We start from the raw sequence: 66,370 nt of genomic DNA on the forward strand, positions 1-66,370 counted from the left end.
CCTGTAAATAAACCCTGATAACTCGCGAGTTGAAATGCAATGTATTAAAGTGAGGCCACGCTTCCACTGCTTTTTTATACTTTTACATGTTTACATGTTGATAGGAATATGAAAGTCAGTACTAAAATGAGAACATAGCCTTTAAGTAAAAACGCTGTTGCCTCTGAAAATAAAAGGTGGACGCACAAACTGTATTGATGTCGAGATTGAGTGTAAAATTGTTCTATCTATTAAGCCTTTTCATTAGAGATAAAATTGTTTCATGCTGAACACGCAGTAAAACAGTGTTACAAAGACGCGGACATGTTTCCAATGTTCTGATGGTATGCTCATATCAGCCTATGGGATAACTGAAGTGTATTCATTCTGAACTAGCCGCGGGAAATTTTATTTGAATTTTATTGGACAGTTACAAAGGTCAGGTAAGGTGAAAAGCTGGCGTTTACAGCTAACGCCGAAAAATAAATAAAGTTTTGTCATTGAAGGCAATTTTCGCGAGGAAACTTATTAATATCGTTTCTTTTGATGCTATGAATGTACGTATATAGCCGGTTAAACGACGGCGCACCTGAAGTTTAATAGAATAAAAATGTTCTCCGATGTCTAACTTTGCGCTTAGTCTCAGGAGTGATTGATTAACTGTCAGCACAGAAGCAAAAGCGTCAATATGTAATTAACAAGATAATAAAAATCTTAATTCGATACAACAGATGTCCTATCAAAGCGATAAGACTGTTGTCGGGAAATTGAATGTGCCACAAGAGACACGAAACAACCTAGATATATCGTGTGTATTTTATGAAAGGTAATTGCACATACAATCGTGAACAGTGCTTTCCTTCTAAAGTTGCCTTTCTATTTTTTGTATTTCTTTTAAAATAAAACAGTTTTACACTTAACCCATTTATGCCTAGCGTCTAGAAAAAAGGCATTGGCAAACAGCGTAGACACAGATGAGACGCCGCATAATGCGGCTTCTCTTCTGGGTCTGCGCTGTTTGCTTAAAGGTATTTCTGTAAGACATATTCTAAATATAAAAATATATATACTAGACAACCGTAATTTTGGAAATAAATTGATCAAATTTAGAAGAACGGGAGAGTCCATTAGGCATAAATGGGTTAAATATGCTGAAAAGTCGTATATGATGCCCCGTCCATTCAGAAGGTTGAGTGATCCTCAAAATTTCATATATAGAGATTAAGATAATCGATGAACATCGCCTTAAAAATAACAGACTTGTTCTCTCCTAATTTAGTCAGTATTAATGCAAAGAAACCCCTATTTAACGCGACTTTACATAAATGGCGTGCTTACATCCGGCAAACCTTAATCAAGCCGACGTTTGATGGATACGCAGATAATGGCATTTTCTTTATTAACGTTTGTGCCAGAATTTCGCTGCTCGTTGTTGAACTGCTGTTGATTTTTATTTATTTCTTTGCAGGTTTTCGTAATAACCAATTATGTATTTGATCAGCATTTTATTATGAGCAAAAGACTAAGACAACATTCGTCATGAATCTTTTTAACGAGATTTTCAATAATATTTTCTTTAAATTCAAAATCGTTCATGCCCTGCACTATGTCTATCCCAAAGTCGGCTAGACTAACATGCACGACATGTTTTCACTCGGTTGTAACCACACGTGTTCAATTAAAATAACCTCAACATATTTTTCAGTTTCAGATATAATTTAAAGATCCTGAAAGTCAACCCAAATATAACATGGCATTAGTTTCCTACGAGGGAGGGAGACTGAACAGCCCGCGTTCGAGCCCAACTCGAGGTATCTCGGGATCTCCCGCGCATATGAGAAAGGAACCCCTGGGCGCCCAAGGCGGAACAGTGGACCCGTCGACAGTTGAATCGGGCGTGGGGTTTAATGCCATCGGCAACGAGGTGTGGCACACTCCGCCGGCCGACATGTCGGTGATTATTGGCGGGGCGCTTCCGGAACTGGTAGTCGGGTTCAACGGATTTGACCCGGAAAGTAAGCACAAGTAAGTATAATTGTTATGGTCGCTTTATATTAGTTGCCTATGTATCATAAAACTGGAGTCATTTCTTTACGACTTGAAATATTATGCAAAAGTATACATATATCCGTAATTAAAAAAAAATCCCGAAATTGTATCTTGATTTAATTGTGTGTTCTCATTATATTATCTGATTAAATATGGCTTTAAATTGCGTTATGAGTAAAAAAGCTACCTAATGTTTCGGTTCCGTAAGACGCTAAATAAGCTCAAGTATTGTTACTATGGTAACCATGATTAAAGTGTTGTCGAAAGAGAAGTACTTATTCATAAATATTGACGAGTTTTTCCACAGCTTATTAAACACCTACATACTTGGACCATCGTCCTAATTTTTGAAACGCATACATGCAAATTTTATATTACGTCGCATTGACTGTAGAAGTTTTTTGTAATAAATTACATGATCTGAGTTCGTGACATACGCTTTTTCATGCACAAGAGCCACTCGAATTTGTATTCTGGTCGATCACTCCATCATTGGAGTGGAAAGCGTTTCACCGTCGTCATGCGCAATCCGGCCCAGTGCATTCGTCTTCAGCATTGGTATATTGCTCCCGCTCTTGTTTTCTCTGTCTGAGTGATTTTTCTAATTCCTCTTTACCTCGAGGTCCAGTTTGGGAAGCCGCCCCGGGCCTTAAAGGCACTCGACTGATAAATACTTTTGAAACAATCGACATGTGTTATATATTCCATATAAGTTCGAAACCGTTGGATTTAACAATTGCGCAATGCAACATTAAAACATTTTGTAAATAGTTCCATCACGTAGAAACCGTCATGTATACATCATTATCCTATGAGAATGTGATTTACCAGTAAAGTATAGTATCAGTTGTTGAGACCGTATTTAATAAATGTAGGAATGTGCGCCAAAAATGTCTTAAACTAGTCGTCATGCTGATAATGTCGCGCAGACGCCAAAAACGATACCTTCGATCTCATACTCGGCAAGCCGTTCCAAAGAATGGAACTCAGTTTATCCTAGTAAAAATGTTGATGTTGACTAAGGCACACAATGTGTATTGACAGGTGAAGATTGCTGATACAAAACCCGTTCTACGCGGAAACGTCCAATAAATACATAATGCTGCTAACACTTAAATGTATGTCCCGATTTAGAGTTATGAGTAGCATACGTATTTTTGCAATATATTATAACATTTCATATTGAATGTAGTTAAAGCAGACGATTGATGGTGGAATTACTTTGCACGTTGAAGTTTTATTTTAGCGTATCCTTTTTCTTCATACATGTTAGAACCGTTTATAGTTGCGAACATCTAATGTTGTTACTGAAAATTTCAAGTCAGTTCTGCTTATCTAAGGAAAGCCTACTTCCCGCCACACCTGCCGTATCCGCGCGAGAAAGAGTTGTATAATTTATGAAAGAGGTTTGAGTTCTCCAACTATATTCCTTCACAAATGGAAACATTATGTTAATATCGTGTTAAATGGAATATTTTGAACGGAGCTTATATAGAAAAGAATCAATAAACAATGTTTGTATTATACGTGTCGCGGATGAAATTATTTATGAATGATTAAAATAGTCCACTATCTGCTTCGTTTTAATGACGTAGTACAGGTCATTCATAATCCGAGGATATTAATAGATTCGGGAAAACAACGCAATAGTATAAGGTTACGCTTATTTATATTCTCAATTTATAAAACGTTGAACATAAGTTCAACAATAACTTCAGGGATACGATAGACAACAACAAAAATGCCTCATAATCGCTTAAACCGAATATAAAAAAAATAAAATAAATGTAACAAAAATTATCTGTTTCGTCATCCCGTTAATGCTTCTACAGCGGGGTTAAATTTGATATTTCTGGGAAACGTTCTTTTGTTCTCAACAGATAGCGGCGATCTTTTGTATTTACGGGTGCTAAAAACGCAATAGTAGAAGGTTAAGCTTGTTTATATTCACTGTTCTCAATTTATAAAACGTTGAACATGGATTCACCAATTACTAGAGGTATACTATAGACAGCCTCAAACATGCTTTTTAGAGCTGTAACGATTCACCCATCATTCGATTCGATTTCGATACCAAATGGTCCGATGCGATTATTTTCGATTCGATTCAAATTAAACTATTTGCCGCTTATTGTGCATGTTTGGTTTGTCCAGGGCATGAATTAATATGTTTGGTATTTGTTATTAACTTATTATGTTGTACATTTAAAGTGTATAATTTTTTGAATAAAATAAAAAAAAAACATTTTAATTTGTTTTAAAAGTAACACATTTATTGAACAAAACTTCCTGTTGAGTTATTCTTAAATAACATAAAATGCACAATGTATCACATGTGTTTAATAGAAAAACAAAACAAAAATCTTGTAAGTATATAAACAACTTCCAGTTGACTTCGTAACAGAATGCACACAATTTAGTAAACAAACCATATGTATTGAGGAAAAAAAATAGATCAAAACATCACATGGGTATAATTTAGTTACAGTAACTTTCTGTTATCAAAATGTAGGTGATACAAATCACATCTGAAATATCAATCGAGTGTTTTCTCTTTAAATTTTGCCTCAAATTTGTAGTGCTTCCAGATTTATGGTAACTTACGTCAACAAAACACCTTTTGCAAGTTGCCTTTGCATCAGAACCTTTGCGAAATCAAAAATGATCCCATACTTTTGATTTGAATTTTGACGGTGCGTCTTTCAGCGTGGTTGAAGAAGCCATTTCACCGGCTGATGTAATGCTCAGCATGTTATTCATTCATTCATTGGATGCCATATTGGCTATTGACCAATCACAAGACGTATTACAAAGGGCAAGTTTAGACGACGGATTTGGAAAGTAAGGTTTAAAATGCGGATCAATCGAGATTGCAGTGAATCGAATCGAAATTGGCCGTATTGGTATCGAAATCAAATCGGCGGTGTTGAACCGATTTTTTGATGCATCGAACCGAATCGTTACAGCTGTAATGCTTTATAATCGCTAAAACCGAATATTAAAAAAAACAACTAAATATAACAAAAAATATCTTTTAAAAAGGTTGTCGGTGTAAATGCTGACATTGAAATAAAGTTTGCAATTTACGTTTCTAAATAAATAAACTAAAAACAAAAGTTAAAAATATTGTGTGTGTTTTACTTGTAAGTCGCATATTCACCGCATGAAATGTGTGTTATCATTGTCAAACCACAAATTAGTGTAAGTAGATAAAAATTATACTACGAGTGTGCACATCATGTGTCCTCACATGCCTTATTATGAATATATTTCTTCACTATCGAAATATATCGTATGTTAATGTTTGATTTAAACGCAGTTTTCTTTCGAGATATTTAAATCACACTTTCATAGCCGCGTCATGCGAAAATGGGTCTTATGCGTTTCGGCCAGCGTATCTTAAACCCAACATGTGCATATGCGCGGTCTGGTCAGAGGCGATGCTGTTCGCTAAAATAACACTCAATGTGTTATTGTCTCATTATGTATCTCCTGACAAGACTGAGAGATGCGCAGGCTGAATGGGCTATATATATGATGGGCGCATATGGAATAAGACCCATTTTCGCATTACTAGGGTCATTAAAAATCTCATTGCGAATTGTAAATGGCACATTTTAGAACAATACTTTTCGATACAAAATTAATTCAAAATAGCAAACTTGTAAAAAAGGGCAGCCTATCCAGGCGTTCAGGAACGCTTTCCAGACGGGCTGAACGAGTACGGCAAACATTGTGGTTGGATAATTAAACGATTTTCCTCTTATCGTGACAATATACTATTTTGGTAATGTTTGTTTTCTCATCTTGAAAGCAAAACTGTGTTTATCGATAGTCAATTATATATTCCCCGGACGATTTATTGAACGAGTATTGACCCTGAAATTCTGCGAGATGGGTTTTAACGCGTAATTGTAACTGGGCCACAATTTGTGTCGTTTGAACATACAGAGAGTAGTCCGGGATTCCTTTCACTGAACAGTGCTACCTCCTTTGTGCTGAGCACAGGCACAGTGATGTAGCCACAGTTCAGAGGTTTTATCTCGAATCAGCCTATGAAATATTCAAAAATATTCACGCGTGTCTATTGGCGTTATGTAAAAGTCATTTCAGGTGAAAAGCTGGGTAAAACAGCTATGCCGAAAAAGCGCATTAGTGCTCTATACCTATGTTTAGGTCAGAGTTGTTGACACCATGTGAACTGCTAGGGTAACAAGCAAAGCATAAACAACAAAGTACGGGTCAACAGGGCTGTCTTTATGACTACCTAATTCGTGAGTAAAAAGTATTGCTCGCAGATTAATTTTTGATTCATTTCATCAATTATCTTATTGTATATTTTGAATTCGTATATGGTGTCAAAAATCAAAAGTTTTGTACAGGGAATTACCATCATGAAATTGTATTCTTAGTGAGATAGGAGTTCGATTTTCCAACAATATTCATTTAATATGATGGTGATTGCAGATTGTCTATTTATTCAGTTGTCATTACCATTTTCATCATACTTTCTATGCTTTCAGATTGTCAAAAAGGGCCATGTTATTGTTATTTTATTTAAGTTATCTCTATAAAGTAAATAGGATGATAAAAAGTGCACACAAATCTGGACCCATGCGTTACTACACTCTCTTTATAAATTTGAATGGCGTGTGTTCATTTCAAACTTGCGATTAATTTTGAAAATGAGTTGCGTCTTAAATTATGCAAAAGCGAACAATTTGCCTTCAGCGCTTTGATTGAGATTAATCATCAACGTCCGCGCAGAGATTTGACTGGAACCAGCATAGCTGGATCAAAACCCTGCATTCATAACCAACCACGTAATGATAGCCTAACCACGTGGTTAATAATTTACAGTTGTTATTTTTACTTTTTTAATTAAGGCAATTTACTTTGTATTGGGAACCTGAACTTTTACATTGTTTTCAAAAAAAATGATACTGCTTTTCATAATATAATACTTAAACAAAAAGCTAAATTCCTACCTAATCTGATAGGATTTTCTTGTGATGGCAGAGATTGTACGGGAGAGCATTTAACGCCAACTCTGCGTGGAGATTGATAAATCATTAATAGTCACTCTTAGTTTTTATGGCGTTATTATTTCTGAAGTCGCTGTCAGAAAATCTTAATTATATTTTAATAATAAATGAGTCCTTCCAGAAAGAAACATTACTTAAAGAACCATTGATTGATTTTCAGCGGATGAGCTAGTGATACTTGAGTTTATTCTAGATCTATGTATGAACGATTATTTCATGTATGCACTTTCTCATTAAATGCATCTAATGTCCCAGTCTGTTACAAACATGCTAAAAATCAGAGCTTCAGTGACATTTTGAAAATCCGATGAATTAAATATATATAATGCTTAGTCAATAGTAACCTAAGTGTATAATACCGTAAATTTATGTAATGGTATTACATGTATAAAACAATTATCCACATGCATAGTATACAGTTTCTTTTACATGGCCTATATACTTGATCAAAAATAAATAAAAACAATAATCGTTTAACATATAAGAATGCATAGAAATATATTCAATATAACACATTAAAAATATGAATCGCATGTTATCTTTTGCAATACGACCTTCTCGTTTAGCCGCTGGTAAATCGATATCACCAACACGATACAACATCGAGTTATTAGAGATGTGTTAACAGCGCTGTTACAGGGCGACAAAAGCAATACATTTATTCGCTTTTGTTACTATAAAAGTATTCAACTTTAATAATCACCTAATAAAATCACCAACTGTGATTCTTTTGCTGCCCTCCTTGTACAACGAATCGCTAATTTAGCCTAGCCACAACGCACATGCACCGCTAATATCATAGTGGCCACATGGCCGAATATTGATTTGGAAGCTGAAACCAAACTTATGGTCCCAGCAACAATAAAGTATTGCTAGTTATTGTAATGTCGGTTATCCACTTTTGTGTGTCTCCATAGTGTTTGATTATGGATTTAGAATAATGTAGCATGGATTCAATCTTAAACCCGGACTTTTGTGATATAACTGGTGGAGTTCATATGTGATTACAACGGTAGGTCGCTTTTTGTTGATATTAAGAATCGATAGACCTATTTAGCCGTACTGCGTGTCGTAATCTACGCAACAATCTATTACATTCCCTTACGTGACAATTTACATAATTTGCAGTTCATTTAACGTACATAAACACTACTTATCGTAACCTGCCCACCGTATAATTTACTTAATGATTAATGATGAATTAAACGTTTGTCATTTTAAGAGGCAGTTATGTTGACAAAATGTGTTCATGCACACACTTTATACGACAGAGCTTAACCGTTGAAGAGGATGAAAAACAAAAAATACATAATCGTATTTCGTCTGATTCTATAAAAAAGAAAGTATATAAACATATTTTTAAATAGTCCAGCCAAATGGATGATATACGTAACATTGTCGTTTTATTATAATGTGATGGTTTAAAACATTGTTTGCGCATTTACTCAGATCATCGTCGCTACGTTAACAGCCTTTATCGTTTAAGATTTTGAGAACGCTTTCATCAAGACAGATTGTTTCTTCCGAATGGGTCAATACAAGACAACAAATTTGGGGGCCACATGATATAGATCAGCTCAGTGCATTAGCGTAAATAGTCTATTTAAATGAGAGAAACCAAATAAATGTGTGCATTTGTCTTCCCTAAGATGTAATTTATTTCTCGTTAAACAAAGTGTATTCGTATTACATTGTCCTAGCAATACAGTTTAGCGATTTCTTTAGCAATAACCATACGTTATTTTCACTTGTTCACATCGACTGAATAGCTAAAAAGATTTTGGCCAGAAATCGAGTCTTTTTTGTTCATGAACAGTAATATACGTCCTTAGCAAATGTTTATTCTGATGATTCTGATCTAAATTAATACATATGGTTCATTTTGTTTTGCTATGTTGCCTAGTTTTTTTTGGCAACTACACAATATTATAACGAACACGGGTCATACCATGTAACCATAATGAATTATAAAGGGCATCACAATTCAGACAGCTATTACACTTCTAGTTATCGTGCCATGAAAAACTATAGTTAACTGTTGTTATTACAAGTTGCGTGCTGACAAGTTAGCCGTGTTATTGACTTGCACTCACATGCTGTTGGGCAATTTGTAATTCTCAATATGTATGCATCATACACACGGCTGTGCTCTAACCATACTAGAAGCTATTCCGTTCGCATTGTTCTTTTCGTTTACCGGTTGGGAAAAAACTGCAATATAAATCCAACATTGCCATTTCAAGTTTAGATATATTGTATCCGGTTGCATACGCTATAAAACCGGGAACATTGGTTTTCTGTATGATAGTTGATTATTATCTCACTGTTTTTAAGGAATATATCGCATACAAATCTTATTACTGACAGTTTGTAATGGCTCAAAGACCTAGGTAGAAGAATTCATACAATAATAATTAGTTATGTGCCTTTTCAACATGATTGGATAAATCCCTTAAATGCATTATTGCATTAACAAAACACACTAGCATCTGAAAATCAATTTATTATATCAGATGTATCCAGTAAACTTTTATAATTTTCTATGCTTTCTCTTCCTGATAATATTTTTTTATAATATCCTTAATTAATAATTTCAGTGTCCAGTTTACTGTTATATATTAAAGCCTTATCTTTACGAAGGCATCATGCGGAACATTGTACATTTTTGACAAAACATTTAAACAACATTACCATTTCAAGTCTTTCTTTAACCCATTTATGCATAGCGTCTAGAAAAAAGGCCTTGGCAAACAGTGAAGACCCAGATGAGACACCGCATGATGCGGCGTCTCATCAGGGTCTGCGCTGTTTGCTAAAAGGAATTTATGTAAGAAATATTCTAAATATAGAAATACATATACTAAACATCCCTAATTTTGAAAATAAATTGATCCAATTTAAAAGGATGGGAGAGTCCAATAGGCATAAATGGGTTAAATGATATTACCATTTCAAGTCTTTCTTTAAAACAACGCGGCGTTCTTATTCAGGTCCTTGCAGATTTATCATCGACTTGCGTGAGTCTTAATTACATCGCAAAAAAGACGTGCAGGTTAATTGAACGTAAATGCCTCGCCAAGAAGCATCCCATAAATCAATTTTAATATCATCAAGTTCAATACATGTGTACACAGTCGTATCACTTAAGTTTTTCCCATATATGCCCACGTTGATACTGGATGAATGAGTCATTTAAAGGGGCCTTTTCACAGATTTTGGCATTTTTTTAACTTCTTCATTAAATGCTTTATATTGATAAATGTAAACATTGGATCGTAAAAGCTCCAGTAAAAAATCAAGAAAAAAATTTAAAAAAGGAAAAGAACATTGCCCGGAGCAGGTTTCGAACAAGTGACCCCTGGAGTCCTGCCAGAGTCCTGAAGTAAAAACGCTTTAGCCTACTGAGCTATTCCGCCGAGTACACATTCTTGACGTATTTTATACCTTATATAAGCAATCTTCGTAGTTTCACAAAATTTAACGACAAAAACAGAACTCTCCAAATTATTCAATCGTTTCGCATTGCAACGCTTTATAATTTTTAGGTTTTAAAATCGTCAAAAGATGCACATAATGGCTATATTAGAGCATGGTTAATGTTCAGTATTACTGTTTCCTCACAAATATCATAACTAAAACGAAAACTTACGAATCTGAAACAACTTTTTTCAATTTTGTCAATTTACCAAAGCGTGAAAAGATCCCTTTAAGATAGATAAAATCTATACAGAGAAGCATTTGCTTTAACCGATAACAACTGTAAATGCTTTATTAGTGCTTCATGTCTCATGACTCTGTGCTGGAAGAACTGTCTAAGCTAATCGCTCGTCTCATGGGAATAGTTTAAAATGCAGATTTAAAATATTTCTCGGGAAAACTGCCTTCAAGACAAAAAAACACGCGTTATTTTTTAATTTTATATTATGTTGCCCTACCGTTAATATATATATATATACAGGTGCTTACACACGAGTAAACAAAGACAGCAATACAATTGTAAAAGGTACAGCAAACGTGTCCTGGCATGAATGACTCGAGCAGTGCACGGTCCTCTTGGACCAATGTTGCGGTCGCGCTACGCCTTGTTGCTAATACCGCTACAATAGTCTACAGATCATTAAATGTGGTCTGATGTCTGAATATTAATGTTCAAAGGGATCTTTTAGCAATTCAAAAGCTACCACGAACGTACGTATGTTCAAATTGAAATGTTTTTATACATCTGCAATGTATAAGCAATGTATAAGCACTTTGAAATAATGCATGTGCTTTATTGAAGATAATCTCTTTAAGTGCAATAAAATGAAGCTTCAAGTAACAAAGATTCAATGTGGTCTCGCCTCATATTTCAGACACCTCCTGTTTCCGCTCTGTTTGAAGCTGCATTTTAGTCATTGTATTTGCTAACTGATTATTCCACAATCTCGCTGATTTATCGATATTAAATATTTATAAATCAGGAAAGCCATCTGAGATCAATCTGCTTTATTGCAGCAATAAATATTAGATTGGTTGCTTTGCTGTATGTCAAAATGTGAAATGAAATACCAAGCGCACGTTAATCGGGCCTTCGAACCATCTGCCATTAGTGAACAGACACTTGTTCACGATCAATGTAACCGTCCATTTAGTTTGACTATTTATTAATTCAGTTGCTTAACAACATATTGTTAGCACTTTTAACGCAACAGTTAGTTTGCAGCCCCCCTCCCCTCTTTCTGAATGCTCAAACATGTAGCAATTGTACATTCATACACATATGGATAACTTGCTAGCCTTAAGAATGTTATAAGACAGATTTAATGCTTTAATACATTATTTTAATATGAATGCGCGGAAATAGTTTGCCTTCGGATATAAGTTAAGTGCTGCGCAAGTATCCGTGAACATTTCGAAATCGATCCAAGCTGGAGCAAGGCAAGTTTATGGTGTCTGATTTCAGCCATATCCTTCTGGCGTGTTGGTGGGTTTGAAGGGGTGTAAGCACGAGACCGCACCAGATTATACATTTTCACGGTGCTATGAACATTATGGTACTTGACAGTCTTTCATATTTGTGTGTTGGCGTCTGTAAAACCCGATACACACCAGAACGCCAAATAAGAGGTGCCAGCAAAACAATTAGTACCATCCATTTTATAAGTCGCTCTAACTTGTTTGCGTTTTTGATAGTCGCCAACAAACCACAAAATTAGATCGACATATTTGCGCGCCAACAGAATCATTATGCCATTTGTCGTTGTATTATTTTTGTTTTATTGTACTTTCAACCCACCAACAACTCAGGGCGGCATGGCTGAAATAACCTACCATGCACACTAGATATTACATGCCGAATCACAACCTCCGATAACATCATTCTTAGAACTGTATATAATATTGGAGTATAAATTTGTACCACACACTAGAAGATAGTTCCATGTTAGACATTTATAGAACACTTAAGTCTATTCTTGAATATGAGAATTACCTAGACTTAGCTCCGAAAAATTTAAGGTTTTACTTATGCCGATTAAGATTATCGGTTCACCCCCTTCTTAAACAGACTGGTAGACATAATGGAAACACTATTGCAGGACAAGAAATATATTGTCTGTGTTGTAATGCCATGGATATTGAGTACGAATTTCAATGTGTATGTATTTGTTCAACACGTGTTGATATAAGAAAGAAATACAAAAAAACAACATTACTATAATAATCCATCTGTGATTAAGTATGTACAATTGCTACAATGAACCAATAGGTCTGAACTGATAAAAATTTGTTTATTTGTTAAGGAATCGAATAGTATCAGATCGAATTTGTTAAATCGTGTAACCTTATTTACCAATTGTTCATCCTCGGTACTCCAAATTGAATTTGTTTTGTTTATATTAATGTTTTCTGACACGTGTTTTTTCTGCGAATATACATGTTTACGTATATAAATACCAACCAGATGTGATGTTGACTATAATACGTTAACAAAAATAAAATCCTCACAAATCTGGAATTGTGTCATGGCAGAGATTGTATGTCAGAGCATGTAGACAACTGTGCGTAAAGTGTCAGAGCATGTAGACAACTGTGCGTAGAGTGTCATAGCATGTAGACAACTGTGCGTAGAGTGTCAGATAGGGCTGTCACGATACGCAGTGAGCGTACCGCGAAATATCGTGATACGACAACACTGTATCGCGATACGTATCGCGATATTTTACTGAATATATATCCGTGCAGAATAACATGTTTTACAACTTCGTTAAACTCAATAATCTGACAATACTGGTATCACGGTATGACTAGAAACTATTATGAATAAAAACAATCATTGTCTGACTATAACCTGTCAAAAGGGAATCAACACAACCTAATAAACTTGATAGATGTAGTCATAATCTCTATCGAAAACACGCTTTCTACAGGTTCCAAGCTGATCATTTTGTCAAAATCTGTATTTAACCTCTGTGCTCATAAAATAAGAATTAGATTAAAAAAACCGGTGCTCCAACGTCGTACCGCGGTGCGATTTTTTAAACGACATGCACCGCGATATACCGGTTTACCGGTGAATCGTGACAACCCTAGTGTCAGAGCATGTAGACAACTGTGCGTAGAGTGTCAGAGCATGTAGACAACTGTGCGTAGAGTGTCAGAGCATGTAGACAACTGTGCGTAGAGTGTCAGAGCATGTAGACAACTGTGCGTAGAGTGTCAGAGCATGTAGACAACTGTGCATAGAGTGTCAGAGCATGTAGACAACTGTGCGTAGAGATTGGCCGAATCAGTATAAGTATACCTTCCAAACTTATACGAAATACGCAGCATCGGAAAATAATTACATTACATGCGTAACAAAAAGAAACGCGTGACTTTCTTCCATTCTCGATCAGAAGTGAATCATTCTAGTTATAATAAATGACCTGAACTGTTCAATACCAGAATTGCTTGCGTTATAATAAAAAAAAAAATCAGCATGACTTACCCATCGGATGGTATGCCAAAACCTTTGTAATGTCATCTTACCTTAAGTTTTACAATAAGGGAACATTTCAGTTAAAATGTCTGTGAGCAATATCGTGTTCTCTGCGTACAAAGTGACACAAAACTAGCAGTCTTTGCTTAATTGAAATATATTAATGTTAAAAAACTATACATAAATACCAATCAAGTTATGCAATTGTATGAATGTATGGAATGTCCTAATTAGGTTTTTCTTTCTGAGTAGCTTTGTTAATACGGAACCTGATATGTTGTACGAGTTTGTAGGCGCCCATTATGAGTAAAAACTATCCCTCTAAAATGGATTCCATATTTACACTATAATAATAATATAAGTATTTGTGGTTCATAACGAATATATTGTTTAAATTTATTGTTGCTAAACTCAAAATTTCATTCGTATTTTTGTTTTGTCAATTATAACATAACATACTTCTAAATTATTTGTCAGAAAAGAAACATCGCTTTTTGGTGGTAGTGTAGAAACAATATTTGTAACAATTATTGCTACCAATACCTTATATGGGTTACCGCAATTAGTTATATAATCCTAATATACAAAATAGTTTGCGATGAAAACTAAAATTGCATTATTTTCAGGTATAGGGTCTTTTTTATTGTTTTAATAAGACACTTACGTTCTTAAGCAATAGAAAAACAGTACAGAGAGCAAAGTAAGAGCACTTAACTGTAAAGAGCTAGCAATTCAAGATGCAGATGTAAAAGCTCAATAATTTGAACATTTTTGGTAAGAACAACTACATGAATCGCACAAATCGACGCTCAAAACAAGTAGGATTCATCGATTCACAATTTGCCTCCGCAAAAAGTAGTTCCGTTATGAATACCCTTCGTTGTTTTAAATTTATTAAAAGTACGTATTTAGTATATTTAACTGCTTAAGATATTTAATTGAAAAAAAAAACAAAACAAATTCCTACTTAAATAATTAAGCGTTTACATATTGTAAGAATATTTTTCTTGCAGGGCATGGTTGATGGCAATGGACTACGTACAGAAATTCGATATCGAGTTAGACAAGACCACCTATTATGCAGGCGAGATAGTGACAGGAAACGTCGTCGTAATAACGACGGAAAACATAAGGGTGAAAGGTGAAAAAAATTACTGTACAGCTAAAAACTCTTATTCAGTTAAGGTATATGAATACAAAGAACATAAATTAATTTTTGTTTTCATAATTTACATGCCGATTGTATTTTTAGACATTAATTTAACATTATTAGCGACAAAAGATAATATGTTTTCTAGATAAAACGACAAATCATATTGAGCACAATGTATGCAATCCATGGCCGTCAAATGGCTTATACATTTGTAAAACAATAACAAAGTTATAAAACGCGCATGGAAAAGTAATTTATTATGCCCCTCTTCAAAGAAAACGGGGTATATTGTTTTGCTGGATGTTGGTCGGTCTGTCTGTCGGTAGACCAGTTCGTTTTCGATCAATAACTCGTCAACGAATTGACCGATTGGCTTGATACTTCACATGTGCATTTGACTTGGACAGTAGATGAACCCTATTGAAATTGAGGTCACTAGGCCAAAGCTCAAGGTCACTATCACACTAAGTTGGTTCCGATCAAAAGATCGTCAACTAATTGACCGATTGGCTTGATACTTTGCATGTCCATTTGCCTTGGACAGTTAATGACCCCTATTGAAATTGAGGTCACTAGGTCAGATGTCAAGGTCACTATCAAACTACGTGTGAAAATCGTTTCCGATCAAAAACTCGTCAACCAATTGACCGATTAGCTTGATACTTCACATCTGCATTGGCCTTGGACAGTAGATGAACCCTATTGAAATTGGGGTCATTAGGTCAAAGGTCATTGTCACTATCACACTAAGTGTAAAAAACGTTTCAGATCAATAACTCGTCAACGCATTTACCGATTGGCTTGATACTGCACATGTGCATTGGCCTTGGACAGTTGATGACCCCTATGGAAATGGGGATCACTATTTCAAAGCCCTGTATGGGTTGGGGGCATATGTCTCCGATCGCGGAAAGGATCTATTAATTTATAAGGCAACACAACGTTTATAAATGTTTACGACTTTCGCTGCAAAATGCAGCTAGATTCTTTGACACGCGTTGAATTTATTCAGCCGCAGCGTCATGCAATAATATAATAACATAATAATGATATATTGCAAAAAAGACACGAGTTAATGGTCAGACATGCAAGGCTAGGATTGTGAGTAATTAATTCGCCAACGCGTTGACTTGGATTGATATGCAATAAATGCAGAAGGCGTTTCAAGTCAAGGCCGAGAGGATATTAAAGCGACCCATTGTTAGATTGGAACTTATTTCTTTACCACTATTTGTTACGTAATTCAAAATAAAAAGTACATTTTACACCACAAGAAGCGAAAAAACGTTGTGGATATAGCACTGTATTTGAAATAATATGTCGTGTTCGTTAGTTAGTTAAAAAGACACGCATTTTATGTACAAAGAAAGCCTTTGATATTTTCTAACGGAAATTACCCAGTGCGCACGGTTGTTCAATCTTTTTTTCTATTTTACTGATATAACCTATTACGCACGCATATCATCGCGTACTCACGATTGTCTTAGACTTTTGCTATGTGGAAATCACCTTGCTCTCGTGGTTGTCTGAACTATTTGTCACATGGATATCACCGTGTACTCGAGATCGTCTAAGACCTTTGTTATCCTCGATTACTCACAATTTTGCTTTCCATTCGTTTTACGGATATCACCGCGTATTCACGATTGTATTTGCTCTTTGTGATACGGATATTCCCGAATACTGAAAGCTGTCGTTTTCATCAGGTATCCGCATGACACTGAGAGGCAAGGCACACACTGAGTGGAAGATCAGCAAGGCTGGGGAGACACGCACAGTGAAGGATGACGAGTATTATATTGACGAACGGAAAATATTGTGGGGAAAAGGTGAGTAGTCCGAACGTGTGATGCTGTTGAAGATAATAGTCATCACAATGTGTACTGTTATTCCACATGGCAGAAATCACCCACCATATTGAAGCGCACAAAAAGAAAATTAATATAAACAGTCGTATTGAATATAATAATACATGTTTTGTGATTGCTGAGTCTGTTTAGGTATTTGCAAAATGTCACTACACGAGTTGCTTTAATAACAATCAATTCGGAATGTGTATGACATTTGCACAGATCTGTGTCGCACTAGCATAGTAACTTATCAATCAGGGAGGCAATTTATTACATTAAGCCAGCTAAAATTATTCAAACTCAGATTAGAGTAATTACTACAAGCAGCCATTCTCTACAATTTGTTTTAAAACGGTGTAGATTATTGAGTTATTGGAAAAGTTTGTATCTCTGATATTGGCATCACTGACTCGAATATGCATTCTTCAGTAGATGCCGTTGTGATATTGACAGAAATAGAGCACCGACTATTTTCCAATGTATATACGCCCACTAAGACTGAGAGGCTCCCAGGGATATCCAAACAAAGAAACAAAACACTGTCACTGATTGACTTGTATCGCTAGCTACTAAGTGTTATCTATTATATGTAAACTCGGTTCTTGTTTCCCTTTCAGAAATAACAATAAGTACTTAATAATTTATCGGAGGAGTACTGAGTTTCATTCCAGTTGATCACTATCTACTTGATTTACGTTTAGACTAGTGCTAGCTTCTTTTTTCTTTTTGACTAGAATTAGCTGTCAGATTCCTTTCAGACAAGTACTTGTTGCTTGATTACTTTCAGACAAGTACTAGTTGCTTGATTACTTTCAGACAAGTACAAGCAGCTTGTTTCCTTCCAGACAAGTACCGTCTACTTGATTCCTTTCAGAATAGTATTATTTGCTTGATTACGTTGAGACAAGTACTAGCTGCTTGATTCCTTTCCGACAAGTACCATATACTTGATTCCTTTCCGACAAGTACTAGATGCTTGATTCCTTTCAGACAAGTACTAGCTGCTTGATTCCTTTCAGACACGTAGTAGCTTCATGATTTCCTGTCTTACAAGTACTATCTACATGATTCCTTTCAGACTAGTACTAGCTTTACGTCTTACTGTCAGACTAGCTATGTGATGTCCTATCACACAAAAACTATATACTTGATACCTGTCAGAGAAGTACTAGCATTACGACTTTTTGTCAGACATGTATAGCTATAAGCTGCCTGATTCCTTTCGGACACGTACTAGCTGCTTGATTCCTTTCAGACAAGTCTAGCTAAAGATCTCCTGACAGAAGGTTACTATCTACTTGATTATTGTAAGACAAGTACTTGCTACATGATTTGCTGTTGGACATGTTCTATGATAACTGCTCAATTTCATGTAAAACAAGTACTAGCTACATGATTTGCTGTTAGACAAGTACTATCTACTTTATCTCATGTAAGACAAGTACTAGCTACAGTATTGCCTGTTAGACAATTGCCAGTGGCTTAATTCCTGTCAGACAAGCGCTAGCTACTAAAACTCTATTTTCGTTGATACCAGTGCTATAGTTACTTGATTCCCGACAAGAATTAAGTACATAATTTCATTTCCTACAGAACTTGATATTGTATTGAAACAATCTCCAGCTATGTGGTATATATCCTTTCAGAAAAGCACGAGGACGTGAACGCCCCCATCCTGCCACGTGGAAAGCATGCGTACCCATTTGAATTCAAGCTTCCGGAGACGGCGCTACCGTGCTCCTTCGAGAGCAAGGTCGGTCACGTGCGATATTACCTGCGGGTCGTCATGGATATACCGTACGCGTCCCCACCACAGGGCATCAAATACTTCACAATCATTGGGCCACACATCGATTGCATGGAGGATCGGTTTTTGGTAGGGAGTGCCTCTTGATGAGCTTTGAATGGTCTTTATCTTGTCTTAATTTTGTCACTGGATAGAATCGCCTTCTACAATTAATCCGGAATACGAATTTCAAATGAACATCACCGATTCTGTATCTTGTGTTGCTGTTTCAGACGCCGAAGTTTGCAAGCGACAAACACCGCACGTGCTGCCTGTGTTGCATGCGAGGTCTCGTGCGTATCCAGGCAACCCTGGAGCGAAGTGCCTATTGCTGCGGCGAACATATCCGAATCAAGACGGAAATCCAAAACGGAAACGACGAACCCGTATACTTGTTGTGCAAGTTCGTACAGGTTCGTAAATATATATAATCGGTACATAATAGAGAAATTGGTCTACCAGAACATACCATTCGGGTCCGAGTGAAAAAAATGGTTCGATAAAAATCTTGTTGTTTTAAAATTTGGTATTCATATTATAAAATAATGTACATGTTAATTATATTTTTGATTGATGCACATGAGTATGAATGGTATCCGTGTATGAAAAGTGATAAGCATGTGTACATGCACATTTATATATAAAGTATTTCTTATTAAAAAGACATGTATTGAACTAGTACACGTGTTTATGCGAGCACATAACGTTGAAAATCTGGATACAGTTGCTTTTAATAACACCCCTACCGTCTGACGTTTATTTCGGGTTCGTCCGTCTTTCCGTGAGTAGGTGTGTCCGTCCGATCAATTATGGATGTTTCAATAGCGCAAAATAACTAAGGTTATGTTGATGAAACTAATTATGTGGATGGTGCGTCAAATAGGGACAATGCGTGTTTTTTCAGGTTTTTGTCAGAAAAAAATGTGATTGCTATGGTTACAAAAATTGTTGAAAACAAATAATCTGGATCCTGCGATGAACCAAAAAGTACGAATAAACTTGGTAGGCGAAAACATGGCGATATGGGGAATGTGCGCGTTATTTCAGTTTCTTCGAAGGAATTTAATTGTGGCTGTAATGATGAAGGAAATTGTGATTGATGTGGGTACTCATCAAGTATAAAAGAAAATCTGGATATGGTGACAACTCAAGAATTACCTCATCTAGATTGATGATGTATCTGGAAAGAGAGCTGTATAATTAATGTGCGCGTTTTTTTTATAAAGATTTTTCGTAAGACTAAGTTTTTCTAGGTTTAAAGAAATATTTAACATTTAAAAGTTGCATCGTAACTTACATAAACAGTACTTAAGCTAAGTTCAAGAAACTTCTGGAAATCTTGTTTTCATTGTGACAACATCAACCGGTAGCGGACTGCTTTGACAGACAGACAGACAGACAGACAGACAGACAGACAGACAGACAGACAGACAGACAGACAGACAGACAGACAGACAGACAGACAGACAGACAGACAGACAGACAGACAGACAGACAGACAGACAGACAGACAGAATAGATAATTAACGTCTCACTTATGTACATAAAACACAATAAAACAGTAAAAAATCAGTATATATATATGTACAAAACCACTCTAAAAGAGTTACGAGAGACGATAGTTCTAAAAATTCTAAAAGTGTTCAACGATTATATACATCATAGAATCTTTCACATCTGTTAGAAATATAAAAAAGATTCTTAAGGAAATTCGATTAAAAATTATTAGTGTTTTTAAAATAAATAAACATTACAACTGTTCGAAATATAAAAAAGATCCTGATGAAATTCGGTTTAAAATTATTAGTTTTCTTGAAATAAATAAAAAATATATATCATCAAACAATACAGTAAGAGAAAATTTCAATTTGTACATTATTAACAGATTTGTACTTATGAAGTACAAAGTATATTATTATTTGATACGAAATTGACTATGCGCACACATTAAATGGATTATATATACATGTGGTAGCGTCGCTTCATTAAAATGTCATGACAGGCTCTGGCACTGGGTTTAATCATGCGATCATCTGACAGCAAGAAGTTCATTTTCTCTCTTGGGTTTAATGCGTTAAAATTTTGGTTTACCAAAAGAGCACTTTCTGTTAAATTGGATCTTATATTTTCATATAGCGGACACATCATTAGGGCATGTTCTTCACTTTCGACACACGTCTTACAGATAAAACAGTATCGTTCATTTTCTGGTACACCTTCATACCGTCCTGTTTCTATACGAAGAGGTGCAACACCACAGCGGAATTTTGCCAAGGCACTACGTTGTGCTCGACTTATCGTAGAACACTTGACGTATGGCTCTACAGTGAATTCTGTCTTAAACTGCCTATAGCTCCGAAGTTTATTACCCCCATTTGCGCGTATTTGACCATGTTCTCTATTAACAGTGTCTTCCCATTTAAGCTTAAATTCGTTCAACATGGCTTGTTGAGTGTGACAGTATTTTATTTCTATGCTCTGTAACATAGGGTTTGAATACTATGCTCTGTAATAGAGGGTTTGATTACTATGCTCTGTAACATAGGGTTAGGTTACTATGTTCTGTAACATAGGGTTAGATTAATATGCTCTGTAGCATAGGGATTGATTACTATGTTCTGTAACATAGGGTTTGATTACTATGCTCTGTAATATAGGGTTTGATTTCTATGTTCTGTAACATAGGGTTAGATTACTATGCTCTGTAACATAGGGTTTGATAAATATGCTCTGTTACATAGGGTTTGATTACTATGCTCTGTAATATAAGGTTTGATTACTATACTCTGTAACATAGGGTTTGATTACTATGATCTTCGACATGGGATTGAATAATATGATCTGTGATATATGGTTTGATTACTATGATCTGCGACATGGGGTTGATTACTATGCTCTGTTACATAGGGTTTGATTACAATGATCTGCGACATGGGGTTGATTACTATGATCTGCGATATATGGTTTGATTACTATGATCTGCGATATATGGTTTGATTACTATGATCTGCGATATATGGTTTGATTAATATGATCTGCGACATGGGGTTGATTATAATGCTCTGTTACACAGGATTTGATTACAATGATCTGCGACATGGGGTTGATTACTATGATCTGCGATAAATGGTTTGATTACTATGATCTGCGATATATGGTTTGATTACTATGATCTGCGACACGGGGTTGATTACTATGGTCTGTGACATAGGGCTTGATTACTATGCTCCTTTATAAAGGGTTCGATTGCTATGCTGTGTGACATATGGTTTTATTACTATGCCCTGTTACATAATGTTTGATTATCATGCTCTGTGACATATAGTTTGATTACTATACCTTGTTACATAGGGTTCACTTATAATGCTCTGTTTTGATTTGATTACTATGCTCTGTAACGTAGCGTTTTACTATGCTCTGTGACATATTGTTAAGATTACTATGCCCCTTTAGATAGGGTTTGATTTCTATTCTCTGTGGCATAGGGTTGTATTACTATTTTCAGTTATATAGGTCTGGTTTTCATTCTTTTTGACATGGGGTTTGATTGATATGCTCTGTGGCATAGGGTTTGATTATCATGCCATGTGAAATAGAGTTTTAATACAATGCTATAATATCTCATATAATGTTTATGTTTATATATATTATTGTTCACACTAAAGGTATTATGTCAACATCGAAACACATCTAAAAAATAAATACCATCCAAGTTTCAATTGCAAAAATATTCAAATGACATATACAGATACATCGCATACAAACAGGAATAATGCATAATAAAAATGTTTGAGAAAACACATTATCATATTTTTTACTAAATTGTATTCATCATGACCACACGTAACAAAAACATTTTTTTAATATTGAACACCAAGAATACATATTCTTTTTGATAAACATACATTGTTCTATTTTCAAAGCATAATTTCAAATGCACCCATGATTATAATAGCTGTTCGATACAAACATGAAGTATCGTGTCAATTGTCCAAAAAATTCAGCTTCATATACCAACTATTTATAAATACAAATGAGAGAAACACCAATCGTAGGAATTGTTATTGATATTTTATAATTTGAGCTTTATTTCGTGCAAGTTTGAAAATAAAAACCTATTAAAGGAAATATAGTAATCACTTCAATTTTCAAGAAAATATAATCAATGTTTAGTAGAGTAATAAACACTATACCACCTGAAAACAGAACACCGAAATACTCAGTAGTGCAATTATCTACGTACTTTAAACACTAGTATTTCGTGATGCAGCGAGAATGCCGTTCGTTTTTATCTGATTGTCAGATTTAATTTACTGAGCGCCACAGGGGACTCTTCGATACTGCGACTCTAATGATGTTATAAATTATTAATGCGAACAGCGCTTTGACTGCGGCGTTCCCGTTGCCCACCATCGGGCTTGTAAATGTTTCTGCGGTGATTCCAAGTATAACGCTTTTGCACTGTGTTACTCATGCTGCACTTAGCATAATTTATTTTATGAAAATTTGATGTTTCCTTTTAAAGAAGTTGGTCGACGTCGCTTAAATATCACGGTCATGGTCATTGATTGTCCCTTAACAAAGTAGTTCAAACGATTAACCCATTTATGCCTAGCGTCTAGAAAAAAGGCCTTTGCAAACAGCGTAGACCCAAATGAGACGCCACATGATGCGGCGTCTCATCAGGGTCTGCGCTGTTTGCTTAAAGGAATTTCTGTAAGAAATATTCTAAATAAAGAAATAAATATGCTAGGCATCCCTATTTTTTTATAAATTGATCCAATTTAGAAGGATCAGAGAGTCCACTAGGCATAAATGGGTTAAAATCACAAGACAAATGTGCCAGACAGACCTATAATTTCATTAATTTGTATCTTTGATCTTAAAGGGGCCTATTCACAGATTTCGGCATGTATTGAAGTTTGTCATTAAATGATTTATATTGATAAATGTGAACATTGGATCTAAAAGCTCCAGTAAAAAAATCAGGAATAAAATTAAAGAAAGCAAAAAAAGTAACCCTCAAGACAACTGGGCTCGAATCACTGACCCCTGGAGTAAAAGTCTATCGCTAAGACCACTCGGACATCCGTGCTCATACAATTAGCGATGTTTTTTATACTTTTTATAAGCAACCCTCGTAGTATCACAAAATATAACGACAACAACATCCAAATTATTCAATCGTTTCGCTTTGCAACGCTTTATAATTTTCAAGTTTTTAAATCGTCAAAAAATGCATATAATGGATATTTTAGAGCATGGTAAATGTTCAGTATTGCTGTATCCTCACAAATATCATAACTACAACGAAAATTTGCGAATCTGAAACATTTTCTTTAAATTCGTCAATTTACCAAAACGTGAAAAGGCACCTTTAAGACGACATTTTCATTTACAAACCTGTGACGAAATATCGGCTATACTCCTTTTTACCGGTTTCCAGTACGTTGAGTATTACATGAACAAGGGCGTCCTGGGCGTCATGAAGACAGTGAGCCACAAGGTGTGGGAGTATCAGGCGGAGGCGGTGCGACCTCAGAGTTGTGCCCGGCAGGATAGTCTGCAAGAGGCTCTGCAACTTCCTGTACTGCCGCCGACGATGATCGACGTATGCGGTCTTATTCAGATCCATTACATGCTCAAGGTAAAGACAAACGGGTCTGTTCACAAATGCCAAATACTCATATGAGGTTAACAAGTATTTTTACATTTTTTTATAGATTGAAGATATGGGTAAATCTTGAAGCAAACTAAAAACAGTGGACATATAAAATCATTATAGATTCCGTTGCATTACTAATAAGTAACGCGTAATAATTGAAATATAAAGCTAGACGATGAATCTTCAGGGGTAAATGTTTTGGACAACACATGTTTCACTGACATTATATAAAACGTTATATTCGCAAGAATAATATTGAAATATGTGGTTAAATTATTGATTGCAGTTCCAGTACATGTATTTACATCAAGTAATCAATTACTTATGATAGAAACATGTTCACGTTTTTTCTTTGCGTAGAGACATGTTCACTTTTATCAAATTGTTAGTTTGATTTCATTTCCTCGGTACTGTATAATTATCTATATATGTTCACAAATACGATTTGTTGTGTTTGTGCAAGTTTTCACACGTGTAACCAAAATGTGTGTACAAGAGAACTTTATTTATATGTTTTTAAATTCAAACTAAATTGTTGTGTTATTTTGAATATAATCATTTTCTGTTCGGATATTTTTTGTCTTGAAAAAGTGTAATGACAATAAGTTTTTGATGTGAACTAAGTGCGTGTATTAGAAACATCGTTGTGATCGCTTGTTGAAATCAGTACCAAAATCAAAGCTCTGTACGTACTGAAATAAATTTTCAAAATTAAACCAATTGTCTTAGTGTACCCGACACACAATACCGATTGAACATGGTACTTTAAATTAGAAAGTCAAAAGAAAAACTGCTTGTTGTTTTGCTTGTTCATATCCTGTCAAATTGCATATCAATCGAGCAACTCTATAAATTTAGTATTGTTGGATCCGGCTTTATTATTGTGGTGGTATTACGAACATATGATAGAGGCACGCAGGTATGGCAAGTCGTTGAATACAATCTTATCGCCCCATTGGTGCACAAAGGTACCACGGGCCTTCTAATTTCAATGCCACATGGTACCTTTTTGCACCCATGAGGCGTTATTATATGTTCAGATGAATATAATTCTATGATAACTTTACTCTGTAATCATAATTATGCCCCCCCCCCCTTCGAAGAAGAGGGGGTATATTGCTTTGCTCGTGTCGGTCTGTCGGTCCGTCCACCAGTGGTTGTCATACGATAACTCAACAACGCTTGGGCCTAGGATCATGAAACTTCATAGGTACATTGATCATGACTCGCAGATGACCCCTATTGATTTTGAGGTCACTAGGTTAAAGGTCAAGGTCACGGTGACTCGAAATAGTAAAATGGTTTTTGAATTATAACTCAAGAATGCATACGCGGCCAACAGGGCACACTCTGAACAATATTACTAAAGCAACTGGTCTGTAATCCTTAATCTATAATTATCAGTCCAATGAAACATCATCCTTTTAGTAAACTACAGTGGATCAGTAAAAATATTATCAGAATATGAGATTTTTTTTTATATTTTGTATATTAAATATTGTGTTAATGTTTAATTTTGTTGATTAATATAAATATAAGCAGGACAGGGGAGGTACTACACTATTATATCTTTCTTATATACAGGGGAAACCAATGCAATTAGTTTAAATTTATTGTTACAGCATTTGCCTCCCTTGCAATATATTTAAATTTTACCAAATGCAAGGTTAACCGCATTTTTGTAATGCATACTACTACTACTGCTGCTGCTGCTGCTGCTGCTGCTGCTACTACTACTACTACTGCTACAACTTCTACTACTACTACTACTACTACTACACCAACCACCACCACCACCACCACCACCACCACCACCACCACCACCACCACCACCACCACCGTCACCACCACCACCGCCACCGCCACCACCACCACCACCACCACCACCACCACCACCACCACCACCACCACCACCACCACCACCACCATCAACACCACCACCACCACCATCATCACCACCAATACCACCAATACCACCAATACCACCACCACCACCACCACCACCACCACCACCACCACCACCACCACCACCACCACCACCACCACCACCACCGTTCACAGTGACAAAAAACGTATTCACACAATGGCTGCTACTACAAATTATAGCCCATATAGGGGGGCATGCATGTTTTACAAACAGCCCTTGTTGTTATACCATCGCTTGGTAGTGTTATTCAAGCATTCTATGAACAATAAATATAGTTCCGAGAACATCTAGAATCTACAAAAAAAACATTATCAGAAGCTTTTTTAATCGCAGAGTTTTACAACAAAAGTAAGAATAAGTAATACATGAGAGTCCAATCGACTCATATTTGGCTTTTGTACGCTACTAGCTACTGGTGCTCGGTGAAAGCTCGGGCGAATTGATGCACGTGCAGTTCCCTATCACCATTGGCACAGTTCCCTTTCGTATCCCGAATGGCCCTCCACCGGAACTCATGCACGGTAAGTCGTTCAATACCCGATTCAGGCAAGGAAGGTATTAATAGTATATGAGATCGGTACATGTGAAAGTATTTCAGAAAATGACAATTAAATACACGCAAGCATAAAAACATGTACATGACGCAAGATTTTTTTATTACGCATATTAATTTCTTTGGTTTATTTAATCAGGAATTTTTCAACTTCAAATCTCAATCTTAAATAAAAAGAAAATATGTTTGTCGTAAGTGTGTTTATCCATAATAAATAATAATCCACAACTCAAAAATAGGGTAGGTGGATATGTCAAACTTATTTTCGTTGACATTTTAAGTAATGTATTCCAGTTGTTTTTGATTGTTTAAGGATATTCCGTCACAGAAATCTTCCATATCTAAGTGCAACAGTATTTCTTGATCGAATGAAGCATTTGATTTGAAAACTCATCTCTGAATACAAAAACAATGTTCAGGGCTTGCACGAGCAATTAGAGTCCGTCGTTTTAGTGAAAATAAACAATATTGTTCACCTAATGCCATCACTGGAAAGGGCTACAATTTCCATTTAATTCTCCTAAACGCTTATGAAACTGGTACTTAATTCACTTTCCAGTAGAGATATACTGAGTCATCGCAAAAAAAAATAAATAAAAATAACTTGTTTTTTTTTAGAGGTCTGCGTCGATTATGTGGAAGGCGGCAAGTACATCAGCTCGGAGTTCCAAGTTGGTCAGGTGTACGTCGGCGACGAGGAGCCGGAAGCGGAAGCGGAAACAGTCCTCTACCGCCCGGTCTACTTGTGCGTACCCCACGAGCGCAAAACAGTAACGAACACCAAAAAATCCAAAAGCACGAACTCGACGAGTGAGGCGGACAAAGAAGTGTCTGTGAGCGAGGAAGTTAGTGTAGTGCAGCCTAAGCGGAGGTCGATACCAAAAATGATGTCGTTTAAACAATGTAGCGTTGATAAACCGGATAAATTAAAACCGGAAGTTGTAACCGTGGAACCCGTGAGCACGCAAGAGCCATGGGAAGTGGTCGCTCTTAAAGCAGACTGAAAACTATCAGAAGTCGGTGTTAGATTCGATGCTGAACTTTGCACAGAAAGCCTTTTCCACGATCAGAAAAACATTTTCGGCATCATTCGGCACACTATCCGGAAATTTGATCTACATGTATACCCTTTTTTATTCAAAGCACATTTCTACGTCGTATTTAATACACTAGTGACGTCTGTACTTTTTTAAAATATCGATTTAATTTCGTTTCTAGTGTTAATGCACTCTTTTCTTATATAATACATGTTCAATCATAACTACATGTATTACGACTTGTTTAATCTTGTCAACTGTCGTCATCCTTTCAGGATGGCATCCAGATATCTGAATCTCTAGAATACGGCTTTCCAATCGTTCTGTCGATGTAAAAAAAACGCCTTCCGTACGTTTGCCTGCGTTATATGTATAAATATACACAAGGAAAGTGACCTATTTAACAGTGTAGTCTAATGTTTTTGAGTAAAAATAATTTTTCTATGTGTTTTATGTGTACGGTACTGATGCAGTGCCTTATACCGCCAGTGCTCTTTATCCACCACCCCATCCACATCAGCATTTGAAAAACGGCGCTTATATGCGTGTTAGTCTTCATCAATACAAACAATTTCATTAACGAACTTGTCTTGTTTCCGTACTGATCCAGCGAATATTGCAATATTATAACTTCTTATGTCTGTATAACCACCTAAACATAAATACATGACACATGTGGGGAAAGCCATTTACCATATGTGCATTCCCATTATTGAGTTCCCACATTATGTAATTGATAAAATAACCGTTTATATTGTAACTGAATGTTTTAATAAGTACACTTAAATAAGGAAAGTGCACATTAAAGTGGCCTTTTCACGTTTGGGTAAATTGACAAAATTGAAAAAAGTTGTTTCATATTCGCAAATTGTCTTTGTAGTTATGATATGTGTAAGGAAAGAGTAATACTGAACATTTACCATGCTCTAAAATAGCAATTATATGCATTTTTTGACGATTTAAAAACCCGAAAATTATAAAGCGTTGCAACGCGAAACGAATTAATCATTTGGAAAGTTCTGTTGTTGTCGTTATATTTTGTGAAACTACGATGAATGCTTAAATATATATAAAGTATAAAATACATCGATCGATGTATGCGGAAGGATGGCCGAGTGGTCTAAGTCGTAGACTTTTTACTCCAGGACTCAAGGGGTCATTGGTTCGAGCCCTGCTGTGAGTTACCTGTTTTTTCTTTTTTTTTATTCTTGATTTTTGACTGGAGCTTTTTATATCCAATGTTTACATTTATCAAAATAAAGCATTTAATGACAAACTTCAAAACATGCCAAAATATGTGAAAAGGCCCCTTTAAAGAGGCCTTTTCACGTTTTGGTTAATTGACAAAAAAAGTTGTTTCAGATCCGCACATTTTCGTTTTAGTTATGATATTTGTGAGGAAACAGTAATAATGAACATTTACCATGCTCTAAAATATCCATTATATGCATCTTTTGACGATTTAAAAACCTGAAAAATATAAAGCGTTGAAACGCAAAACGATTGAATAATTTGGAAATTTTGTAGTTGTCGTTTTATTTTGTGTGATACGAGGATTGCTTATATAAAGTATAAAATACATCCTTCATGGTATGATTACGGTTGGCTGAGTGGTCTAAGTGGTAGACTTTTACTCCAGGACTCGAGGGGTCAGTGGTTCGGGCCCAGTTGAGGGTTACTTATTTTATATATTTTTAATTGTATTCTTTTTTTACTGGAGCCTTTTAGATCCAATGTTTACATTTATCTATATAAAGCATTAAATTACAAACTTCAATACATGCCAAAATCTGTGAAAAGGCCCATTGAAACACGTAAGTGCATGTTTTATTTTAAAAATTAATGATTATCATGTCATTAAAAAGCACTTTATTTCGTTTCAACCCGAAGGGCGTGAGCTTCACAAGAACTATCATACATTAAGATATATTACTGTAATAAAGTATTAACCTTTACTACTGTTCATTTTTGAAAATTGAATGAAAACAATGGCTAACAACACATTGATTAAACTTATCCCGGGTCCCGATTTACGATTTTAAACAATCATGTATAACAAGATGCAAATAACTCCGTATAGACAAGTGTCGTTGTATTACGTTTTCAACTCAATATAAGTTGCTTTTGAGATGATATGAGTCGTGTTCTGGAAAAACTGGGCTTAATGCATGTGCGAAAAGTGTCGTCCCAGATTAGCCTGTGCAGTCCGCACACGCTAATCAGGGATGACACTTTCCGCCTAAATTGGATTTTTGCTTAAAAGAGACTTCATTTAAACGAAAAATGTCATAAAAACGGAAAGTGTCGTCTCTGATTAGCCTGTGCAGTCCGCACAGGCTAATTAGGGACGACACTTTCCGCCTAAATTGGTTTTTTGCTTAGAAGAGACTTCATTTAAACGAAAAATGTCATAAAAGCGGAAAGTGTCGTCCTTGATTAGCCTGTGCGGATTACACAGGCTTATCTGGGAAGACACTTTACCCTCATGCATTATGCCAAGTTTTCTCAGAACACAACTCATATCATTTGAACGATAATTTTTCCAAGCAATTGGAACTTATTTTAGAGGGGTGGCGGATTAAGGTACTTTCAAGTGAATATAATGTCTATACAATGTACAACTATAATGTCGATTTTTTTTCGTATCCCAAAAGGTCAAAATGTTCTCAAAATATGCCAACAAGTGTATAGTGAACCTAACATGATATATGTGCATGTATGTGCCAATCCATTCACTACTTTTAAAAAGCATTTTATAAATACATTCAAAATGTTGCGGATTTAGGCACTGCAGAAATATATCATGTGTTGTGCCTCATGACTGGAATGTTTTAATATATAAACTAACTAATAAATTAATATACAAGACTTTAATACATCGTATGTGCACCAGACAGAGTTATATTATGTTCAAACAAATTACTAGAGTTGAGCGAATGATTAATTAAAACGCTAGTATTTGTTCAAACTGTATAACAGTATCAGAAATTACGGAGTATGTGTGTGCTTTTCCCTCCCATCTTGAAAGTCGTCGGAGTAGGGTCAACGTGTATTGCACCACATTCCCGTATTTACGACAAAATGCATGAACGTTACATTAAAGATCGCGAGTATCAAATCGCTGTTAAATAACATTAGAGTTGTCATCATTACAATATTAATTACAATCGTGCCCGCTGCAGAATATGTGTGTCGGCATAGAGCGTCCATAGCCTTCTACAACGCTCCTTAGCAAAATGTTAGGTCAAATTCTTCAAAGAAAATCATTAAATTGTGGTCCGATCTATTTAAGTGCATCATGTCTTCTGTCGGTGTACATGTGAAAAGTTCGACGATGTTACTTAATGTTCCAATATTTAAAGCATTAATTTTCACAATGAACATCGTATTCGAATATTCACCTTAAATGACATTGTTCATTTTAGGAGCTTTAGAAATTTGCGAATGTGTATGAGGCAGGAATCTTCAAACATTAAATGTCACAAGTGCTTTTGTTGTTGAAACACAATGTGCTTTTGTGTGTGTATGGTATGTGTTTTTATTAAACGGCACCTTTTCGGCATGATTTGTATAAGATATGACATGTGTTATTGGAGTAATAAAAATAAATAAGGCACGAATATTGTGTCTCCTTACTTTAATTATGTTTAAGTCCCACACACAGAGCATGTGAGGATGTTTGGTGGTCATATTCCTCTGGGTACTCAGGATCAACACTTCGGCTCACAAGGACACGCCGAAATTAAATATATTTCAGTAAGAACTAAACACATGTTGCTGGTGATTACAGCTATAGTTTAGGATTCGTTCCAACTTTCCTGAGTCGAGTTAGTTAATTAAGCATCGATGCAAAAAAAGACCTGGTCCTTACATCATGTAGCCTCAAGCGTAGAAAAACTTGATAAACTTCAAAATACACGCATAGACACGTCTTCTTACATTTAAGACAGTTGTGCAACTTTTCTATCAACGAGAAATAAACAACCCCTCGTTGGAAGAACAAAAAAATGTCGTCCCTTGAAACCAGAAAGCACTGTTAACAATTTTACAACGACGACTGATAGCCCAGTCTAACTTTCTAAGAAATATATACATTCTTAGCGTACCTAACGATTGCATTTCTGTTGTATCGATGCAGCCCTACAATCATTTATTTCGATATCCGTAAAGTCTGCACGTGACAGCTTTATCAGGCAATATGTCCTGTTTGATAACCTGGCATGCCCACCAGCAAAATCCTGCCACATTTGGAAACAACTTAATAAGTGGTAAGGCGATGCTATTTAATATGTAAAGGCCTTTCAACCATGAGACATTGGTAAATGGTATAAATAGATTAACAGCCTATAAACACCAAAAAAATCAACGAATATTTCGTTCAATATTTCGAAATATAAAGTCAACACATAATAAATAATGCTCCTTATAGCAATAGCCAACATTTCAACGCTAGATCATGTGGTGTGGTAACATAGATTTAACAAGATACATAATGCTCTTTTTTGTTTTTTGTGGGATAATCTATTAAAAAAAATGTTCATTTACCATGTTAGTGTTCGTGTGTCGTATGAATAGATATCGTTGCAGGAAATTAAAATGGAATATATTGTGCCACAACAAAATAAAAACGAGCACTTTTTATCTCGTAAAATCTATGTTACGATACCACATCTAGCGCGGAAATTGTGGCTATTGCTATAAGGAACACTAATTTTATATGGGATAACTTTATTTTACGAAATATTTTGCGAAATATTCGTTGATTTTGAGTATGTATGTAACATAAACGATTATATAAAATATACTGCAAGTGATATCCTCCATCTTTATAAAATTACCCTAAGCGTAATTTCTACGTGATTCAGGATTTATATTATGCTCATATCCAATGGTAAAAACAAAGAGCACCAATCTAATTTAAAGTCGACATACTTTAATCAGAGACGTAGATAACATGTTATCTACGTGTCTGTTTTTATAGAGCGCAAACTATCAAATTTAGTTTGATAATTATTTTATTAAATTAAAATAATTTAATTACAAAATATTTGAATTAGATTAAACATATCGACCCACAATACATAACACATTTGAAACAAAGGAACTTGAAAAAGAAGATTGGTCCTTATATATTCTTTTTCAATATATATAAGGACCAACATGTTGTTAAAATGCCTTTTATTCGAAACATAATTTGCAATAATGTTTAGGTAACACCCAATCTCCACGCAGAGTTGTCGTTCCTTGCTCTCACATACAACTCTGCGAAAGGCTCAGCCCTCCATTTTGTCTATTAAATAGATAAAACCGAACAAACGCATTCAACGTATGTTTGATTGGATATTTAAGATCGCATGCATTAAATTAAGAAATATGACTTTTAAATGTACGATAAATCGTGCAAAAACTTGCGAGTTTTAATGCAACTCTTTGGAACTAATTTATTGCCCATTTACGCAGATGGAATCATTCCACGCACTTCACAAATGTAAACAATTGAACATATTTTTTTTGAGTGACGTTAGGAATTGCTTCGATGTGTGTATGTATGTTGGTTTCTTAACATAAAAAAACCATATCCATTTTATAATAATGAATTAAGACTGATATAAGATATCATGGTATGAGATGGTTTTCTTTAATGCAGTGAATGCAATGTAACCGTCGTGCAAGAGATTGTTTAGTATTCTGTAACCTCAATGATGAACGCTTGGAATGATCATGACATAAATGAGACGCTTTCATAACAATAGTCCGTTCTGAGCCCAACACAGAGGTGAATGTAATGTAACCGTTGTGCAAGAGATTGGGTAACACCAAGCTGAAAACAATCGAAATGAATCGTGATACTTCCGCTATTTCCGCAAGGGATGCAATGAATAAATATGGAATTAATCGTCCGCTGATCCAGAGTGACTCGGACTGGCTCTGAATAAGTAGCGTGTAACCAGGTGCGAATGTAATAACATAATTGTAATACGCACTTGTAAATACGCATAAAAGGACTAAATTTCTACATTTGATGGATGTACTGCTTCATCTTCAATTAATTAATAAATAGCTTTAAATTCATGCTTTTATTATAGTTTGTGTCAGCCAAGATAATGAAGCTGTATCTATTGACGTTGACAAATAACAAAGTGGATACTTATCGGACACTGATTGTTTCGGATGCATATTTTATTGCCACAATTTTTATAGCTACAATTTGTTCAAAGACAGAGGTTAAAGAAAAAAAATATTTCAATAGCCATACATTATTTTCGAACTATTTTCAAATACGTTGTTAACTTACTAAATGGTATTTAGATCGCAACTTAGAGGATAATAAATAAGTCAAATAAATGAGACTTGTGAAATTAGTGCATCGTAAGTCATCGCACGATGTTGTCGCAGATAAAGCAGTATTTACAGTGAAAGGGCAAACTAACCAATGTGGATCAACACTGAAAACAGCTATTAAATGGCCTTGTGTTAAACATATTGAGACACGAAATTCTTGTTTGATTGGAAATCAAATAAATTTAATTAGTGTCGTGTGTGGACCAATTAAAGGTTTGCAAGTAATGGGGGACAGTAAAGACAAAAGCAACACAGATTATACAAAGGTGGAGACAGACACAAATACATTTCAAAGTGTCTTTAGTAGTGAAAGTGGTAGGTTGAACATAATGGATACACAAACACTGCAGACTCATAAAGGTCAGAAAATAAAATCAAAAGAAGGAATGGATGATAAAAAAGAGTCTGCCAGTATACCAAATAATGATGTTATTATGAAATTAGTGGTCAATGTTCCACCTAAAAAGAAAACTAACGTTTTGCCAAAGGCATTATTGCAAGGTGTCACAGAACTTGTTCGACATCAAAACTGGGATTCGGATCAAGCATCCAGTTTATTGTATGATGACTCTTCCATACTCTGTGCATATTCATTCGACAAGCACAGTGGTGGCATTAAAGAAACCTTAAATCATAACATTTCTTTCAGTGATTCGATGAATAGAGCAATAGGCAAACCTTTGCCATCGGCAGAAAATTTAGCAATAAAAGAAGTAGTCTCCACTATTGTAAAATGCAAAGAAGACACAGTAGATGCTGAGAAGGAATCAATTTATGAAATGAAAAGCCTGATGAAAATTGAAGTAGATAAAGGTGTCCAAAAGAAAGCAAACGAAGAATATGAGTATGATTTGTCAATAATGTTTTCAGGTAAACAATGACATTGTTCTAGTGTTGTTTTTTGCTTTTAAATACAAAGTAAATCGATTTTTTTTATATAATTTTATTATTAATTAATACTAAATTATTGAAACTGATTTTGTATATTTTTTTTATTTGAGTACGTATTAAGATTTCTAATTGTTTTTACCTAGGAAAACTAGAAAAGCGGCGACTGAAACATTTAAGACAAGCACTAAAACAGGCAAATAAAAAAATGAAAAGAGACAAGCCTAGCAAACAAGCTGATGATGGCTATTATGCGTCTGAAGAACAAGATGAGAAGCAGAAGCAAACACGACCTAATTATTTTGTGGCTATCCCGATAACCAATTATTCAGTAAATGATTTGTGTTATGTTTCAATTTGACACAAGTAATTTGATACTAGTTAATATTACAAAAGATAACAATATATCGACTTTGATAATTTCGGTTGTGTAGTTTTTACATTTTCTTGGTTAATGAGGCGTACGCATTTCGTGATCGACCCTTTTGTTCGTCCGCCCATCCCTCAGTACAAAATTAACCCTAAAAGAAACGTTTTGTATAGCATCAATAATGCTAATAAAAAATCGTCAGAATTATTGGTCAACACATGACCATTTGCTTAACACTTTTAAAGAGCTTTGATACATAAATTCCTTCACATTGACACAATTGTATACTAAGACTTATTCACATGGTCTAGGAATCAATACTGGCAAGGCTTACATTGGTGACATCACCGATTGTTGAACGAAACATGCTGTGTTTGATTGCATTTTATGTGGTATGCTGTATATCCACTATTTAACGTATAAAAAGGTCTCGGTGCTAGGGCAGGTACTATAATTAACGTTGGAAACATAACGTATTTTTTATATGAAGGTACGTACAGCATTGAAGGAAATCCAAGAGCACATGGTTAAAGAAGAGCCGAAGTTACAACAGGCAATAGTCCGCGTGTCAACACTGCATCTGACCGTCATGGTATTAGGTCTTCATACTGTCGATGAAATAAGCAGGTATTGGGCGAGAAACTCTTAATGGCCTGTTGTTTTAAATTGTGGTACTAAAAAGAAATCCAAAGAAGATGTAGGAAGCACCTTTTACGGTGAGTTTGAGTAACTTACTTGGGTTATTAATCCCAGCTTATAACTACATGTACTATTACGGATGAGTTAATTAATATTGTGAGATATTTCACATGTTAAAGTCGGATACACGTTAAAAATATGACCATATATACGGCATTTTAATGCATGACGATGATCTGTATGTTTTACTATCTGATGCTTTGTTGGTAACGCTGTTTAATCTAAGGCGAGTAACAGTTGATGCCTGTTTTAGTTTCATTTCATCGTGCCTTAAACAGTTACAGATTTTTTGCTATAGTTTGCATCTATTTATATAGAGAATACTAGGTTAGCGTTGAATACAGAGAAGTTTATGTTGCGAGGCTTAGAACGCCGGGAGCGCGAGCCTTGGCGAAATAGTCTTAAAAATTCACACACAAACTGTAAAACTAGTAAAAATATCACCATATGCCTCGATGCAATTTTACGCAGCATGCGAATTGTAACACATTACGACCGCGAAAAGATTTTACTTTACTATAATTCATTTTATTTTCGAAAGAAAATGATCAAAATCCAATATGGCGGCGATTGCTCCTGACAAAATGATGTCGATGTCAACATAGATTCTACATGTACACTATCGACGAGTAAACAGACAATTGCAGCAACTGACACTTTATTTGACTTAATATGCAGGGCAATACGTTTTCCGAATTCGGACGACGAATTTAAGGACGCGCAGAACGTGTTTTTTATATAATGTTATGGGTATGCCGTGTGTAATCCAATGCATCAATGGCCCCCATGTTAAAATCATTTCCCCGAGAACAGGGAACGAGAAAAGTACAAACAAAAACCAAAACACGTTCGAACTAGTATCTTACCTTTAATTATCCTTTCAAATCCATCTAATAATCCATTTAACTCAATAATTGGCGATTTTGCATCTATGGTCTTTAATAATTATTTTAGCATAGTTAAATAAAGACCCTTAGGCCATCCTATGATCCTATCACTATTTTAAAATGAATTTATGAACTCGATAAACTTTCTTACTCGTCACACGCTACGTCATGTACTCTACGTACATTACTGCTGTTAAAATGAACCGGAGCAGTTTTATATCAAATAATAGCCGTTGGTAAACTCGGATGCATTTGCAGATTTCTGCATACAAACATAATTATGTTTAAACTTGCACAATGTTATTTGTCTATGATAAATGCCCTTATTGTGTACAAGAAAATAATTTAATATATAAAAACACAAAGAATGGAAAACATTCCATTACACAACAGATAAATCAGTGGATAATACCCGTGTACAAAATGGGACGTTCCGAATTCCAGTGTGGTGCTATTTTTGCCATCTTATACTTTACACAGCTTTATGCTTAACGTGAATTAAATCGGATAGCAAATATTGCAGATTATTTATGAATTGTGCGATATTTGTATGACTTGTTGTACATTCTTAAATGTCTAAAGTATATGCATGGATTATAAACAATGCACATTACACGAAACAAGAAAAATGTGATTAATTGACAATTCAAATACCGTATGTCGATATACAGTACATGTACATGTGAAATAAGTCGCGTTTGTAATAAATCGTCAAATTTTTTGGGGAAATAAGTGTCATTTTATGACGCCATCAATCAGCTGATTCATTATACGGATGGCGAAAAATTATGTCATTTGACTAGATTTAAAGGTTGAAGGTCGTATAATTTTGAAGCTAAAGATTTCTCGACTTTATAAATTATGAAAAATTATTCAGTGGTAAAGTAAAAAGTAGTCCGTGCACGTGACAGGTATATCCCACAGTGTTGAATACAGGCTAGTATATTCCATAAGGTGTTATACCGTCAATGTCGCGTTAAAAATGGGATAAAAGTAGTAACGTCGTAATTAATTTGAAATATATTACCTGTACAAGTTTTGCTAGATTTTGATGTTATATTATTAGTTTTGATACAAACGTAAATGTATTGTGAATAGCGAAGGTGAAGTTTGGAGATCTTTACAACCGAGCAAAGGGCTTTTTCGTTGACCGTTCCAATGCGGTGTCTGTTGTATATGAGTCGTGTTCTGAGAAAACTGGGCATAATGCATTTGCGTAAAGTGTCGTCCCAGATTAGCCTGTGCAGTCCGCACAGGCTAATCTGGGACGACACTTTACGCACATGCATTTTGCCCAATTTTCTCAGAACAAGACACATACTTTTGTGTAGTTTAGTACATTGTTATTTGTCTCACTGTCCTTGCTATGAATAAAGGACCACATGCTGCGTTTCATTTCGTTGCTCTTACTTTCAGGACTAAAGAAGCGTTAGACAAAGTAAGCCATAGGCTCAACGCACACCAAGAAATGTCCGATCTGTCTGTAGACATCGCTGGCATTGGGCACTTTCGCAACGAGGTTGTTTTCGCGAAGATTGCCAGTGAAATCCAGGTGGAGAGGCTGCACACTATTGCAGAGATTGTCGAGGGGTGCATGCTGGAAAAGGAGCTTGTCTCCGCGGACAGCAAGGGTTTCAAACCACACGCAACGATAGCCAAGCTGTCAAAAGTTAAAGGCTCAAAGAAGAACGGTAGATACCAAACATTCATATAACTGTATTATGATTTCTGTGTCCCTTCCCGTTATTTGATTTGTAAATTTGTGAATTTGATCTTTGTAATATTGCAATTATCGAAGAAAAAACAAACAGTAATCATATTTAAGAAACTTCAAATTTACTGTTAAATGCTTTTGCAGTTTGTAACTTGACACATGTGTTCTTAAACATCGATCACTGTCAATGCATTTAATTTTTATAATTCATTCGGAATTATCAAATGTGCATATAGATCACACGTTCATGTCACTATTTTATCAGGCGGTGGATTCAATTGCAGGACAGAAACTTAAGAAAATAAACGAGTCCTTGTATAAGCAGTGGAACGATACATGTTTTGGTACTCAAAATGTGTCAGTGCTGCAGCTGTGCTCCATGAATAAACCAAAGGACGAATCAGGATATTACCACGTGGAGTACAGTGTTCAGATAGGTATTGGCTGACAAAAATGACTTACATCTTAGCTATGCCATTACAGCTGCTTGATATTAATGTATCAATTCAATAGAGTTAAGAAGTAACCAAGGCTCGATTGGTCATTGTCGGCTCGGTTACTACTTCAATATACTCCAGGTACTCTTAAGTATACATAAATGTACCCCGGGTACGGAAAATATACTGAAACGTTCTAACGCTAAATTGGTCGTAGTCGGCTTTTTTTTCAAATTAATGATGTTCATATTTATGTCAATATTCTGTTAACTCTTACTCAAAAAAGCATGTTGAGGCAGGTTTTGTTCAAAGAGAATTTTGTTTCGTATTCCGTAGCGCGTTTTACGACATTTCGGACAGGAATAAACCTCTGGTAAAGTCTAAATTGACCGGGTACGTGTTAGTATATTTTCCGTACCCGGGGTATATTTAAGTATAGTTACCCGGGGTACTTTTTAGCAGTACCCGAACGGACAATGACAAATCGAGCGTAACTAAGCGTACCATGTAACCGTAACTAAGCGTACCATGTAAACGATTCAGTTGTGTAATGACATTTTCAGACCCACGAACCGTTTTTTTACATAGGAAAAAGATATTGTACTTTAGTGTAGAATCTAAATACTTAAGCTTAAAATCTTAAAGCAAAGAGCGGTTGACCAAACAGAGAATGATCTTCATTGACTATGTAGTACCAATATAATCACGTTTCAATTTTAGGTTCGTCAACGTCATGTGACAATTCAGTACCGCAAAAGATCTCCGATTCTGAAGTAGTCCTTTTGGAACAGGAACAACAACATGCAGGCTTTATAAATCATCCTATTGAGAATACAGAACCAACCATCAACATTGGCACATACGGAGTTTCAATCGAAACTGACGAAGGTAGAGTGAACAATATATTTAAGTATACACATATTAATGCCGAAAGGCAGTGAACGATTTTACCGTGTACACTGTGGTCAATAAGCGAGGTATGAAAGTATACTGGCTGCATTTAGTGACCGTGTTCATATAAAACTGAATATGATTCTAAATAAATAACAGTATTGACGTCTGGTATTGGTTCCATAAGAACATAAAGCATACAACAACTACATGGTAGTCCTTATTGTGAATCCTAAAAACTAACTTGTGTGATTTTCAGTTTCACCTGTTTCCAGCTCGACAAAAGCCTGCCAGGAAATTGTTGTAACCGAGGAATCGGGAGCTGATATGAGAACATCGGCTGAAAGTAAGAACCAAAATGGCGATCCGTCATACACCAGGCATGACTCCCATACACATGGCAACGAGCCCAACACTTCTAGAATACAAGGCGGTTTGGTTTCCGAATCAACCAACGAAGGTCGATAGGTTATTAAATAATTGGGAATGACTTGCGGTTTGCATCACCATACTGGGCAGGTGCGGTTTACACCGGGTACTTCGGTTTTACTGCACACTAAAAGACCAAAATCGTAATACGAAATACGTTGACATTGAAGCAATTGTTTATAATTTGACTACAAACGTAAATTAGGCAGCGATCACGTTTTGTCTTCCGGAAATGCAACGGGACCTATTACACTCCTAATTTATACTAGAATACACCGATATACAATGAAAAATAGAAGTTTGTTATTTACGTGTGTGTTTTTGTATGATGTCCTACTGAGGAAACATCATGTTCCGGAGTGTGTCCCAGCGGTTTTACTTAACAAGCTTACATGACTCACGAAATTTGCGAAGAAGTGTTAAGAACAGCTGCAATTTTCAGCTGTTTATTTTTTACTGAACTACATTCGATTTTTATTTGTCATGTGCTGTGGGGTTTGGGGGGATTGGCCGGAGTTCGCGTAGGAAACCCCACCTGTCCGATATGGAGACTACCAACACGCTCGGTTGCACAGGGAGTAGGGATTGAACCCGGCTCGCCGAGGTGAGAAGCGCGTGTTTACCTTACAGCATTAACCGGATAGCCTGTATGGCCTTAAAATCTTTCTCATTTATATGCATACACACCATGAACAGTTAGCAATTTAAGTACGGGAAATTAACCGTGAAGCGATTGGGAGTACATTTACGATGATTCGGCGACGTGCATACGCGGAGGTAAAAAACATACATATTGTTCAGGAACATGAGTACTTATATGTGTAGGTCGCTAACTTTATATTCTAAATACATTAAAGCAAGAAGCCGAACATACAGCATGTGTTGTGTTAAAAATTATATAGACATATTACTTTGATGCACTTTGATCCATTTAATATTTTAATGTTATTAAATGAGTGCATGAGTTTTCGTTCACTTGTTTCATTGTTATTATTGATCACCATATTAATTATCAGTATTACGGTACATTCTTTGAACAGCAAAAACTCACCAATATTACCTGAACGCACATCACTGGAGTTTAAAATTTGCCAGGAGAAAGAAACAACGAAAGCTATATCATTGTTTCGGAATTTTTTACAAACATACATTTCAACGCAGATGTTTAATCAGCAAACAACACTTTCAACCATAACAATACCGAGCAGTCAGTTTATGCTTGCCTATTGAAGTTTTATCGCATCGTAAAACAATATTTTAACTATTTTATTTAAAATTTAGTAATGTCAAAATGTATCTCTTTCAAAGGCAACCGTAGTACATATCTAAGAAAAAATATACTTGAGCACACGTAGACGCATTTAGATCCCGGTCCAAATTATCCGTCTTTTTTACCAATAACTGGTCTAATGGAAGAACATGTAATACGTGTTTGCTTAACCGATCAGGAGACTACACGTGATATAGATAAACGTTTTAAATATTAAAAATATAAATTATATTAAAATAGCATAACTCTTCAAAATAACAAAGCGCTGTGTATGCTTGATATTCACATGCAGTCAAACATTTTGAGCCTTAGTACACCATAACGTCCTCCATATTAAGGATAAAATAATAAGGTAACAATATAAATAACTGAGATTCAATTGTGGATGTTGTATCAATATTGAGACATACATTGAACACAGCAAAACAGTCGCTGAGATTTCAATTAACATGCTACGTATAATAAATAAAGATGTAGTACACGATCAAACTATTTTGAGATTCTAAATTACATTCTAAGTTAAATCAGTTAAACAAAACAATGTTCTTACAAAAACATGCTCAGGGTGCGGAATCACGTGACTTTGCTGGGTTCCCAATTAAACGTTAATGGAAGTAAACACGCCGGTAAGTGACGCTTTTTTTTCAAATAACTTTTTTAAGCCATTTTAAGAATTTCAGCTAGTACATATAAGACAGATGTTATGCTGCTTATGGCAATATGAAAAACATCAGAATTATTTAATAAGCATGTGTTCTTGATAAAAAAGTCCATGTATACTGCGCGAATATGCTTCATGCAACGTGAAGTTTTGTCACCGATTTCAGACGCATTCAATGATTTATTCTTATACCTTAAGATATCGGCACAAACTGCAAGAAAAACTGTCTTTTATGCACTAAAGAGTTTTGCAAATGTATTTCAATACTTGAGATATTTGCTAAATTAAAGTTCTTAGGGGTGTGTTTACATTCTGTCCAGCCCGTGTGTAAATCCTTGAAAACCCCATTGATTCTGCACCCAGATACTGTGCTTTTGGAATGTTAAGAGCAAACCGGTATATTGAAAATATGTGGAATACTTATAAAAGATTGACTGTTATTATTGAAATACTTGTGAATGTGCTTAAAAATAAAAAACGCACATTGACGAAATATATTGTCCAAGTACAGAAATTTAACAAACGTGAGACAGAATACATATTAACCTGAAGTAGTCACATAAATTATTGCTGACTAATTAGGAGTCTAACATTTGGTAAAAAAACGGACCAAAGGCTCTAGGTTGCTCGCCTGTGACATGATGAACTGAACTGTTTCGAGCAGCTTTTGTGCTGTTTGTGTAATAAATGGGGCTACTGAACTAGCTTTATAATAATTGCAATCTTTCAACCACACGTTCGCTGCTTCTACGCTATTGCTTCGAGACGGGCTTGGTCCGCTGTTTCCCAGGTCTGTATTGGGGCCAAAGAGCATCAAACATAACCTGACAGAGGCGTTCCACATCGTACTCATGATGCCACCCCCAGTCTGCGCGTGCGCGAGAGTCATCGAACCGCATCGGCCACGTGTCCGCTGAAAACAGATTCCGCCTCATTATAAATATTCTTCATTTACAAACAAATGTGCAAATGTATTTCCACTGCCCATGTAGATATTTGAACAGAATGTAGCCGTTCTTTTGAAATACGGGTCGAGGAAAAATGTATTTTACTTAAACCAAACTAGGAAAATAAGATTTTAAGAAAATATAGGCATAGATCGTTTCTTGTCTTGTCCGTGTATTACTGTTCCTAGAAGGTTGGGTCCTCTCCTACCGATTTTCTGCCTGCTGTCAGGTTTGTAGGTCATCTCAAACTCGGGCACGAATCTCTTCACGATCTCAGCCAGGATGCGGGGCGTGAAGCTCATTGCGTGGATGTTGTATGTCCGCATCTTCAGCTTCTCGGCCGGCAGCTGGCGGAAGGAATCAATAGAGCCGCGTTCAAAGAAAACTGGGCTTAATGCATGTACGCAAAGTGTCGTCCCAGATGTCCGCACAGGCTAATCAGGGACGACATTTTTCGCTTTAATGGTATTTTTAGTTTTAATGGAGTCCCTCCTTACTAAAAATCAACTTAAGTTGGAAAGTGTCGTCCCTGATTAGCCTGTGCGGACTGCACAAGCTAATCTGGGATGAAACTTTACGCACATGCATTAAGCCCAGCTTTATCAGAACAAGGCTCAATAGTTGGTGTACCGAACTCATTGAAAGTGCTTATTTACATGTGCTTCAAACATAAACAAATTAAATCCATGAGGCAATATATTGGCATCAAACTCTCGCCATCTTTTGTCTATATAGGACTATTCTTTGACACAAGAAAAAAGTAACGGTAAAAATATAATATGACAAATATGTTTAAACCGAGGGATAAGTCGAGTTCCTAAAAAGGTCCAATTAAACACTGTGAACAGAAACGTATGCAATGGGTCTAGTACATATAGCACTTAAACATTTCACAGGCTAACTAACTCAAAGTAGGAATTGGACCTAGTGGTACACGTGAATATCGTATGTACAGTTTCATCTTCACATTGCTCAGCACCTTGTATTTAAAAACATGGCCGTTACTGTATGGTAAAAAAAAACAAGAGATGTGTTTGTCAGAAACACAATGCCCCCTATTGCGCCGCTTTGAAGCCATATATTTGAACTTTGACCTTGAAGGATGACCTTGACCTTTCACCGCTCAAAATGTGCAGCTCCATGAGATACACAGGCATGCCAAATATCAAGTTGCTATCTTCAATATTGCAAAAGTTATTGCAAAAGTTTAACCAAGGTTAAAGTTTGGAGACAGAATGACAGACAGACAGGCCAAAAACAACATATATATATATATACCACATTTATATATAGCGCCCTTTTCATACTCGAGATGCGCGTTCAAAGGCGCTTTACACTTTTCCCTGATCACTGGGTCATAAGTCGTCCGTTAACATCTTGGCGCAGTATGCAGCCACGGCACATTGGCTTATTTTTCTCACAGGTACCCATTTATACACCTGGGTAGAGAGGAGCAGATGTGGGATAAATTTCTTGCTCGAGGAAATTCCAGTGGTCAGGGCGGGATTCGAACCCGGGACCTCTCGATCCCTAAGCCAGCGTCATACCATTAGACCACTGCTCATTCGATCCGGGGGCATAAAAACGTATTAATGTTCGCCTATTTTGCCGAAAGCACAAAGACATATTTTAGTCAAATTGCTTTCGATACAATCAACACAAGGGGGTGGGACCACTCTCTAGTCTATACTCACCTCCATGTACTCGGAGATGGACCGGAGACAGTCGGTGATGTACATCATGGGAAGCATGGTATCCGGCTCCAGGTAGCATTGGTAGCGGCCCGTCTTGAGCGCCTCGTGGAATATTGCTACGGCGTAGTCTGAGAGGGAAACACAGAGATACGCTGAATTGATTGTCAATAACATTGACATCCCCTAACATTACATTACTTTTAAACGAAGTGCTTTTTTAAAAACTTTTAAATGGTAATGTAATTGTATGAACTTGACCAAAAAGATGGCCACATGGCACTTCAGCCTTACGCGTTTTGTTATACATGCTTTAATTATTATGAGATCCTTCAAAACATTATTTTCAACGTTGAATTCATAAAACTGTTAAAGAAATTTATAGGAGCGTCATATACAATTAATTTTTATTTCGATTTTGTTCACATTTTGTATATGCTGATACTAAGATTCCATAACGGATGAAAAGAAAAGACAAGAAACCGTCGGAGACGGGTGATGCTCCCCAAAAGTTTTTTTGTCACAATATTGCACTATATATTCAGATAAAAGGAAACGTCTTGAGGGCACAGTAGTTGGGGGGACAAGAATTTTTATATATAAAATTTCAAAGGGCCATAACTCTGTGAAAAATCATCCGACCAGAAACCGCTGATAATATGCACATCTCCTCTTGGTAGTGAAGCTTCCCATAAAGTTTCATTGAATTCCGGTCATTAGTTGCTGAGAAATAGCCCGGACAAGAATTGCACTATATGTACAGTTAATGGAAAATTTTAAAGGGCCATAACTCTGTGAAAAATCATCCGACCAGAACCCGCTGATAATATGCACATCTCCTCTTGGTAGTGAAGCTTCCCATTAAGTTTCATTGAATTCCAGTTATTAGTTGCTGAGAAATAGACCGGACAAGAATTGCACTATATGTACAGTTAATGGAAAATTTCAAAGGGCCATAACTCTTTGAAAAATCATCCGACCAGGACCCGCTGATAACATGCACATCTCCTCTTGGTAGTGAAGCTTCCCATAAAGTTTCATTGAATTCCGGACATTAGTTGCTGAGAAATAGCCCGGACAAAAATTGTGCACAGACGGACACACGGACGGACGGACGGACAGACGAAGCGGCGACTATACGCTCTCCCCAAAATTTTGTCCTTAGTGTCTTAAATGGAAATTTAGCGTAAGTCACAACGACATAAGACGTTAGGGGCGCACCTGTGGTTCCTCCGCCGGGGTTCGTATCCGAGGAGATCACGCCTGGGAAGCGTAGACTCCGGAAGTCGAGTCCGAACCTCTGGTTGTAGTACTGCAGTCAAACAGTTTGAACAAGATTTTATTAGGTGTATAGTCTTCCGTAAATTTGGTCCTTATGATACAAATATTATCGTAAATTGTATTGTTTTCTACAATAAATACGCATTGTATTCCCCAATACAATACGAGAAACTATGATCGATACTTTCGTTGTTTGTTTCCGTATCGTGCTACTGACGGACTACTTTTTATGCCAATGCAAACTTTCGTTCGGTTTCGGCACTGGTGGTCATTCCGCCCACACCATTGTTTACTTGACATAATATAGACCATGCTTGCTTTTCTTTTTTATGAATAAAATAGCGATACAGTCGTATAATAAATGGAATACATTTTATTATAATAGTACTGAGTTCTGAGAATCCGTTTTAGTTTTGTTGGTTTTGTAAATTAGTATGGTACTGAAGGCTGCGCCTCTGGTGCGATACGACACAACCAACTCGACCTATAGAGGGTAAAATGACAAAGTACTTTCATGATATTCGAAATATAGTAGCCGTTCCATTTAATGATGCAATATGAATGAGTTCCAATAACGACGTAACATGAGTGACTCAACGCATATTATTTAAGAATCCACTATATTTTATAATTCATCAAATCTAATATCGTACTCGGCCGATAGACAGAAACAAAACGTGTGACATGTCTGTATCACTTCATGGAATCACCACCTACACGTTCATGTTATCATACACGAAGCAAAATCTCAAAAAGCAGAATATACGTTTTACCCAATAGTCAAGACATGCCAATGTGAGACTAGTTCGTACCTCCCCAAGTAGTTCAGCGTGCACCTTGGCCACGCCGTAGATGGTGCGAGGCCTCTGTATGGTGAGGTCTGGGGTCGGGTCGCGGGGGGAGTCGGGGCCGAACGCACCTGGAGGGTAGAAGCAGAGAAGAGCGTTATGCACTGGTTAATTGGACAGAGCCATGGTTACAGAGACAGGCAATCCCCAGTCACGACAAAATTAAGCTTACCAAAACGACAACCATGTATAACTGCTAGCAATAAAACAATACATAACATCAAGTAAATTTTGACGGAATATTCATTTATAACGCCTGCAATATGATTAGTCAAAACATTAGTTGACCTTTGGGTGTGGCAGAACATTGTTATTGTTTATTTTAGGGTTCGCCGCGAGTAATTTCTGGCATGCATTTATAGGGTGAAGAACCAGTAAAGAAAACGACGACATTCCTGTTCACGAGTGCACAATGTGCACTACTTCTTAAATTTATTGACATGTAACCTGCAAGGTTAAACATGTGCCATCAAGATAGGTCAATGAATACACCTACTCAAAGATGTTGGCTTTCGCGAACAGTGAACACGACAAACGTCAATACATATTATCAACAGTTCCTCATATTTACATATCCTCACGCGGACCTCACCTATCGTACTGGGCACGAAAAGTTTCAGCTTGTACTGGTTAGCTAGCTCCAGTATGTTGTGCAGGCCCTCGATATTGACGCGCATGGCCAGGGGCACATTCTGTTCTCCGATGGCACTAAGCAGGGCACTGAAGTGGATGATCCAGTCCACACGGTAGTTCACCACGATCTCCTGCAGGTTCTTGAAGTCCAGGATGTCAGCGTAGATGAACGGGCCTGAAATAGCGAATATGGAAATGCATGGGCTTGAAATAGTGAGTATGAAGATGAACGGACCTTGAATAGCGAGTATGGAGATGAACGGGCCTGAAATAGCGAGTATGGAGATGAACGGGTCTGAAATTGCTAGTATGAAGATGAACTGGTCTAAGATAGCGAGTATAAAAACGCATGGGTCTGGATTAGCTAGTCCGGGGATAAACGGCCTAAAATAGCGAGTATGGAGATGAACGGGCCTGAAATAGCGAGTATGGGGATGAACGGGCTTGAAATAGCGAGTGTGAAGATGAACGGGCCTGAAATGGCGAGTGTAAAGAGGAACGAGCCTGAAAAGGCGAGAATGGAGATGAAAGGGCCTCAAATAGCAAGTATGGAGATGAACGGGCCTCAAATAGCGAGTATGGAGATGAAAGGACCTGAAATAGCGAGTGTGGAGATGGATAGGTCTGCAATAGCAAGTGTGGAAATAAGCAGGCCTGAAATAGCTAGTGTGGAGATGAACGGGCCTGAAATAGCAAGTGTGGAGATGAACGGGCCTGAAATAGTGAGTATGGAGATAAATGGGCCTAAATATAGAGAAAGTGGAGATGAACGAGCCTGAAAAGGCAAGTATGGAGATGAACGGGTCTGAAAAAGCGAGTGTGGAGATGAACGGGCCTGAAATAGCGAATGCGGAGATGAACGGGCCTGAAAAAGCGAGGTCGGAGATGAACAGGCCTGAAATAGCGAATATGGAGATGAACGGGCCTGAAATAGCGAATATGGAGATGAACGGGCCTCAAACAGCGAGTGTGGAGATGAACGGACCTGAAATAGCGAGCATGGAGATGACTGGGCCTGAAATAGCGAGTATGGTGATGAACGGGCATGAAAAGCGTCTATGGAGATGAATGGGCCTGAAATAGCAAGTATCTAGATGAACGGGCCTGACATAGCTTGTATAGAGATGAACGGGCCTGAAAAAGTGAGTACGGAAATGGAAGAGCCTGAAAAGGCGAGCATAGGTATTATGGACCTGTATGGGGCAGACTAGTGATATGGACCTGAACTGGTCTGGAACTGTTACATGGATATGTGCGGGGTTGAAAATATGACATGGATACGGAGCTGTGGAAATGTACTCGTGTCGAATTGTTATTTGGATATGTATGGGACTGAACAAGTAATATGGATATGTACGGTAATTTTGTTTGTATTGGTCCGGGTATACACTTGTACTAAAAACAACTACGGAATTTGTATCTTAAGGTAAAAGTATGTGTAATAATGTAAATTAATACTTGTCATATGATATGTGTATGATCCATACATCACAAATGTTCATACTTCATTGATTACTTGTCCGCATCGTGAGCGTTTGCTACGAATTAAAACTCCCCCCCATACCTGCTTCTAGGATATGATCCGGGGCCTTGATAATATCCGACATGATGACGTTGTATCGCCCATATTTCGACCTGAAATAAGCAACGAATGAAGAAACTTGTTCTGGATACCCAAAATACCGAACGCCATATAACAATTAATCCCTTAAAATCAAAAGATCAACAGTTTTTATTCATATCGCTGTCGAGGCTCTTGAACGACGACATGCTGATTAAACAAATCTGTAAACCACTTTTTTTTATTAATATATTCTATTCAATATTAATACGAAAAAAATAAAAAATACAATTTTCAGTCATAGATACTAATTTCAATAAAGCAGGAATCTGAAATATATCATGTATTTGTGTACGCATAAAGACGTTCAACCCGACTGCGTTTCTTAAACGTACACATAATGTAATGTTACCGGAAGTTACATCTCTCACCTGAGAAGTTGAGCTAACCCCTTGCCGAGCTGACCCAGACTCCCTGAAATATCCGGAGAATAGTAAAAACGAGCCTCGTTCTACGAAAACGGGGCTTAATGCATAAGCGTAAACTGTTTCCCCAGCTTAGTATGTGCCGTCCGCACTCCGTTTAAAGCAAGTATAACTAAGCGAAAATCTAGTTAAGGTGGAAAGTGTCGTCCCTGATAAGCCTGTGCGGACTGCACAGGCTGATCTGTGATGACACTTAACGCACATGAATTGAGCCAAGTTATGCAATGCTATGACAACGGTGATTATTATAATGAATTTGATGATCGTGAGGACGACGAAAATGGTAATAGCTTTACAACAATCGTATTGATGATGACGGTAACGTCATGAACGAGGAGACGACTGATGGTAACAGGTTAAATGAATGGTTCGACTTTACTAACAACCATTTTGACCGACCTGTTCATAACCGTTATGATTACAGCGTAAAGACGGAAAAGGAACGAGTAAACTGTCTCATTAGATTAATTTAGAAGCTTAACTGTACATTTGTAAAAGACAATTCCATATTAAACAAATCACATTTAAAAACATTAAAATGTCTTTTATAATGATCAAAAGTGTGCCTGTTATCAAAACCGTCGGCTGGTTTTGGTTCTTTTGTTTGTGCAAGAAATCCTCATGGAATCTGCGCGCTAGAAATGACGTCTCAGACGGACACTGTGACGTCACAGTACCGGAACAAAGCCCTCTTGCTCTCCTTTCCAAACAACGCAATCCGACTCGAAGGCTCATCTGAATCTGAGAAAAGGATATTGTGGTTAATTATCTCAAAGATTGCCATATACTGCAATCGCGCTGTTTGGTTAAAAAAAAATTGATGATGAACACCAACGATGGGTCGACATCATGTACCAAATCTAAGTGGAGCGTGTAGCATTACCATGGGGTTGCACTTCATACAACAGTTCACGATGGTATTTGGTGGGTTTCTTGAGAACTTGTGTACTTGATATATAGAAGTGACAATACAGTTTACTCTGTGTTTATGTACACATTATCCCCCCCCCCCCCCGCCCACATGCAACATTCCCATTGTTGATTATTAACAACCATAAAACAACTAGAAATGTGTCACAGACGCTGATGCCCCCAGACTACATGTTTGGACAAAGATAAATCGACTATTTTTTTCTTGAGTGGACAAAAACACCGGGCAATAATTCAGCCTCTGGTGCGATACGACACAACCAACTCGACCGATAGAGGGTAAAATGACAAAGTACTTTCAAGATATTCGAAATATAGTAGCCGTTCCATTTAATGATGCAATATGAATGAGTTCCAATAACGACGTAATATGAGTGACTCAACGCATATTATTTAAGAATCTACTATATTTTATAATTTATCAAATCTAATGTCGTACTCGGCCGATAGACAGAAACAAAACGTGTGACAAGTCTGTTTCACTTCATGGAATCACCACCTACACGTAAAATCTCAAAAAGCAGAATAAACGTTTTACCCAATAGTCGAGACATGCCAATGTGTGAAACATTCAGACAAACAGACATTATATTGCAAAAACTCGCCGAAGCCTCAGTTGCTTTCTTTCTGATCATCTGCACAAAAAGACAAATTTGAATGTTTGGGCGATCATGGCGATATCCATAATGAAGTTTAAGAGGAGTTAAATACGCAAAATTTTGGATAAGATATTATTCAAAAGAAAGGACAGACAAATGGCCATAATTCTGCCAAAGCTCGGCGCAGCCAAAATTCAGTTTCTTATCATCATCTTCACGTTAGAATGATTCAACTGTAAACTTTTAGGTGTCGACAGAAGGAAGACATGACGATTGATCGCTGGTAAAGTAAGTTCCCAAAGAAGGCTAAAAAAAATGTTAAACAGCTCATTGGGTCATTGTCGACCTATAATGGCTTGAAGTCTCCCGGGGTGACTAGAAGCCGATTCATGTAACGCTGGGGTGACTTCAAGCCGACGCTAGTCACCACCGGATGTCTAGAATCGGCTTCATGTCACCCCAGGGAGACATGAATCGGCTTGAAGTCACCCAAGGGTGACAAGAATCGGCTTCTAGTCACCCCCGGGTGACTTCAAGCCATTTCAGGTCGACAATGACCCAAAGAGCTTTACTATGTATAGCTAATTACCTCATTTATAACAGGATTGTAGCCGGTAATACGTTTTTAACACTCGCGAAAAGTCCCGTATCTAGTACTTTTTGAAAGACGCACAACGAGCCATTCAAAGATGTATAGATCTATAAACTTGTTTAAATCGTGCGAGAATGACTAAGGTAGATCAAGTCATGATGTTGGTTATACATGGAATTCGTCTCATTACGCTATTACAAGTTAATTGATTCTCGGTAAATGCAATTACCATAAATTACAACATCACGGCGTCGATAAAATCGTTGCCGGTAAATTCTAACAAGATGTTACCTGTAAAGTCATTAAAACATGTAACATATCATGGCCGTAATAAATATCAGTAATTACAGTGTGATGATGCAATCTTGAAAATTAACATTCGTAGTATATTCAGAATGATGAAATCTCGGATGCTGATATAACTGTTTGCTAGTGTTTTCAAATCCTTATATTTAAGCCTTGTGTATGCGATAAAAAAATATCGGGCTTGATTGTGAAGAAGTCAAGAAGTCTCCAAAACTGTGAGCAAGACAGATTTTTGAGCGGTGCAAATTTAACCACTGGTCAAACCGGCCTTTAACACCCACATGCCGAGGAAGTATGATTTTCACAACAGTTAGGCTTTCATGTGATGACTCCCCCATCCCATACCCTCTGTCAGCACACACATGATCGATAGTACTTGAATAAAAAAGCTGGAAAAGCACTTATGATCCAAACTTCGCCTAAGCTATTAATGTGAATCTTGCACAAGTACCTGTTACAACGCGGCTTCAGTTTAGAAAGGCTTAAAAAACGAAAAATACGGACGCATGTATGTACGTACTATTTACAGCTAACTATTGTCAATGTAAGTAGGTTAATGACTAAGGTATGACAGTGATTTCCAACGAGCGAACATCGTCTGTCTTCGCATCTTCATGAATTGAATAGGTTGTCGAGACCACGTCAGCGCAACGGTCGGACGGGTTACATACGCGCAAAACGTGTGCAACGTGACAAACGTTTATTTATAGCGTACAAAAGGTTAATGTTTAACGTGCTCAACGTGTATGTTTAATCTGCCCAACTCGTATGTTTAATATGAGCAACATTTATGTATAACGCGCCTAACATTTGTGTATAAGGTATCCAACGTGTGCGTTGAACGTGCACAGTGTGTATCTCTAATATGCAAAATGTGTATGTAGAAAATGTCAATTGTAAATGTATATTGTGCCCAAGGTGTATGTTTATCGTGCCCAACGTGTATGTTAAATGTGCACAACGTGTATGTATAACGTGTTAAATGTGTGTATAAACGTGTATAAACAACGTCATCAACGTGTATTTAGAACATGTCAAACTTGTATAACTATGCCCAACACGTATGTTTAATGTAACTAACGTTAATGTATAACGTGCCAACGTGTTTTACAACATACCAAATGTGTATGTATTACGTTTGACACGTGTATGTACTGTATACCGTGCCCACCGAGTATGTTTATTTTTTCAAACGGGTATGTTCAACGTGACCGACGTGTATCGTTAATGTGCCCAACGTGTATGTGTTAAGTGCCCAACGTGTATTTATAAAGTGCCCAGCGTGTATGTATAACGTACCCAACGTGTATCTATAACGTGCCCAACGTTAAGGTATACAGTGCACAACGGGTGTGTATAACGTGCCAAACGTACATGCATCACGCGACCAACAGTCATGTCTAATGTGCTCCACTCGTTTTATACTGTGCCCTACGTGTATGTATAATGTATTCAACAGGTATGTTTAAAGCGCCAAATGTGTATGAATACAGAACAAAAAGTGTATGCAAAACGTGTTCAACGTATATGTATAACGTTTATTTTTAATTTGCCCAACTTGTATGTTATGCGTGCACAGTGTGTATGTACAACGTATCCAAAGTCTATGTCTAATGAGCCCGACACGAAGGCTAAATTTTCCCACCGTGTGTGTATAACACGCACAATGTGATTGCATAACGTGCCAAACGTCAGTGTATAACGTTCCGAACGTGCATTAAACATAAATTAAACATGTAAGAAACGCGTATGTTTAATGTGACTTATATGTATGTATAGGGTGCCCAAGATGTATGGATAACTTGCCCAAAGTGTATGTTTAACGTGACAAACGTGTATGTATTTCGTGCTCAATGTTTATGTATAAAGTACTAAATGTTAATGTAAAATGTGCACAACGTGTGTGTATAACGTTCTCAACGTGTATGTTTAGTTTGCCCAACGTGTTTGTATAACATGCACAACGTATATGTAGAACGTGCCAAATGTATATCTTTATTGTTCTCAACACGTATGTTTAATGTAACCAAGGTTTTTAAATGTGTCCAACGTGTGTAGAACGCGCCTAATAAATATGTATAACGTGCCCACCGTGTATGTAAATTGTGCCCAATCTGTATGTGCCCAACGTGTATATATAATGAATGTGTAATGTTCCCAACGTGTCTCTATCATGTACCCAATGTGTATTTACAACGTACCCAACGTGTATGTATAACTACTCAATGTGTAAGTATTAAGAGATGTATATCGTTTGTGTTTAATGTGCACAAAGTGTATGTACATTCACAACATGCATACAAAACGTGTCCGACGTGTATGTTTAATTTGCCCAAAGTGTATATATAACGTGCCAAAAATGTACGTATAACATGCCCAAAGTGTATGAATAACGTGCCAAAAGTGTATGTTTAACGTGCCAAAAGTGTATGTATATCGTATCCAACGTAAATGTTTAATGTGCCAAACTTGTATGTATAACGTGCCAAACGGGAATGTATAAGATGCCCAACGTGTATGTACAACGAGCCCAACGTTGATCTTAAATATGCCGAACTCGTATGTTAATTGTGCCCGACGTGAATGTATAACACGTGTATAACGTACCCAACGTGTATGCATAACGCGCCCAACGTGAATGTTTAATATGCCCAACGTGTATTTTACTGTTCCCAGCGTGTATGTTTAATATACCCTACGGGTATTATAAAGCGCCCAGCGTGTATGTATAATGTACCCAATTTTATGTATGACGTTCCCAACGTGTATGTTTTATTAGCCCAACGTACATGTATATGTTTAGCGTGTCGAACGTGTATGTATAACGTGCCAAACGTGTTTGTCTAATTAGCCCGACGTGTATGCTTTATTTTCCCAAAGTTTGTGTACACCATGCCCAAGGTGAATGTATAACGTGCCAAACGTGTATGTTTAACGTGCCAAAGGTGAATCTGTAACTTGCCCAACGTTCATGTTTTATGTGCACAACGTGTATGTAAATACACAACATGTATGCATACTGTGCCCAACTTGTATGTTTTATTGACCAACATGCATGTTCATTTAAAACGTGCCCAAGTAGTATGTATAACTTGATCAACATGTATACTCAAAAGCGGATGGATGGTCTAGTCAAGGGGCACACACGATGCTGTTTAAGTTCTAACTGTCGCTGAAAATATTACGGTATGAACATGTATGTCGTTGTTCACATGAGACACTTGACTTTGATGCTGAGTACTCTTTGTGCTTCACATATACCAACGAAAGGACAATTATAGCTGGTATCTTGTTATATCTATTTGTAATGACCTTTTCACAGATTTTGGCAGAGATTGAAGTTTGCCATTAAATGCTTTATGCTGATAAATCATGTAAACATTGGATCTAAAATGCTCCAGTAAAAACAAAAACAAGAATAACATTTAAAGAACGAAAAAAGTAACCCTTAACTAGGCTCGAACCACTGACCCCTGTACTAATAGTTTAACGCTTAGACCACTCGGCCATCCGTGCTCAGACAATGAGTGATGTATTTTATACTTCATATAAGCAATTCGAGTAGTATCACAAAATATAACGACAACAGAACTCTCCAAATTATTCAATCGTTTTGCGTTGCAACGCTTTATAATTTTCAGGTTTTTAAATCGTCAAAACATGCAAATAATGGATATTTTAGAGCATGGTAAAAGTTCAGAATTCTGTTTCCTCACAAATATCATAACTACACCGAAAACTTGCGAATCTGAAACACTTTTATTTTTATTTTGTCAATTTACCAAAACGTAAAAAGGTCCCTTGAAACACACTTTCAACAATAACAACCAAAGTGGGGGCATGATTGGGACATGAACATTCGCCACAGACACTCAAACTTACTTGCATATTGCAAAAGCCTATGCCATGGCTTTGCATAAAGATCGGGTGCAGTTATAACACTATTTGTTACGGTGGTTTAAAAAAAATATGTATGTAGTTTGACAGACGAGCCGATTCAATCAATACTACAAACGAAATATAGTAATGTTTAAATAAATATGTAAATATCATGTTAACAAAAATAAGTTCAATATTGAAACTGAGTGGTAAAATAACGGCCCATAACCGGTCGGTACACAATAGCGAACACAGTAAAATCACAAACTTTGATTAATAATATAGCGTACACACACAAATAATTCGGTCAATTAACGATCAATGTGGTAAATACCAACTGGACGATGATCGACTTTTCGTATACTGGTGTACGTAAAGGTGGCAAAAAAGTAATGAACAATTAACTATTTTGAAGGCGTAGATAGAAATCAACGTTAAATAGTATACATGTACATTTATATTAAATAATATGCTCACGTGTTATAGAATATAGACCAGTATTAAAGTAACATATAAACTCGTATTCACGAATTTATTACTTTGGTACATGAACTAACATTAACCCAGTTCAATCCATTAATATTGTTATTTGCCTTTGAATGCGGATCTAAAATATCACATATATGCACTTCTAAAGCAAATCTTACATTGTTCATTACGTCTAGATTAAATATAAACGGGTTGTAATATGAAGAACTAAATCATTTTTAAATATCCCGTAGAAATGTTATTAAAATTAATGCAGAATTTTAACAGTTATCTTTATTAAAAAGAGCACTATCAATCTAATAAAACGTTACAAATGACATTATCTAAAACTATTTACTTTGAAATTTATCTAAAATAACTAAACAGTGAACATGAATTTAACTTGCACTAAATAAGTACCAAATCATTTCTATACAGTATCATTATGTCAACTCTTAGCTATAGATTGGCATATTTATCTCGTCGACAAACCATGATATGAATTGTTCGACCATGCCAGAATACAGGTCCATTCAAGTCCACGTAGGTTACAAAGTATTGAAGGTCGTTTCTTTACAACCATATTCAACTGTGCACGTACATGTTTTAACACATATATGGATGGGGCAATTTAGATGGCAGAGGAAACGTTGGTTATGTATGATTTGATACTTACCAGTATGTAATATGTGTTGCACGTTGCGTTACTTGTGTTCAACCGGCTTCTTTTGCAATCGAACAGTGTGCAATCACTTGTTTAATTGGTGCATTAGAAGTGCATTTGCGTTTACGCATTCACGATACAAGTATTATTAAAGCGACGTATCGATACACTGAAAATAGCTGAACTTGCGTATTTTAATGTACTTCATGTTTCCATAAGTTAAAAGTCGTTGTTTTATATTTTCCTACTATGCGCGACAGTTCTGTTTGTAAAAGTGTCTATAGTTGAACCCTAGGCCTGTGAAAACATGCACATAACAAATATGAGCCTCGTTCTGAAACAACGGGGCTTAATGCATAACGTCAGATTGTGTATTGTCGACGCATGGCCAAGTGTATATACCCTACATGATGTACGGGCCTTAATGTATAACGTCAGATTGGGTATTGTCGACGTAGGGCCAAGTGTATACACCCTACATGATGTACGGGGCTTAACGTATAACGTCAGATTAGGTATTGTCGACGTAGGGTCAAGTGTATATACCCTACATGATGTGGCTTAATGCATAACGTCAGATTGGGTATTTTCGACGTAGGGCGAAGTGTGTATACTCTCCGATGAAAATATGGTAAAATATAGTGCCAAAACCTGTTATGAAATACTAAGATAAAGACGCAACTACATTTACAAATAATGAATATTTAATTTGTATTATTATGTAACTGTGAATATTATATATTTATATGTATATATAATTGTGTATTTGTTGTACATACAAACGTAGATAAATGTTTTATTTATTATTTTACCTATGATTTTATTGTTTAGTTATATCGTTTTATATGGCGTAGGTTCATACATTTTACATTGTCTCATAACTCTATTAAAGTGGTTTTATACATGAACTTGTTTAATTTTCTATATGTTTATATATGTTTTATGAATGTATAAAAGTGAGACTCAAATAAACTTTCTGTCGTCTGTCTGTCTGTCTGTCTGTCTGTCTGTCTGTCTGTCTGTCTGATGTACAAAACATGCGCAGTGTCAAAGTGACTTTCATTTTAGCTCAAAAGATAACTGAGTATTACATGTTAACCGTTTGTATTTTCGTAAACTTGTGATGATAGTGTGTTCTTATTGAATTACCAAATTACAGTCTATGTATATTTTGGCATGTTTATCAGAGCATCAATCAAGAAAAGCCTTACACAGTCGAAAATACCCAACACGAGGATATGTATACAGTACCGGTTCATTGAACCGATGTTAATGAATTCATGAATGAAACTGAAAGTAAAATGTCACATTGTGACAGCGGACTGAAACTACGTATTTCATCATCTATACAGTACAGTGGAGCATACAATACAGGCGACGTGGGCAACTTAACGTTGAGGTTAACCTTAAGAGGATATAAGAAATATCGAACGTTTATATAGCGCAATATTGTACATCGATTCAATAAACACCTCGTTGTATCGCTTATTTCTGCCGATTGTTTATTTACCTAATTACGTTGACAACGTGCAACAATAAAGTTATTATATATAAACTTACCTTTAAATAAGTTACACTCTCTTAATATATATATATATATATCCAATACGCTGTCTAAACCCACTCAAATATTGAGTTGCGAAAAGGGATGTCTGCACAATGTTGACAACCACGTGTATTGATCCACCAATGAAATTATTCGCCTGTGGAGGTGTGTTTGTGATCAACATACACTATGATTTAAATGCACTATTGAACCTTTATTGGTCGATCGCGAAGTATAAACCTCGGTTATGGAATGTTTAAACTACAATATCAGCGTAATACGGATGACCTTACAAGTCGATTGTGTTATGTCACATAATCCGGCCAGTCCGTTTTCAAAAAGTATATCAACAACTTACTATAAGAACATATTTATTTGATTAGATCAGGGATTGTCCGTAATAAGACTTACAGCCATATAATTTAAACGTTTTGGCTATTTCTTATCGAAACTGCAATCGATGATCGATACCCATTTGCTTTGATATGGAAATATTAAGGATATTGTTAATTGTTTTGAATTATAACTTTGAAAAATGCAATTAATACTATCATCATGATGTAGTATTTGTATCGTGTATTATATGAACAAGAGCACCGCATAACGGGTGCCACGCTCGGCTGCGAAAGCTTGTCAGATTTTTTTTTGATTTTTTTTACCTTGACCTTTGACCTAGTGACCCAAAATGGATGTGGCGTGTAGAACTCATCAAGGTGCATCTACATATAAAGTTTCAAAGTTGTAGGTGGAAGCACGTTGATTTTAGAGCCAATGTAAAGGTTTTAGCACGACGCCGGCGGACGGCGGACGTCGGACGGCGGACGACGAGCAGGCTATGACAATACCTCGGATTTTCTCCGAAAACAGCCTCGCTAAAAAAAATGGTGTCATGGTGTTGTTATTGTTGTTGATTATGAAAATAAACATATGAGTGTGATGGTGTTTTCGTTGCTGTTGCTGTTATTTATGATGATGATGTTGATTAACAATGAATATGTTGTGGAGAAGGCTTATGTACTTCTTATTCCACTCTAATGTTTATGGGCACAACCATCAAACATCGAAAACAATGCGCGGTGTTTATTACCGATGTCTTGTTAACAGCAGGACACACTTCCCATAGAAACTACTCGCACTGTCTGTACTTATGTTCACCAAATCATTTCTAAGCAAAATGTTGATCGAGGATGTGAATGATTTTCTATTGTTGCCTATATACATGTATTATGGGCCAGCTATTAGTTGTGAAAGAACTATTCGTAATGTTTGTACATCTACTTATGTTCAACCAAATCATTTCTAAGCAAAATGTTGATCGAGGGATGTAAATGGTTTTCTATTGTTGCCTTTCTATTATGAGCCGGAAGCCTTATTATTGAATAAATTGAGTTGAGTTGAGTTGCTTGATACCAAAGTGTGGCGCAACTGGGCGCTGTTCAGTTTTTTCCATACCAACAGCAATAATAACAACAGTAAAAAGTAAGCGCTATTATTATGATAGGTGTGTTAATACAAATCTTGTAGAAAGACATCAGTGCAACGTTGAAAAAAATCTATAAGTGAATGATTTATAAAAAAAATAGTACACCTTGTTTACGTTTAAAGCATAAAATAATGTCGATATATATCTCTAATAAATTTAATGAAATGAATCGCCTCAATGACAACTTAATAAGCAATTAAGTCAATCAAAGTTAAATTTATATTATCTCAATAGTGTTGCTTAACTGTTATTAAGATACGTGTACGAGTACAACGACTGTAAACATGCATTAAAACGCATTCCTTTAACAATGATTCGTTCATGGATTGTTTCCGAATTTTTTACAGATTCAAAATAGAAAGGAACACCATACACCAGTAAGCGAAATAACAATTATGACTTATATTGAAAATACATTTCGTTCAAGAGTGATCATCATTGGAATTTGATATTGTACAGGGATTGTAAAGCGTTAAACACGAAAAGAAAATATTATTGTTTTCGGTATATTTTTCAACAATACGCGGATTGCCAATATAAAGTATATCAAAACGCTGTAAGCACTGCATGTGTTCTCTATTGTATAACCAGAAGGCATTCTAGTACCGCACGTTGGTGTAAACCCAACTTTGGTCTTCAAAACGAAAGAGTGACCAAAGGGCTTTGAAGTTGTTCATATATATAGTGAAAGGAAACGAACTTTTGTCAGTGCTTAGTACATCCTCCTTTCGTCAGTTCCGTTATCACTCTCATAGGCGTCTTTATCATCAACATCGTGATTGTCATATTTCAACATCATCAAAATCAACATCACCATAAGTACAATCATCATCAAATTGACCTTCATCACTTCTTCACCGTCATTATTGTCACCGTCATAAATAACATTATAATCATAAGCATTTTTTCTCATCATCATGTTATCAACATTGAAATGATAGGTCAATAACCATTCGGTTTCATATGAAAATATGTCTCGATACCGAATTTTTGCTTTGATACTTGTGATTTATACTCGTATCATTATAATATGCATCGTGTATTATTTAAGAAATAGTAAACTCCACTGAGGTCCCTATGGCATTATAGTGACCAGCCAGGCAGCCACAAACTGTATATGGACCGAAGCCGTAGGCTGAGGTCCATATACAATTTGTGGCTGCCAGGCTGGTCACTATAATGCCATTGGGACCGAAGTGGAGTTTACTATTTCTTGTATTACACCGAAGAGTTTCCCTTTTACCATTGTACAGTGTTGTACGATTGTTTATGGTTTAAAAGAGACAAACTAAAGAATTTCGCAGGAATAATGACGTCATTTCGTTAAAAATGACGTCATTTAACAGTAAAACAGTGCAAATTTAGTGGTGTGTTACCCCGAACGGTCCATATTAAAAAAATAGAGACCGGTCCATATACTATTAGTTCATCTATCGCATTTTACAGACTGAAGCCGGTCATATAGATATAGAAGGAACAATATCTCTGAGGTGTAATATATAGAGGATATTTGTTGGATTCGGTGGATTATCGATTTTAATTCACGAGTGATCATAGAAAGTAGTAGAGCTATTTGCGCCACGAGTGAAAATATACATTTTCTATGATCACGAGTGAATTAAAATCGATATTCCACCGAATCCAACAAATTTTCTTTTCATTTTATGCTTTTATTCACAGTTTATATACATTATTAAAGTGTTTAACTAAAGAATTTCGCTGGGATAATGATGTCCTCTTGTAAAAAAAAATGACGTCATTTCACAGTAAACAGTGAAAATTATCGACAATTTTCACTGATAATTTTCACTGTTTGAAACAGTGAAATTATCAGTTTTAATTCACTGATATTTCTCTATAAACCACCGGAAAGCATAAAAGCGTACCTACTATAGTATACTGATACGTGACATTACTTTATTTATAACTATATGCATTAAAGACGATGTACATATGTATAAGTCTTAATAAATTGTCTGTTAATAAAAAAAATGCTGAAAATGTTAATATAGAGGATATTTGTTGGATTCGGTGGATTATCGATTTTAATTCACGATTGATCATAGAAAATAATATTTTCACGAGTGGCGCAGCCACGAGTGAAAATATACATTTTATATGATCACGAGTGAATTAAAATCGATAATCCACCGAACCCAACAAATTTTCTTTTTATTTTATGCTTTATTTCACAGTTTATATATATTGTTAAAGAGTTTAACTAAAGAATTTCGTTGGGAAAATGACGTCATTTCGTCAAAAAAATGACGTCATTTAACATAAACAGTGAAAATTATCGATAATTTTCACTGATAATTTTCATTGTTTGAAACAGTGAAATTATCAGTTTTTATTCACTGATATTTCTCTATAAACCACCGGAAAGCATAAAATAAATTATGGTAATAATTTGATGACGGTTTAGATTTTAATGACGATAAAATCTTAATGAAGGAGACGATGCAGATAATGGCGGTGATGGTAGTATGGTGTTTTTGTTGTTGTATGTTGATAAGCGAACAACTAAAAACGATAAACAACGATAAATAAAACAATATTTTAAAATGATAATATCGCATTTGGGATACAAATCTTTGCAATTGACTTTTAATTTAAAAATGATACGCCAGTAAAAATAAATTGTGTCAAAAATGATTCCAATTGATGTGTTTGTTTGCTTAAGTGTGAATCCTGATTAAAAAATGAAAAACTACGAATTACTAAATTTAATTTACGTTATATTGTAACAGGATGTGAAATTTTACCAACACGTTTAATGTCTTAGTTTTCTTACAATAAAAAACAATAATATTTATTATGTGTGCATTAATAATCCGGTATGCCCATATGCCTCAAGCAATTTCACTGATTGATTGCGAGTAGTGTACACATACAAAGCTAAGTAACGGGCCACGGCTATGAAAATACAGCGACCCGGATACACTTTAACAAGCTCTAGGTTAATGTTTAAATTCGTGAAATTAAAAATACCAATTAAGTGATCAGGAAGTTTGAAACATTGCAACATTCGGGTTGACTTAACAACGTGCATGAGTTTATCAGATCAGACTATGATGCACAATTCCAATGTATTGTTATAAAAATATCATCTAATTTACTATATCATCATTATCACGCTGGGTATGCGGATACTTTGATAACAGATGGCACTTCGATACCAGATAACAACAAAAGCCACGCGCGAGAGGTAAGTTCATTAGTTTTTTTTTAAAGTTATATCATAAAGATGAGTTTTTTTAGACAAGGCGCCTGTTTAAGTGTATAATTGGTGTATCCTTTTCAATCGCCAAGAAAAACATCACGGGAGAATGGTAGATTTTTCCCCTAAAAAATAGAAAATTCGGTCGGAAAACAGCATAAACGGGATGAACAGTAAACATTTCAACAAAATAAAACTACTTAGAAATATTGCAAGACATTTTTTGATATTCCAGCATGTAGAGTAATCACTGTGCTTCAAATACTGAAATTTTGATAGTATTCAATGAAATATAAACGAAGATAGAGCATGTTTTTATAGGTGGTATTCATGAAGATGCGGATACTTTGATTCCCGATATAGGGCACTTCAGATAACAGAGACTTTCAACAAATTGGGCACTCTGATAACCGAGTTTTATCTTCTACCTGAAATGCATTTATATATATTATAGCTATTCTTACCAAACATTTTGAAGTACGAATCAATTTGAATTGTCAAGCCCGACACATTGGGATTCTATGCATAACGTAATTACATACACATGTAAAATATAACCAATGGCGTTGTTCGTTTTCAAAAATATTATTACAATTAATTTATATAATTAATATTATAAGTGCAAATTTTAAATAAGATTCAAAAGCTCATTTCTGAAGTAATATATTTCAAGTGACGACCGAAAATAATTGTCTAAATAATAAACTTGTTTTAAGTGGTAAATTGAGATTAAGAGAATTGAAGATACAACAGATCATGTGGATCAACACGACTGTGTTCAATTGAACTTATAGCAGGACTCTAGACAATGGGAGCAAGGGGTCTTAAAGCGGCCAATACACCTCATAAAATCCTTTGTAAATGGTGCTTATTAGAATCGCATCATGAAGACGATACTAATGCGTAGCCACAAAATTTAAAAGAGATTGGAAAACTCCCTTTATATTGAGCTCTACTTATAGGAGGCACTTCCCTTCACACTTCCCTTTCCCTTTTATTATCATATTCTAAAGGGATAAGAACATGTTTCGGTAATTCGTTTTTAATTAACGTCAGTACATACATTTTTATTTATTGCCTGCTTACTATAGCAGTATTTCACAGCGAATTCTGCATTTCTGATTCACTAGAGTGTGTTATAACTGGTAAAAAGTGTCGAGTTATCTGGAATCGAAGTGTCATTGTCTTTGAGATGATCAGTAAACGAAGTGCTCATGAAAATTTGGCATCCGACTCTTAAAACATGTGAATTTCCTCAAATACGTTATTCAACTAAAATTTAACATGTTGTAACATTAATGGACATATTGATCTTTTATTTCAATTAGTTGGCACGTTCTTGATTTATTTCCAAGTATTTTTATTTTGTTAAAATACATACTGATCATCGAATTCATGACGATTATCGATGAAATGTTATCTCTTTTTTATAATCCACTGTTTTTTTTTCACGACTTTCTTGCTCCGCAATACGAAGTTCTACTACCATTAATCGACCATTCAATGTTACGTGTCTGAAAAACAAATGAACAGAACATAAATGCAAAAAAAGCTGAAGAACTCAACTCTCGCGCGTGGCTTTTGTTGTTATCTGGTATCGAAGTTCCATCTGTTATCGAAGTATCCGCATACCCGGCGTGATTATGCATGCGTTAGCAAAATAATTTATCATGCCAACGGTACCTTTTCTGTTCGCGTATACACGCTGGGTATGCGGATACTTTGATAACAGATGGCACTTCGATACCAGATAACAACAAAAGCCACGCGCGAGAGGTAAGTTCCTCAGGTTTTATTAAAGTAATATCATAAAGATTAGTTTTTAAGACAAGGCGCATGGTCGAGTTTATAAATGGTGTATCCTTTTTATATTGGAAAGAAAAAATCACGGAAGAATGGTAGATTTTGCTCCCAAAAATAGAAAATTCGGTCGGAAAACAGCATGAACTGGATGAACAGTAAACATTTCAACAAAATAAAACTACTTAGAAATATTTCAAGAAATTGTTTGATATTCCAGCATGTAGGGTAAGCACTGTGCTTAAAATACTGAAATTTTGATAGTACTCAATGAAATATAAACGAAGATAGAGCATGTTTTAATAGGTGGTATTCATGAAGTTGCGGATACTTTGATTCCCGATATAGGGCACTTCGGATAACAGAGACTTTCAACAAATTGGGCACTCTAATAACCGAGTTTTATCTTCTACATGAAATGCATTATGTATATTATGGCTATTCTTACCCAACATATTGAAGTACGAATCAATTTGAATATTCAAGCGCGACACATTGGGAATCTATGCATAACGTAATTACATACACATGTGAAATATAATCAATGGCGTTGTTCGTTTTCAAAAATCTTATTACTATTAATTTAAATAATTAATATTGTAAGTGCAAATTTTAAATAAGATTCAAATGCTAATTTCTGTTTATATAATTATGTCACGTATATCCAAGCTCGTATGCAGAATGGTTTGTGTTTATATTAATAACAACGACGGGTATGCACAACTTTGACACCACCATCGTGTGATTAAATCGACCGCCTGTACCATTATTGCTATTTTTTATTTCATGGCATTGAGCCAAAAAGTTCTAATAGAATTTCGGACCTGCACCGCTGCTGAAATTTAGC

The 66,370-nt window shown here is 36.0% G+C and overlaps 3 protein-coding genes across 4 annotated transcripts; 2 read left to right on the forward strand and 1 right to left on the reverse strand.

The window, feature by feature from the left end:
- Positions 1-1,701: 1,701 nt before the first annotated feature.
- On the forward strand, positions 1,702-31,624 carry LOC127863006 (arrestin domain-containing protein 3-like). Its single transcript, XM_052402344.1, has 8 exons — positions 1,702-2,004; positions 15,045-15,172; positions 16,891-17,013; positions 18,681-18,910; positions 19,054-19,233; positions 24,267-24,467; positions 26,822-26,933; positions 27,584-31,624. The coding sequence occupies exons 1-8, from the start codon at positions 1,730-1,732 to the stop codon at positions 27,967-27,969; spliced, it is 1,635 nt and encodes a 544-aa protein (XP_052258304.1). The 5' UTR covers positions 1,702-1,729; the 3' UTR covers positions 27,970-31,624.
- A 1,979-nt stretch (positions 31,625-33,603) lies between these two features.
- LOC127862214 (uncharacterized) lies at positions 33,604-41,628 on the forward strand. 2 transcript variants are annotated; one of them, XM_052401225.1, is made up of 7 exons: positions 33,604-35,214; positions 35,379-35,563; positions 36,093-36,229; positions 38,605-38,879; positions 39,187-39,339; positions 40,060-40,227; positions 40,506-40,671. In XM_052401225.1, exons 1-7 carry the CDS (start codon positions 34,347-34,349, stop codon positions 40,535-40,537), a joined length of 1,818 nt encoding a protein of 605 aa, XP_052257185.1. In that variant the 5' UTR covers positions 33,604-34,346; the 3' UTR covers positions 40,538-40,671. The 2 variants fall into 2 exon arrangements, with proteins under 2 accessions (XP_052257185.1, XP_052257184.1); XM_052401224.1 differs by having other exon boundaries at positions 33,606-35,214; positions 40,490-41,628.
- A 150-nt stretch (positions 41,629-41,778) lies between these two features.
- Positions 41,779-59,197, reverse strand: LOC127862215 (L-threonine 3-dehydrogenase, mitochondrial-like). The gene is made up of 10 exons (XM_052401227.1): positions 59,035-59,197; positions 50,603-50,777; positions 49,983-50,025; positions 49,555-49,625; positions 47,950-48,165; positions 47,322-47,428; positions 46,450-46,540; positions 45,232-45,359; positions 43,746-43,884; positions 41,779-43,503 (listed from the first exon to the last, which is right to left on the reverse strand). Exons 2-10 carry the CDS (start codon positions 50,769-50,771, stop codon positions 43,343-43,345), a joined length of 1,125 nt encoding a protein of 374 aa, XP_052257187.1. The 5' UTR covers positions 50,772-50,777; positions 59,035-59,197; the 3' UTR covers positions 41,779-43,342.
- Between the last annotated feature and the right edge of the window lie 7,173 nt (positions 59,198-66,370).

The sequence above is a fragment of the Dreissena polymorpha genome, chromosome 16 (genome assembly GCF_020536995.1).
Source record: "Dreissena polymorpha isolate Duluth1 chromosome 16, UMN_Dpol_1.0, whole genome shotgun sequence".
Classification (NCBI taxonomy): Eukaryota; Metazoa; Mollusca; class Bivalvia; order Myida; family Dreissenidae; genus Dreissena; species Dreissena polymorpha.

What these genes read in the sequence shown, in the direction of transcription:
- LOC127862214 (XM_052401224.1), top strand. Translation starts at nt 34,347, where the DNA reads ATGAGACTTGTGAAATTAGTGCATCGTAAGTCATCGCACGATGTTGTC. An exon ending in TTTGTCAATAATGTTTTCAG is followed by an intron (nt 35,215 to 35,378) that starts GTAAACAATGAC and finishes GTTTTTACCTAG; the next exon opens with GAAAACTAGAAAAGCGGCGA. An exon ending in GGAGTACAGTGTTCAGATAG is followed by an intron (nt 39,340 to 40,059) that starts GTATTGGCTGAC and finishes TTTCAATTTTAG; the next exon opens with GTTCGTCAACGTCATGTGAC.
- LOC127862215 (XM_052401227.1), bottom strand. Translation starts at nt 50,771, where the DNA reads ATGAGCCTTCGAGTCGGATTGCGTTGTTTGGAAAGGAGAGCAAGAGGG. An exon ending in GGGTTAGCTCAACTTCTCAG is followed by an intron (nt 49,626 to 49,982) that starts GTGAGAGATGTA and finishes TGCTTATTTCAG; the next exon opens with GTCGAAATATGGGCGATACA. An exon ending in ACGCTGAACTACTTGGGGAG is followed by an intron (nt 46,541 to 47,321) that starts GTACGAACTAGT and finishes GTTTGACTGCAG; the next exon opens with TACTACAACCAGAGGTTCGG.
- LOC127863006 (XM_052402344.1), top strand. Translation starts at nt 1,730, where the DNA reads ATGGCATTAGTTTCCTACGAGGGAGGGAGACTGAACAGCCCGCGTTCG. An exon ending in GAAAATATTGTGGGGAAAAG is followed by an intron (nt 17,014 to 18,680) that starts GTGAGTAGTCCG and finishes ATATCCTTTCAG; the next exon opens with AAAAGCACGAGGACGTGAAC. An exon ending in AGATCCATTACATGCTCAAG is followed by an intron (nt 24,468 to 26,821) that starts GTAAAGACAAAC and finishes GTACGCTACTAG; the next exon opens with CTACTGGTGCTCGGTGAAAG.